Source organism: Uloborus diversus, chromosome 7, assembly GCF_026930045.1.
Source record: "Uloborus diversus isolate 005 chromosome 7, Udiv.v.3.1, whole genome shotgun sequence".
NCBI classification, from domain to species: domain Eukaryota; kingdom Metazoa; phylum Arthropoda; class Arachnida; order Araneae; family Uloboridae; genus Uloborus; species Uloborus diversus.
Window position 1 is genome coordinate 26,407,892 of NC_072737.1, and position 72,089 is coordinate 26,479,980.

Genomic DNA, 72,089 nt, shown 5'->3' on the forward strand with positions numbered 1-72,089 from the left:
AACCATGATCACATAATAAAATTTCAAAGTATTGAAAATAAACACTGTTAAATACGATCAAAGTCCTATCATTCGATGGAAAACCGTTGAAATAATTGGAAATGCAAAAATCGTTGTGTTTTTGGAAAAATAATTAAATGTAACGCATAAAAGCGTTGAAAATATTAAAAATACTCTCGTTGAATGATTATGAATTGAAAAAATCAAGTCTGTGTGAGAGAAACGAATGGGATAAACCAACTATTGAAAACTGTTAAGTTCGGGTAAAAATATTTTGATTGTTAGCCAGTACAAATATATTTAGAAAAAAATATAATAGAACAACTGATAAGTGAAAAGAAAAATTCATAACTTGAATATTTCGTTCGTTGAAGCGTGAAGAAAATACTTTTGAAAATTTCAAAGTATTGAAAATAAACATTGTTAAATATAATCAAAGTCCTATTATTCGATCGGATATCGTTGAAATAGTTGGAAATGCGAAAACAATTATGTATCGAAAAACAAATAATTGCAATGCATAAGCAATGAAAATGTAAAAATACCCCTGCAAAATGACTATGAAGTGAAAAAAAAATCAAGTCTCTGACTATGTATGAGTTATGTCAAACGAATGGGATAAATATACTTTTGAAAACAGTTAAGTTCGGGAAAAAATTATTTGAATAATTGTGGTTTAGCATGTACATTTCGCATAACGTAATGGAGCTGTGAATATCGTAAAGGGCTTGCTTTCTCACGCGTGATAGGAAAATCAGACTGATTCATTCCTCGTCGATGACTTGACTAACTATGAAACCACATGACTAGGGGAAGTTTGTATGCGAGGTTTCGTAAAAATCAGATCAGTTTGGTTTTCCGTGTCTGTCGGTTGTATGAGATTTCATTCTGCATTAAAAAATTGAAAAGAAAAATATAATTAAAATATTTTAATACAACTCTGGCGTGAATCGGTGTCGCATGCGGGAAAAATTATTTCAGTTATGACTGTTGGTTTGATTGAAATAAGGGCTGAATTGAGGTTACAATATTTTGATGTAGTGTATTTGATAACGACTCACAGCTTGTAACTTCTTTCAGTACTTTTATAAAAAAAAACATCATTTCAGCAAACTTGGGGTAAGTTTCAAAGATTTTTACTTTTAATTAGTTAATTGTATTTGAAGGAATTTTTTTAGGATTATGTTTAAAGTTTTTTTTCCTTCTTTCCCAATGTTCAAGTTATAAAGATTGTATGTTTCTGTTTCTAAATTTTTGTGTTTGAGTTTCGCTTAGTCGTAAATATTCAAGTCTTGAAGATTTAAGTTTATGTTCTTAATTTTTTGAATTTTTATGCTTAAGTGCTTTAAGTTAAACTTGTGTCAAATATTTTCAATGTTCAATCGAAAAATTCTTAAAAGTGATTATGGAAATAATAATTGTAATAAGTTAAAATTTGTGTTGAACAAAGTTTAATATCTTTTCGCCAGGGCTTTCTATGTTTAAGTATATTCTAAAAACGCTTTGGAAGCATTTGAAATTACTTACTTAAGTTTCGTAAAAATATCGTTTCTGAGTATTCGTTCTGATTTGAAAGTCGTAAATTATCTCTGTAGTTGCTTTGAAAATCTGCGTTAGTTAAATGAGTTAAATTGATTCCAATAATTGAAAAGAATAATCATGGTAGTGTGGAAAATACACAAAGTAAAAATGTGAGTTCAGAAAAACATTAGGTTTACTTAGATTTTTGAATATTGTAGTAAAACTCTGTTAATGGTGTCCGTAGATGGTAAAATAATATTGGTAATAATAATAATAATGAAGTATTTTGAATATAGCAGTGTGTAAATTACATTGTAAGTTCAATAAATGCGTGAAAGTAGTAAAACGAATAAGTTAAAAATAATAATTGCGAATAAGAAAAAAAAATATCTGTGTCAATTCAATGAATTAAATCGAATTGAGTACGACTCAACTCTTGAAAAGTTGCAATTTCCCTAGCCAAACTTGATTGAAAAAACTTTGCTAGTGTGAAAGAATAAACAATAAATGAATAAAGTAAAAAATACAAGATTGAAAGTATTAATAATACGATTTTCTAAGTGAAATTCGATAAATTGTGTTCTGGAAAATGATATGTGTGTTAAAAAAGATCTATGATGAAGTATTTTTGAATATATTAAAGCGTAATGAATTTTATGATTTCAGTAATTGTATGAAAATAATAATATGGGTGAGAATATGATTAAGTTAAATAAAATAATTGTGAATATGAAAAAAGTAATAATATGAGTTAATTAAATCGAATTAAACCTAACTTTTGAATAGTTGTTAAAATCCTAACTAGAGTGAAAAAACTTAGCTACTGTGAAAAATACAAGTTCAAAAATATTAATAATAAGATTTTTTAAGTTAAAATCGTCAAATTGTGTAAATAAAGTGATACATTCAAAATGATGAAAGAATTATATTGAAAACGGAGAAAGTAAATTTGGCTGAAAAGAATTGAATCAAATTCTTGAAAAGCTGCAATTTCCCTAATCTAACATTATTGAAAAAACTTTGGTGATGTGAAAAAAAAAAAAAATAAATAAATAAATAAATAAATAAATAAATAAAGTAAAAATACAAGTTTGAAAACATTAGTAATGAGATTTCCTAAGTGAAATTCTGTAAATTGTGTTTGTAGATTGTAAAGTCTCCTGTGCTAAGAATAATAACTATGGCGAATATGTTTAATGTGAATTAGTTTACAAGTTTAATAAATGCGTGAAAATAATAAAATGGGCAAGAAAATGATTCAAATGATTAAGCTAAATAAAATAATTGTGAATATGAAGGAAATAATATGCATTAATTAATAAAAATTAAATCGAATTAAACCTAACTCTTGAACAGTTGCTATTTCAATAAATAATAATTAGAGGGGGAAAACTTTGCTACTGTGAAAAATACAAGTTAGTAATAAGATTTTCTAAGTAAAATTCGGAAAATTGTGTTTGTAGATTGCAAAGCCCTTGCGTTAAGAAAATTAACTATGTCGAATGTACTAATGTGAATTAGTTTACAAGTTTAATAAATGCGTGAAAATAATAAAATGGGTAAGAAAATGATTAGGTTAAATAAAATAATTGTGAATGTAAAAAAAAAAATGATATGAGTTAATTAAAATGAATTAAACCTAACTCTTGAATGGTTACTATTTTAATAAATTCAAACTCATAGTGAAAAACTTTGTTACTGTGAAAAATACAAGTTCGAAAACATTAATAATAAGATTTTTTAAGGGAAATTCGGCAAATTGTGTTTTGACTTGGTAGATGGAAAAGTAAAATGGTAAAGTCTCCTGTCTCCAAAAAGCACTATGCTGATGTATTTTTGAATATATTAAAGCGTAATTTATTTTACAAGTCTAAGAATTGTATGAAAAAATTAAAACGTATGAGAAAAATGGTTAAGTTAAATAAAACGATACATTGAAAATGATGAAAGTAACTTTGACTGTTTTAATAAATCCTAACATTATTGAAAAATCTTTGATAGTGTGAGAAAAACAATTAAAATAAATGAAGTAAAAATACAAGTTATAAAATATTAATAATGAGATTTTCTAAGTGAAATTCGGTAAATTGTGTTAGTAGATTGTAAAGTAGAATTCGGAGCAATGTTTCTCGTATTGAAATAAAATAAGATTTTCTAATTTTGTAGTGTGTGTAAAGTATTTTACAAGTTTAATAAATGTACGAAAATGGTGAAACGTATGAGAAAAAAAATTATTCAGTTAAGTGAGTTATTACACTGAATTTGAAAAAAAAAAGTAATCTGAATTAAATGCGATGAATTGACTAAGTTAATTATTAAATCGGTGAATTACTTTTATTATATCTAACTCTTGAATGATGTATATTTAAATAAATTCTAACTAGAGTGAGAATGCATATGGTTTAATAAATTCTAAGTTAATTGTAAAACGGTGTTACTTTGAAGAATAATTGTAATATGATTATTTTTTTTTTAATTCGATGAAATTCGGTTACTGGTGTTTGTAGATGGTAAAGTCTCTTGCGCAAAGAAAAAAAAATCTATTTCATATACATTAATGTGAATTAGCTAATAAGTTTAATAAATGCGCGAAAATAAAAAAGGGCGTGATAAAATGAATAAGTAAAATATTGATTAAAAAATATGAATAAGTAAAATATAGATGAAAAATACTAAACAGAATTAGTTACTTTGAATTGACAAAATCGACGGATTAAATCTAACTTGTGAAAACTATATAATTTGACAAATCCTAACTGGAGTATAAAAAAAAAAAAAACTTCGTTACTGCGTAAAATAATAGTGATAGTTTCAAATATATATTGAAAATTCTTTAATGATTAGTCTTAATTAATACTAAAGGGTAAATTGATTGTAAGCTTTAAAATCAATTAATCGTGGCATTTGAAGACGTAGCATGGGAGGAATAGGTGGGAAAATAAAAAATATGGTTGAAAGAGAGTAAGGTTCTTTTGTCTGATTCATCTACTCTTGTCTTTCATCATTTAATTGTAAAATTATCCCTTGCGTGAGTATGTGAAATTTAAACTGCTACTTCTTTGTAAGATTCTTCAGCCGAGCGGCCTAATGCGTTGACCATACCGCCGACTGAAGAATCTTTATGTCACGAGTTCAAATCCACTCAATAACATTTTAATTCACAGTTAAGCATTATTCATTCCAAAAAATTATTATTTTTTTTAAACAGAATTCACAATTAAACATTTTAAACATCACTAGATAGCGCCATCAGCACTGAATAAAATTCTAACTATCCGTTCAGAGATGGCCTTGGTTCCCGATAGATGGCGCCACCATCTTTCAACCATTTAAATTATTTTCCATAATATTTCCACATTCCTTTTTTTTTCCTTCGAAAACAAACCCTCTCTTGAAAAATAGATTCGCAATTAAGCAGTTTTATCATTCATTATCACTAGATGGCGCCACCAGCATATCTTCCCAATTAAGTTCACACTTTCAGTTAAGCTTTCTGTCATAGCTCTAGTCTCCGATAGATGGCGCCACTACTGAATGTTATCCATTTAAAGTTTTATTATCCTTCCCAAGTAACTGCCTTCACCGGTCTAGTGGTTAGCGCATCCTCGTTCGGAGCGAAAGGTCCCCGGTTCAAAACCCAGGGAGCGCATTTTAGAATAATACCATCTTAAATATTTCAGAATAATTTTAATAAAATAAATTGGGCGAATTAATTACATAATTAAAAATTAGCATTTACATTAATTAAGTCATTAAAATTAAGACATGAATAAACATGTTAAATGACGTAATACAAGATGGCGGATGATTCAAAAGCGTGACGTCATAGATGACGTCATCATACCCCCATGAAATATTACAAGAAATTGTGTGACGTCATCCTAAAATACCGTCGTAAAAGACTACAAGAAATCAGTGACGTCATTTTAAAATACCCCCGTGAAAGACTACGAGAAAATTCCAAGATGGCGGACGACCACGCCCCTTCAGGAATGTTGAGTTGTTTTCCTCCTTCTGCCCCTATAGTGGCCTACTTACTACTACTAACCACTAGACTTCACCGGTCTAGTGGTTAGCGCATCCTCGTTCGGAGCGAAAGGTCCCCGGTTCAAAACCCAGGGAGCGCATTTTAGAATAATACCATCTTAAATATTTCAGAATAATTTTAATAAAATAAATTGGGCGAATTAATTACATAATTAAAAATTAGCATTTACATTAATTAAGTCATTAAAATTAAGACATGAATAAACATGTTAAATGACGTAATACAAGATGGCGGATGATTCAAAAGCGTGACGTCATAGATGACGTCATCATACCCCCATGAAATATTACAAGAAATTGTGTGACGTCATCCTAAAATACCGTCGTAAAAGACTACAAGAAATCAGTGACGTCATTTTAAAATACCCCCGTGAAAGACTACGAGAAAATTCCAAGATGGCGGACGACCACGCCCCTTCAGGAATGTTGAGTTGTTTTCCTCCTTCTGCCCCTATAGTGGCCTACTTACTACTGACGTTTCTACGTACATTTACATGTGCGTAGAAATGTCCACCAGTACATGTATGTATAAACGAGTACATAAGCTTATATATTGTCCGTTGCGTACGAGAGGGCACTTGACACCTCACTCGCCACGTGGTATCCGATGATTCTATTTTGCTGTTTTCGGCAGAAGGTATATTCGGACCATAGCAATTTGTTGTAAAAGCACTAGTTTTTAAAATGTAAGAATAGCTAAAATGACAACAGACAAGTGAAGCACGTGATGTAAAGGACACTAAGAGTTTTTTGCATATTAAAATACACACCCAAGATAAAGATGTCTGTTTTTGTCTCCTTCAGAAGTGCGCGGATTGCTTACCAATCACCCCCGCGTAAAATGGAGCTCTGTGTTAGAAGAGGCGTGGCGAAGGTCCTTCTCGTGAAAAACGGACAATACATGTATGCCTGCAGAGTGAACCCAAGCTCTTAGGAAAAAATATAAGGGGTGTGAGAGGTGAGTATTAGAAGCAAAGAATCATGAGGAACTTATGGTCTCTGACGCGCTACATGCACACAAAGCCAGAAACTGATGGATGCAAAACAGGTCACAAATTTATTGCACAAAGATGGTTTTACCCAACATTTTAATTTTTAAGCAATATTTAGAGCAGTTGTTAAAAGTTACAGCCTGTAGAAACTTTATACACGCGTCGCAACAAAAGCGCTGCGACTGATGAATTATTTTCAAAAGTCTCGTTATTGCAACAGAGAGTGATTTGTGATTACGACGCATGTATTACAGCTGCATGCCGCAAATTTCATCAATCGCTTTAAAACTTTCTTAGGGCCTAAAATGTTGTGTGAAATTGTATTTGTGTAATAAATTTGCGATCTGTTTTGCATCCATCAGTTTCTAGCCTTTCGTGCATGAAGCACGTCAGCATTGTTTGTGACCATATGTTCCTTGTGGTTCTTTCTTCTTATCCTCCCAACTAACACCTTTTAATAATTTTCACAAGAGTTTAAACTCACCCTGTATACTTGTATATCATATGCTTGTATGTAAGTGTCTACTCGAGTATGTTCGCGTATATACTTGTCTACCTGAGTACATAAGTGTTCGTATATATACGAGTATAAGCGAGCATATGCGTGTATAGTCGAATGTATATATGCATAGATAAAAAACACGTGCAGATACCCATATACTTATTTGTTGGAGCATTTATGTGAATACGTCTAAATACGTGCCTACACGAGTATATATGCGTATACATACGCAAAAACTCGTATACTTAACCCCGTTTAGTGTAAAAACAATACATAAAGTGAAATTAATATTTAATTTTTATCTGTCTTATACTTAAAGATTAAGTGATATTAGAAGAACAATATTCGTTAGGCCTAATACTATGACCACTTTACCCCATCTTCCTTTAATTTTCCTAAAAAGTTATCTAAAATAGATTCAGCTAACTGCTAATGAGTAAGAGTTCTTAAGACATGTAAGAAGCCTCATATGCTGTCAATCTGTTTATAATTCTAACAAACAAAATTTCCCAAGGAAGTTAAAAGAGGTGTTTAGATTTTAATTTTTTTCTTACTCGCATATTTTTTTTTTATCAACTAAAATTTTTCCAGTTGTAAAATTTTGTGTTCAAAATGAAGTTTCTAACAGCCCCACTCTAAAATAAAAATCTAACATTCATTTGAACATTTATTTCCAAGCTATAGCCATTTGTTTATCGTATGATCACTTTACCCCGGTGACCACTTTCAGCCACCAGACCGTGCTATATTTGAGAATAATCAAATAATGGGCAATTACACACGAGCAGACGTATCATTACAAAAAACATTACATTACAAAGAAACATACGACGACTCCAAATATGATAGATAATTGCTTCAATGCATGAACCAAACGAAAGCTTGAATATGTTTCTATATTAGTTTCACGGAGAAGATAGACCGAAAAAAAAAAAAAAAACAATCACGTTGCAAAAGGTTTGCCACTAGTGTGGCATTTTTATAGATTTCCTCCGGAATGAAAAAAAGTAAACATCAATAGTATTCACATTTGCCGTTTGCTTGGCATAAATTAGTCCTTGTCCGAGCCAAACACGTGATTAACATCGCCAAATGTAGTATTTCTTTGTTTACATCTAATCTGTCTTCCACATGAACGCAGTAGATAATGCAATTCAATTCTTAAGAGTTCTAGAAACAATATTTAAATAATACATTTTGTTCAGTATTGGACGCATACATAGTTCAGCTGCAGTGCTGACGAACTTACAAGCCAAGTTTTCCATGCTGTTTGTATGATTTTTTATCCGACCAACGTGGGAGCTGTACACTTCATCAATATAAAAAGCAAATTTTAGTTGTATTTATAGTTCCTTTACTTAATATCATAATTTAGAATTATTATTCATGTGATTTTTTTTATTCAACAAATTTTATCCTGATAAAAGGGGGCCGGATAAACGTAGTTCTGCTGCATTTCAAACGAAGTGAAAAATTTAAAAAACGGCAAAATAGACGGAAATTTTAGCTTGTACTTTTTTAGGAAATACAATTGCTGTCTTATATATCCGATTCACATGTACAACAACTTATTGCGCATATTTTGTATTTTAAGAACAATGGAACAAAAAACTAGTATTCGGCTATGCAATTATTGATTTCAACCTTCAAATATGCCAAGAATGTTATATCTATTTTCGATTCATTAATGAGAGAGTAGCATTGTTTGCAATTATTTGTCTTTGAATGCTTATCGAAACAGAAGATCGCAATTAAAGGTTCTTTACGAAGTTGCTTGATTTTTGACATGGAAATGAGCTCCACGTTTCATTTATTCAAACAGTGGAATGATCAAAAGAGAAAACAGCCATTTTGAAATTTCTTGTTCTGGAATTCATTTCGTCATCAAGGATAGGCAAATTCAAACAAAGGTGTTTCGGAAAAGTATTGACTTTCAAACTTTTCTTCTAAGAAATTATCAGAAAAAAATATTTTTTTTAATGAAACGGTAACTTGCACTAGGTGAATAGAGAATATGTGTCAGGAGAGAAATCTAATTAACTAATGAAATCGAAACATACTAATACTTTATTCGGTGGAACATAAACTTAGGGCTTAAATTTAAAAAAAAAAAATTTGTCCCAGAAAAAGAACTTTATTTTTGTGTGATTTACTAAGAAAACAAGTTCCAATTTAGATATATCTTCAGTTATTGCATGAATTAGGATGCATCGCAGAATGAAAAAGATTGTTAAAAACTGAGACAATAAGCAAGGAATTACGTGTGGCAACATTTGACTAAATATTTCCTTATACTTTTATATTAGCCGTACTCGCGCGGAGATGCCCGTGCTAAAATTTCAAGCAAATCCGTTAAATAAAAAAAATCCCCCCCCCCCCTTCTGATATCAAATGATCATTTTTCTTCAACTAAAATGTGTGCACACCTTTTCCAAAAACCTATTAAAGTCTCTTTTGAATTTAAAACTACTCGTCAAAAAACATAAAATGAATTAACAGTAGCTTTAAAACTTAAAATAATCCTTCAACTGTAATGTTCATTGCTTAACGTGTCAAGCAACCACGCTACCGTAACCCTGCATTTTCGCGAGTGAAGCGATTTCTTCTGCAATTTCAAATGTTTCGTCAAATTGAAAATACTATTATAAAAACGTTTTAAAGAACAATTGTTATTGTTTTCTGCCAGCTAGGCTGACAATTTGAGGTGCGCTGCTTCACTTTTCCAACTGTACCGTAATCTGGTGTGAAGTCCGACTTCCGCAGTACACACATGCCATAGAGACCCGTTTATAGGGTAGGCAACCATTCATAGCACAACAATGCATTCACGCAAATAAAGGCCAAGGACAGGAGAAAGAAGGTACATCAATGCCGGAGCCGGGATTTGAACCCGAGACCGCCTCATCGCAGTCAGACTCCTCTGACCACTAGACAAGGCGGGCGGCCCAAAGAACAATTACAATCTTCTTTACTAATAATAAAGCTGAATGTCCCTCTGTATGTCCGAATCTCTGTGACGCGCATAGCGCCTAGCCCGTTCGGCCGATTTTCATGATATTTGGCATAATGTTAGTTTGTAGCATGGGGTTGTGCACCTCGAAGCGATTTTTCGAACATTCGATGTGGTTCTTTTTCCAATCCAATTTTAACAACAAAAATATCATACGAAGGACGAGTAAATTACGAAATTATCATAACGTGGAACCGTAACATGGATACAAGCCAATTGGCGAGAAAATTCACCATACTTTATTTGTAAATATACAGGCGAACCAAAAGATCTTTTAATTTTCCATTACGGGCAAAGCCGTGCGGGTAGCACTAGTTGAATAATACGACAAATCAAATTATTAACATAGCTAAGTAATTATCTTCAACTATAAGAACAAAAACTAACATTGAAGAAATAAGGAAAACAAAACAAAATAGAAAAATCCTACAAAACCAAATTATGTACCTGAATATAAAAAAAAACCGCATTTAAAAATCAGTTCGCTGACCAAAACAGTCCCACAACAACGTAGCACCTGAATCGCGCTGCATAGTTCCTCGCAGCTATCGGCACTGTCGTCCAGCGAACTCTCGGTGAGTTAACTTACTCCGCCATCTTTTAGACATTCATAGAACTAAACAATTTATTAAACATTTAATTTGCAATTTGCAAATATTTCGATCAATCTGATTTTAAAATAATAGCCTATAGCCTTCCTCAATAAATGAACTATTCAACACAAAAAGCATTTTTCAATTCGAACCAGTAGTTCCATATTTGTGCGTTCAAACAAATAAACTCTTTAGCCCTATATTATTGGTATAGATTACATATACAAATTATTTAGAGAAAAATATATTTAAAAAATATTGGCTTTTTAAAAAACATTTTAATTGAGTAATTCGTTAAATGAAACGAGCTGATGTGTGCATCACATGACTTCCTTTTACTCCAAGTTAATGTCATTTCCTCATTATTGGCAGTTTTAATGTGATTCAATAGCTTACTCTCTAATTATCACCAACAATGGCCAAAATGAAACCAGATTTTTAAAAAAAAAATCCGCCAAATTTGTCGCTAAGTTGACGATTAACTTGGCAACCAAAAAACTGGCGCTATATCGCCAAGTGTCCGCCAAATTATAACACCACTTGAGTTTACATCGAAATTAACAATGATTTCCCCGCAAAAAGGGGCAAAAGACCCCCTTTGGATCATCCGAATGCAACCAAAAGGAAGGTGCACAACTAGACCCCGCTAGGAGTCTACGTACCAAATTTCAACTTTCTAGAACATACCGTTTTTGAGTTATGCGAAATACATACTCTCATACATACGTACATACAGATGTCACGAGAAAACTAGTTGTAATTAACTCGGGGATCGTCAAAATGGATATTTCGAGTGTCTGTACGTTCCGAGGCATATATCCACGTATGTTCGGGTTGACAAATAAACTCAACATTCATTCGGGGGCGAGCAAAATGGAAATTAAGGCCGATTGTTGAGGGAAATTTTTTTCGTGAATACAATACTTCCTTTTTTGTAAAAGGAAGTAAAAACGTTTTACCAATATCCTTTTTAGTTGTTTTTTACTTGAAATTTATCACATAATAATAATCACGTAATACCTATCACATGAAAGACATTTTCAAACATCTGTTTAAAACGTTAATTCTAGAAAAATGACCCGCCGAATGTATTGTTGCAAAATGTTTAGATATATGTTCGAAGCAAAATCCGAAATCGCACAATGACAAGAAAGCGAACAACACGAACGGATCAATAGCAAACACACCAAGACTGAAGTGTTACACTATTTCGGAATATGATAACATTAATATGTCCGATTTCGCACTAACAGGATCATCAAAACACCCCTGATATCTATACTGTCTTGAAAAAGTAAAGCGCAGTATCTGAAAATGTTTCTTTTTTTTTTTTTTCCTTTTGCAATTTTGCCTCCTATTGCACATTGACTTTACTGTACAATCTAGCTTATTCGGTTTCCACTAAAAATAAAGCTCAAAAAAACATTGAATTTCAACATTTCCCTGTTGTTAGTATAGAATCCAAAACATATTTCTTCGACTATCGCAAATATTTGTTTCTGCAGACACTGCACTTTTCCTTCCCACGTCAGTGTAATTGAGCCACATTAATGTCAGAAAACATTCTTTTTTCAAATACATAAAATGAATGAAATGTTTTCAAAATTCATTTTAATGATGAGTACTGAATTTTTAGTTTAAAATATCCTGAGAGAACTATGTTCTTCTGCGACTCAAATTCAAATGAGCAATATAAATAATTTCCAAAAAAATTTCGTACACATGCTAAAATATACTACTTGCCAAAAGTATTGCAATTTTGAGACACCGAACATTTTTCACACACAATGATAAGGCCATAACAAAAGTATTGTTTCACCTAAAAAAAAAGAGAGAATGAAAGCTATTCTAGAAAGTTAATAGATTCTGCGTGGACGAAAGGACTTTTAAAGTAAATTAAGAATAGGAACAGATTCCTCTAGAAATTCATAACAGACAGCTCATTATTAAACAATGAAATATAACTCATTCCGAACAATTGCTGAGGTTTTTGTCACTGAAGTCATTTTCAATTAGCATCGAAGCACTTCCTCAAGGAAGATAAGAGTTTGGAAAACATGTTGAATTTATCGACGAAATCAGAAGTCTATTGCAATTGTTTAATTATCAGAAGTTCTAGACGAATCTACAGATAAGATGAGTAGCAATAAAAACTATACTAAATTTATTTCAATTACATTGTACTTAAACTTTTCTAAGAATCGCACATTGTTAAATACATTAAAAAGTTTAGTCTTTTTTGAATTTTTTTACCCGACTGCGCGTGCGCGACGCAAAGAAGGGTAATGTGTTTATAAGTCTATGTATGTATGTCTGTTCCTATGTGGCGTTCTGCAGGCTGAACGACTTGGCAAATTTTGGTAATTCTTACGTCAATCAATTTGTCTTAATTTTGGGAGTATCACTAAACACATGACAGTAATCAAAATTCACCATATCAACAACCAGTTGCCGTATTTTGTCCGTTTGGGATCGGTACACGTTGGGCGGTTGCACATTGTGTCGCACGCTACTTGCGTGCGACAAATACATGTAGTAAACAAAAAATTTCAGGCAGCGAAAACTAAGTCTACTAATTGGGGTCTCACTGGCCGAGTGGTCTAAGCGATTGCTTCTCCCACTAGAAGCGGTAGATCAAGACACCCTCGCTCCGGATGTACTTTCCCTTCTTTCTGACGTAAATATTTTGATGTGTTCTTTATATGTACTCTGTATTGTTATAAAAAATATATTATGCGTAACGAAGGCAAGACACTCAGATTGTAGTCCTCATTAAAATAAATCCGTGCAATAAGCACCAAAAGAACGAGTCTACTAATTTCGATTTTCATCTCTAACATGTTGCATTTGTTTATGCCTTGACTCAAGGGACGTGTACTTTCTTGAGAGGAGTTTTTAGTTTCGTGAGAAAGATTTGAGTGACGACGTATCCGATTGCGCGTCATCATGAGTTATGGCTGTTTATATAGCCAAAAAATAACCTCATTTTTCTGTTAATCGTCCATACGAATTCTTTAAACTGAAAGAAATATCTGGCATAAAACATTTCACGATAATGCGAGAAGAAATAGCTCTAAAAATATTTACATCATCATTGCAAAATTTTATTTTCTTAAAATATATAAATCTTAACGTTACGCTAATTAGAGCAAAATAGATGAAAGAAATTGGTTTTTAATCCCTAAGAGACATTTTAATATTTCTCACTTGACGAACATTTAGTGCGATAAAACTATAAATAAACCAATAAAACCCCATCTTTCAGCCAATTAATTCTTAAGAAGGAATGACAGGCTCCCGTTTCTGGCTTAATTAAATGTCTTCAGCAGTTTATATAAGACTGCATCACCACAAGAAAATTTAATATCAAGCCGTTCTTTTCGGAAGATTTTCTTGATAGATTAGAGAGCAGCCCTCACTTATTCTCTTTTTTCATTGACTTTCACTACCATAATAATTTTAATTTCTGCAGATATTCAAGTTCATTATTTCGTGAAAATAGGCACATTAAAATCAGGAAAAAAATATTTCTTCGGCATTGAGTACTTCCTACCATTTAAGAATATTTTAAGAAACGAGCTGATGTGTGCATCACATGACTTCCTTTTACTCCAATTTAATGTCATTTTCCCGTTATTGGCAGTTTTAGTGTGTTCAATAGTTTTCTCTCTAAATACCACCAACAGTGGCCAATTTGAAATCGGATGAAACGAGCTGTGTTACAACGGATAAAACAATTTTAATGTGATTCAATAGGTTACTCTCTAAATATCACCAACAATGGCCAAATTGAATCCAGATTTAAAAAAAAAAACATCGCCAAATAAAAGACTGGCGATATATCGCCAAGTGTCCGCCAAATTGTAACACCACTTGCTTTTACATCGAAATTAACAATGATTTCCCTCCAAAAAGTGGCAAAAGACCCTTTTAAAGACACCCGAATGCAACCAAAACTGGAATTGCACAACTAGACTCCACTAAGAGTCTACGTACCGAATTTCAACTCTCTAGGACGTACCGTTCTTGAGTCATGCAATATACATACACACATACGCACAGACATACGTATATACAGACGTCATGAGAAAACTCGTCGTAATTAACTCGGGAATCGTCAAAATGGAAATTTCGCGCGTCTATACGTTCTTAGGCACTTATCCATAAAGGGTCGAGTCGAAAAAAAAACTCAACATTCATTCGGGGGTGAGCAAAATGGAAATTAAGGTCGATTTTTGAGTGAAAATTCTTTCCCGAAACAAAACTTCCTTTTTTGTAAAAGGAAGTAAAAATGCTTCGAAAAACTAATTTTTCAAAAAATTTAATAAAACGGTCTGAGGTGCGCAGTGTGCCCCCTTCTGATCTGAACTGATCTGTGCACCAATTAACTTACTTGTACGCCTATTAAATAACAATGATGAACAAGGATTTTTTCTCGGGAATTTTCATGAAATTTGAGTAGTGCTACTTAACTGGGAATTAAGAAAATATTCATAAAAAAATGTGAAATTGGTTCTTATTTCAGACACATCCTAGCTTAAATGTATGGAAAGAGCTATTTTTTACTTTTAAATGCTGTTTTTGCAGAAAAATGATCCTGAAAGTGAGCGGTGGGTGCCATTATTTAAACTAGTTTGGTATAACACTATGTCACAAAGTGAATTTTCCCGTACATTTGGGAAAAATATTGGATTTTCATTGAATTTCATTGCATGAAAAAAAGACCCTTTTAAAATATAGTTTTTATCGAAACTGTGGGCGTTCAGAAAAAAAACACTAACAATATATATTTTTTTTTTTATATTTCTACTTCCTTTCACAAAAAAGGAAGTATCGTATTCGCAAAAAAAAATTCACTCAAAAATCAGCCTTAATTTCCATTTTTCTCACCCCCGAATGAATGTTGAGTTTTTTTTTTTTTTTTTTTTTCGACCCGACTACACGTGGAAAGAACCTTTCAAACACCCGAAATATCCATTTTAACGATCCCCGAGTTAATTACAACGAATTTTCTCGTGACGTCCGTATGTACGTATGTATGTGCGTATGTATGTATATATCTCGCATAACTCAAAACCGGTATGTCCTAGAAAGTTGAAATTTGGTACGTAGATTCATGTAGGGGCCTAGTTGTGCACCTTCCCTTTTGGTTGCATTCGGATCACTTAAGGGGGGTCCCCTTTTTGGGGGAAAAACATTGTTAATTTCGATGTAAAACTCAAATGGTGTTATAATTTGTCGGACACTTGGCAAAATATCGACAGTCTTTTGGTCGCCAAGTTTTGTTGCCAACTTAGCGACAAATTTGGCGATTTTTTTTTAAATTTAAATTTAATATCAATTTGGTCACTGTTGATGATATTTAGAGAGTAAACACTTGAATCACATTAAAATTGCCAATAATGGGGAAATGACATTAAATTGGAGTAAAAGGAAGTCATGTGATGTACACATAGCTCGTTTATTCTTATATTTATTTATGGTTTTTTTTTTTTTTTTTTTTTTTTTTTAGAACAATGCAAACGTTTTTAAATAAAGCATGACCAGAATATACCGCAAATTTTCTCAACGAAAGTACGACCAAAACGCATTCCATCGTTAGGAAGTCTGCAAATATTGAAAATTTACAGGATTTAAAAATAATTTATATTTGCTTCCATATGAATTCTTTTTGAACGCAAATTTCGTGCATGGTTATGCTACTTTAACTAAATCAATATTTTAATAACTGGATATTTTTTTTAGTTGTGCTCTTAAATTACATTTTATTTAGAAAAAATAAAATGTATGTCTTGTACTTAAAATAGGGTTCAATTAAAATTGAATTAAAGCCTACAATTTCCTTTTAAAACGTGTGCGAAGTATTGGAGTATACATAGTAATAAAGTAAAGAATGTAGTATCTAAAGAAATGTTTGGGTTCATACTGTTTTTACTTCCTTTTACAAAAAAGGAAGTATTGTATTCGCGAAAAAATTTTCACTCAAAAATCGCCCTTAATTTCCATTTTGCTCACCCCCAAATGAATGTTGAGTTTTTTTTTCGATTCGACCACATGCGGAAAAGTGCCTAAGAATGTATAGACACGCAAAATATCCATTTTGACCATCACCGAGGTAATTACAACGACTTTTCTCGTGACGTCTGTATGTATGTGCGTATGTGTGTATGTGCGTATGTGCGTATGTATCTCGCATAACTCAAAAATGGTATGTCCTAGAAAGTTGAAATTTGGTACATAGACTCGTAGTGGGGTCTAGTTGTGCACCTCCCCTTTTGGTTGCTTTCGGATGTTCCTAAGGGGGTCTTTTGCACCTTTTTGGGGGGAAATCATTGTTAATTTCGATGTAAACTCAAGTGGCGTTATAATTTGTCGGACACTTGGCGATATATCGACAGTCTTTTGGTCGCCAAGTTTTGTCGCCAACTCGGCGACAAATTTGGCGGAGTTTTTTTTTTTTTTTTTGGTTTCAATTTGGCCATTGTTGGTGATATTTAGAGAATAAATATTGAATCACATTAAAATAGCGAATAATGGGGAAATGACATTAAATTGGAGTAAAAGGAAGTCATGTGATTCACACATCAGCTCGTTTAAAATCAGGCTTTTGATATTTAAAACAAACAATTATTTTACAGTGACGTTGCTTATCTTTTGTCAAAAAGTGAAATGTAGATTTTTATTATTTTTTATAAGGAATAAAACCAATAAGTGGTTTAAATGGGATTGCCGTACAAAACCCTAAACGCAAACTTATGAATCATAAAACCCTTCCTACAACCTCTTCATATTTTCAGTTGTTTCCGTTTCTGTTTTATTGCAATTTAGATGGTTATGCTTACGATTTTCAATAACATAATTTAATGAAACATCAAAAGGCTCTGCTTGAATGATTGAAATTCCATTAAATCATAAATATTTTGACTTGTATTTTGTTACGTTTTACTAGATTTCATAAATTCAACATGAAAGCCTTTGTAAACATCTTATTTCAGTAGAAATGTTTACAGAACAAAGCATTTTGAGTTCGTCTGAAAGCTTAATGGGATTTTTTTTCTTTACTGAAAGTTTTTATTCCAAGTAAAATGGGTAAACGAATTCTGAAAAAATGTCGTGATTTTGTTTTCTAAATTTTTAAAGCATGTAGTCTAGAATTGTTTTAGGAAATATTAACAATGGTATACTGCTTGTTTTCCGATATGATTTTGAAAAAATGTTGTGCTGAGAGACTTAATCCGACTTCTTGAAAGCCCTATTCCGAATTTTATTCAAAGAACTCACAAAAAGTTTATGGCAGAGTTTTAAGTAGAGCTCAAAAAGCCTAAAAATTATTAAATAAAAACAAAAACCCGACAGCGTAAAAGTCAAAAAAACTAAAAACGAAAATGTAAAATCCCAGTAGTTTAGAATGTTATTAAGTACTTCTGGATAGCTCAACTATTGAAATAGTTTTATAATCGTACACAGGGAAGAAAAATCATAAATTCAAAAGCAGAATAGAAAGATTGACAGTCGGGGCCAATTCCTTCCTGAATCAAGGAACCGCGTAAAATTTGAATAGGGAACTTGTCAAATCAGAGTCGCTAAGCGGGTTCGACTGTACAAGCAATTTGTTGTAATACAGAAAGATAATTTCCTGAATATTTCAGGAATTTTTCAAATCGGAACAATATCCTACCATTAAAATACAATTTCAAAGACTTACTGCTAATAAAAAATGTACATACGGTTTTAATGACCGTGTAAATCGCATTTTAAAAAGTTCGGTTTTTTTTAGCCAATTACAATTGGCTCTCTGTTTAACGACGCTCTATTTAACGACTTTCTCTATTTAACGACGGCTTTTCACGGTCCCAGATGATTCACTGTAGTTTTAAAAGCATTCTATTTAAAGCCGTTTTCTACTTAAGGACGATTTTTTGTGGTCCCTTGAAAGTCGTTAAACAGAGAGCCAACTATTGTGTAAAAAAATGAAGTTTAAATTTGTTCAACATTTCTGTTCCGTAGCATTAATAAATTGCTTATGATTTTCAAATAGTCAATTCCTAAATCATTTCACACTGCATCTACATAGCTATGATATCTAAAACGTGCAAATACGATACATTTTATTGTGATACAAATATATTTCAAAACCAATTTAAATTGTTGAGAACATACATAACATCCTTTGAAAAGTATTTTCAGTTGACCTTATTTAAATACACTGTTTTGAACAAGCGTTTTTGAATCGATGAACCCTTTCTATCTATGCAATGATATTTCTTTAACAACTTCACACTTAGTGCAAAAATAGTAGAACTTCTCAAAAGAAATAGCTTTTTTGCTCTTAGATTAGTTTTTTTTTTTAATTATTATTATTTATAAATGCATGGTCATGTATAACTGTGAAAAATAATAAGCTTCACAGGTGATATATCAAAGAACTGACACTTTTTGCTTGTAGCAAAATCTTCAAAACTTGAAAAAATATGTAAAGTTTAATGGAAATGTTTGTCACATTTTATTGCTTTTCGTTCAACTGTTATTACTATAAACTTAGAATAACAAAAACATTTTCATTTAATAATGAAAACTGATAACACTACTACACAAAAAATCTTCAAAGTATTCCAAAAGAACACTTAGACACATTAAGGTGCGTAAATTATTATTTGAATAGGAGAGTGGCATTTTGAAATGACGCAAGACTGCATTGGTACAGAAATTTCGCGATAATAAACTCTGAAAGGTGATGCACAGGATTCTGCATTAATAATACGATTTTCCACCATCATTCAACCATTACATAAAGTTTTAAAATGTCTCAATAGGAAATAATGAATAAATAATAAGCTGAACAATTGAGAGGTATTTAAGACGGAAGAATACTGCGCGAGAAGATTTGGCAATATCTTTCATCCTTATATATTATTTCTGTAGCCTGTTTTTGGTTTCTACGCCAGATTTTCCTCAATTCTTGATCGATCTCTTTGATTTACGCTTTATTTTAAAGCTTATGGTGCTGGCTACTGACGAAAAATAGACCCACGGTCTAAAAATTGGTTTTTTCAGCCGAAAAACCTGTTTTAAAGAACCAGAATGAGGTTTTCGGTTAAACTTATAACTTTAATTTGCGCTATGACCGACAGAGCTGAATAGCTTGATCGGCAGAGCATTCTCTTCGTAACCAGGAGAATGCGTGTTCGGGCCCGCGTCCGGACAATCTGCATCAAAAAATTAGAGAAATATCGCGCATTACATGAACACTTAATTAATTGAATGACAAATATGAAGGAATAGAATAAATGAGAAGGAAACGCTCCTTGATGATATGAGAACTTGAAGTGACTTTGTGCCAAATTACTTCTGAATTGTACGTTTTTTTTTTTTTTTTTTACGTTTTTTTTTTTTTCCTTTTTAAGCTTTGGCTGTGGTAAGAAAATTAAGGCATAATGTAAGCGAAAATATAAGTAACAGGTTTAAGATTTCAGACTACAATAGAATTGTTTTTTGTTCAGAAAAAAATAATAAATCGTATATTGAAATATATATTCTTCTAATGAGTTTTTGACTCTTTGTACAAATAAAAAAATTACTACAAAAATTACTATTATTAAGGGTAAAATATATTTTTTCTTCTTTTGGCAAAAAAACAAATAGCTTATCACTTTTTTATTACATTCAAAAAGCTACGCTTAAAAAAGAGCATAGTTCAATTTATTTTGTATTTTAAACGTGCTGTTAACTGATGAACACGTGCTGCCATCTATGTCATAACGGTTCAAGCAGCCTGCGGTAACAAATTGTAAAAATTTTCAAGAATAAAAAAATGTTTCTTCAATATCTTATCTTATATATTATTCCCTTCTCATTTTAAAACTTATCAGGCTGGCTAATGAAGAAAAATAGACTTACGGTCGAAAAATCAAGTTTTCGAAAACGCCCCTTGCTGTTTCAAAACCTTGATGCTGCCTGTAGTTCTTACGCATTTTTTAAAAGCAAAGTTCTAATGCAGTTTTCCATTTTTTACGTCGCTTTCGGCAAAAAAAAAATAGCCTGTGTGTGTGTTCATGCTTTAATAAAGCTTAAAAGCACTGGACTTAGTTGTTCAGCTAAATTGATAAATTTTTTTCGGTACAGCGTTCGGCTATAAACTATCTGAACTTCGGGCAAGTTTGGGCTGTCCGATATAATATCAAATTTATATTAGTATTACGCATTACATGTACTCATAACATACAAACGTAATAAAATAAATGCAGTGGGAATGCTACTTGCTGTTTCGACTCCTTTATGCAGGCTACAGTTATCATTTGGATAAGTTGACTGTTAATCGAAGGGTGTTCTTCCTTTTTTTTAAGCTTTGACTACATCCAGACCACTCAGCATAATGTAAGCATAAAAAAGTATTAGATTTACCAAAAGGAAATCCTTTTTGTGCAGAAAAACATTTTCGTTGTATGCTGAAATGTAGATGTTTCTAATAGCAGTGTTCGACCTTTTGTACAAATGAAAAAATACTACGCCAAATTAAAACTACGAGTTTCACCCAGTGAAGTTTTTATTCGAGCGAATACGATATAAAGCATTAAAATATTATTAACTTCATTAGCAAGAAATCATTTTCTACTCCTCTACATTCTGCTGAAAAAAAAAAAACATTTTGTCTACGTTCGAAAAGTTACACTTAAAAAACGGACTCAGTTCAATTGGTTTTGGTTTTGAATTTTGAGTATTCGATTAAAAGAGAAACATGTGCGGGCATTTAAGCCGTAACGGTTAAAGCAACCTTCTATGTGAAATAGTTCAATATTCAAAGATAAAAACACTTATTTTCAATCTAATTTATTACTTCTCTAGAATGTTCGTTTCAATCGCTACGTGAGATCTTCGTCATTCTTTAATCAAATTCCATGCTTTGCGAATAATTTTAAATCGTATCATGCTGGTTAATGACAAAACATAGAAGCATGATCTTATTATTATTATTTTTTTTTCTTTTGGCAAAAAGCTTTTTTGCTGTTTTTTACTACGCATTCCTTCAATGAATAGCTTTCGAAAAGGAAGGCGCAATTGCTAGGTTTGTTGGGGTGTCGGGCTGTTAATCAGAATGGCGCCAATTCGAATCCGTGCCAATAAATATCTCTTTAATGTTTCTTTTTTTCCCGTCAGATGCTCACATGGGCAGGACTGTATTTGCCACAACCTGTTTTTTTACATGCACAATTATTGCTTTTTCACGAGTCACTACTCAGCCACACTTTTAATTATATTTATGTTTGAATTGAAAATATGTACGACCAAAAGGTAAGCGATGATCCAATTATCACAACGTTGTATTTAACGAAGTTTTGTTACTGATGTCTTTTAATTACATGCCTTCTCTTCTACGCTTACTTTTTTTTCGGTTCTTTATCATAATGTTCTTCCTTTGAAATTCTTAAAGAGCGAAATACCTTATAAAATGATTCGAAGCACAGTGCAGAGTTCCGCACGGGTCGACTAGTCTATTTTAATGTACATTTCATTTTAATCGACTGACTGCTTTATTTGTAAAGTGAAAATCATTTTTTTAGAACTATACCATAATAATTGAAAGGTGCATTAGGTCTCAGCACAAATCGTGATATTTTACTTCAACCGAACATCTAAATACAAAACAGCAGCAATGACGCTAGGTTTTAAGGTATACTGCTGTTACTTATTTTAGGAAACTTACCATGACGTTGAAGATGACAAACTCCTACCTAATTCACGCGAATTCAGCTCAACTTCTTTCATTAGGTGCATTTTCAAGTTCGTGTACTAGGTCTCACAGGATCCCATACTTAGCTCGCAGTTGGTAAGCTAGCAGAAAGAACATCAGTTTAAAAAAGTTCCGGTTATCGTTAAAGCTGGTATCGTGTTACAAAGGTTGGAGTAGCAAGTTTTGCATTTAAAAATAACAGTACCAGTTTGTGGTGAAACGAGCATAAACTTGGACTTTTAATTAACTAAACATGTGCGTAGCTAGAAAATTTTCATCATTAACTATTGACTTTTTATTATTATTACAGACGTTTTACCGTGCTCTACAGTATTACACGGCGCAAATAGCTCAAATCAGAATGAAATTTGCATACGGGAAATATCACCTTGGGCATCGGCGGGAATAGAACCCTTGATCTCATTAACTGCACGCAGGCAGCTGTCAAAGCTAATTCATTGAACCGATCGGCCATGGAAGCCCCGTGATTTAAAGTTGATGCAATTTTTTTAAGCGCGCAACGTAAAGATTTTTCTTTAATTCACTAAAACTGCCACCGTAAGATAATAACAAAGCAGGTCTAGTGTGTCTACATCGCAGGCTGCTAGGTTCCAAGCGTTACCTCGAGGTTTCATTTTAATTTACATCTAGATACTGTTTTTAACTGAGAACGCAATATTTTTGTACATTCTTCACAGTTCTTTGAAGGCATATTTTTAGCTGTAGTGGCATCAGCGTTTAAAAGGGACCGTCTCGAAGTGTTGTCCATAAAGTGATCAGCTTATTCGTTCTGTCCTTCTAGTACCATCGAGAACTCGAACTTAATTTAAAGATGCTGTACGTACAATACGCCACAGTCATGCAACAACTAAGACTCTGTCTCTATTCTAAGTTGTGTTTTCGTGCGTAGATTGACACCAGGTTCTCTTTTCTTTTTCTTTTTTTGAGCACTTATTGTTCTCACTTGACTGTCCTTGATGTTGTGGTTGCTTTTTTCAGCATGAACCAGGGGACTCTGCAGCACCACCACACGCCGGCCTCTGTATCCTCTGGTCCTGCGCACTGTCCCCCAGCGCCCCAGAATCTACTTCTGCTGAGCGGTGGCGTTCATGTCCATCACACACATGCTCATAGACATACACACTCACACACGCGTGCGCCTTTACACACATACATACACACACACGTAAACCTACACACACTCAACTATACACACATAACCACCCAGGAGGAGGGATATCCTTGAGGGGGGAGCCGTTTCTAGAAACAATAACTCCAATGAGTAGGGTCTTGTCGGTTGAAAAACATAATTTGAATTCAAAGTTTCGGAATTCAAATTAGAGTTGATTGGGAGAAGCAGTTCGTCTTTTTTTTTTTGAATACTTTTGTCAAATATGAAGAACAGTCAACGGTACAGTGAGGGGGACTTAGAGATCAACCTCTCCAGAACTCTTTGTTTTAACACATTTTACCAATCCTGATACAATTAATACATGGGGAAAAATGACACCCAGCTTCCAAGACGATGAGTTCTAGTTGCGGGAGTGGGCACAATGAATACGTCTCTGCCAGGTTATCTTGCAATATCACGAAATATGGCATTTTCTCGTATGCCCCCCCACTATGTAAGCGCTGCTTTAATCAATTCATTCAAGGTACTCTTTAAATCCTTGACTATGTTCCAAATTGCAATTCTATTATGAAAGATAAACAACACTTATGAAGATTTGAACAGTTGTACTACGAAGTTATGTTGGGTGGACTGCAAGTGGACACGGACCACTACCTTTTATTATAGGTCTTTTATTATAGGTAGGACCAGCGTCGCTGATCGTTCGATCTCAAAATGAAGTGATCTGTTTCCGCTTACAGATCAGCCGGCGTCTCTTCGTGGCACAACTATGCAACGAAATTAGAATAGGCGTCATCTTCCAAAAATAAAAATACTACTGTTACGTTTCATGTTTTTTATCTTAATATTTACTCATATGTTCTGAAAATAGTTTCTCTTCGCTACCACATGAAGTTAAAACTATTACAATATAAGCTCAAAATTTTCCAATTAAAATTCAAGAGTAGTTCACATTGTAGCATAAAATGTGTTTTTTGCAAAAGCAAGTAGCGTCTTCACACTTTGCGATACCAACTCTACTTGTTTAAAAGTTCTTCGTAATTGTAAGGGTTAGATGCTAATGGAGATAATGTTAGAGCTGAGCTCTTCCGTGAGATACTTTCTTTCTTTGTAAGGTATCGGCTCGTTTCGAATCTAAATCAATGAAATTGAATTAGTTCTGAAAAATCAATTTGACAAAACCGATTATTTTCCATATGTATTTTGCTTCTATTTAAATACCTAATTTTTCGCAGTAACTTTAATTTTGGCAATCGCTTCGGGTTACATTACTCCAATATTTAAAAGGCAATAATTATCACCATACTGCAAATTATTTCTGTCATCCGATCCCTTTAGCTGATAATTTTATTGTTTTAGGCTGCCGAGAAATTAAGTGCCTGTTGTAGATGCAGGCTTCGAAAAAGCCCTAAAAAAAGGTTTTCGAATGATAGGAGATTCTTAGGGCCGTTGAACACTTGACCAGTAAATAAAAGAGGCTGCTTCGGAAAACACTGTTGAAGAGTGCGTTGTATTTCTTCATTATTCATGCTTCTTTAAGTTTAATTTTTTACTGTCACCATTTAGATTTTTTTTTTTTTTTACTCTTGAAAACATACTAAATTTTTCTCCTATTTTTATTTGTTATTAAATACTCCTCTTTTAACTAAATTCACTCCTTTGAAGTATCTTTACTAATAATAAAGCCGAAAGTCTCTCTGTCCTGATCTCTCTCTGTCCAGATCTCTGTGACGCGCATAGCGCCTAGACCGTTCGGCTGATTTTCATAAAATTCGGCATATAATTAGTTTGTAGGATGGGGGTGTGCACTTCAAAGTGGTTTTCCGAAAATTTGATTTTGTTCTTTTTTTATTCCAATTTTAAGAACATTTTCCCGAGCAAAACTATCATAAGATGGACGAGTAAATTACCAAGTTGTCATAACCTGAAACCGTAACATGGGCAAGCCAATTGGCGAGAAATTCATCATACATTATTTGTAAATATACAGGCGAACCAAAAGACCTTTTAGTTTTCTACTACGGGCAAGACCGTGCAGGTGTCTATAGTAAGAAATAAAAGAGCAAAAAAAAAAAAAGATCACATTCACTAAGAAAAGGAAGTTTAGGAAACAATTTAACATTTTTTTTTTTTAATCTTAAATGGCGCAAATAAGAAATTTAGATTTTTCATCACTCCCACTACACTTAATCGTTGAAAACAAATATACAATTGAATTCGGTTTATACGAAATGTCATAAATTCCCGAATTTGTTCGTATTAACCGTTATTCGTAGCAACCGTGAATAAGTGAAATGAAGAAAAATAAAAAATGCATATGTACATTTAAAACAGAATTGCTTTGCAACTCATTTACAATGACTACCTTTTTACAGAACTGTTAGTCTGTCCTTTTTACCCGACTGCGCGTGCGCGACGCAAAGGAAGGTAATGTGTTTATCAGTCTATGTATGTATGTTCGTTTCTATGTGGCGTTCTAGGGGCTAAACGCCTTGGTCAATTCTGGTAATTCTTACGTCGATCGATTTATCTTAACCTTGGGAGTGTCACTAAACACATGACAGTAATCAAAATTCACCATATCAATAACCAGTTGACAAAATATGGCAGTTCGGGATCGGCGCACGTTTGGCGCTGCACACTGTGTTGCACGCTAACTGCCTGGGACAAATGCAGGTAGTTTTCGCTGAATTTTTTTGTTTACTAAGTCTACTAAATGGGATCTTAGTGGCCGAGTGGTCTAAGCGATTGCTTCTCCTACTTGAGGCGGTGGGTCAAGACACCCTCGCTCCGGATGTACTTTCCCTCTTTCTCATGTGAATTCTTTCATGTGTTCTTTATTTGTGTTCTGTACTGTAATAAAAAGTATATTATGCGTAACGAAGACAAGACACTCAGATTGTAGTCCTCATCAAAATAAACTCGTGCATTAAACTCCAAGAGAAAGAAAGTCTACTAATTCGATTTTCATCTCTAACATGTTGCATTTGTTTTTGCCTTGATTCAAGGGACTGAGTTTCGCGACGTGTACTTTCTCGATAAGCTTTTTTAGTTTTGCGAGAGATTTGACCGGCCGGGGGGGGGGACGTTTCCGATTTCGGGTCATCATGAGTTATACAGGCTGTTTATATAGCTGTGCTGTGGTTGACTTAAGTTCGCGCATTTTTGCCGAAGGCCAAGCACATATAGCTTTAAGCGGAGTTAGGTCCCTAGAGGGACTAATTATGAGTAGTTTATACCACCGCAAGGTACTTAACAGACCTCACGATACAAACAATTTCTCTCAATGAAATGACAAGATTGCGAAATGTACCGTATCATAATCGTAATAACTAAGTCAATGAAAATTAAAAAGTGTCAAATGAAAAACTATTAAATAAAAACAAAAAACCCCAACTGCGTAAAAACCAAAAAAACTAAAAAGAAAAATGTATCTTTTTTTGGGCTACCAAATAAAGGAACATTCAGTTTATAAGAAACGTCGGACTGCCAGGCAGGATAGATACTACGGAATTTTTTCTTGCACGAACCAGAAAAATCTAAGCTTATTTACAGCATGAAATAACGTGTTTTATCGGTGTTTAGGAGAGACTACGTAGAAGGGTCGGAAAACGTGGGACATTAATTTTTATTGAGTAAAATGTTTTTAACGATGACTGAAGAATTAATTTGAAGGAAGGTGATAACGGGGGGACATGTGGTAATCTTTATCTTTACTAATAATAAAGCTCAAAGTCTCTCTGTCTGGAGGATGTCTGTAGGATGTCTGGATCTCTGTGACAAGCGCCTAGTTCGGCCGATTTTCATGAAATTTGGCAAAGTTAGTTTGTAGCATGGGGGTGTGCACCTCGATGCGATTTTTCAAAAAATTCGATTTTGTTCTTTTTCTATTTCAATTTTAAGAACATTTTCTGAAGCAAAATTATCATAAAATGGACGAGTAAATGACGAAATTATCATGACGTGGAATGGGAGAGCGAATGAACATAGCCAGTTGGCGAGAAATTTGTCATCCATTATTTGTAAATATACAGGCGAACCGAATGAGCTTTTAATTTTAAACTACGGGCAAAGCCGTGCGGGTACCACTAATACCCAAATAAAAAGATAGATGGTCCTGACTTAGGGATAAAACCGTCTATCTTCTCTGGTCTCCCCAAGTAGACTCACCTGTCCAAAGGTTAAGGTGTAATGAACATTAACTCTTTCAGAAAAGAAGAGGCCTTGGCTCCCCACAATAGCTGAATGCATCCGAGAATATTTTCCACCCCTGGAGAGCTAACAAGTATGAACTTGGGGGGGGGGTGTTCAAGGTTAAGAAGAAGTAGTTGATATAAAGAACAGCTGAGGTAGTGAGAAGCAAAGGGATGCAAGTGGCAAAATTAAAAATTTGGAGATAACCAGTACAAATAGTAGGTGAACCTCTCCTCTGTCTTGGGGCAAGAGATGGTACTAGTAACCCTGGTAGGTGCTGCTGTACAGCAAGATTTAGAAAACAATTTCAATGAAAGCCTACCTAGGATCTGATCTGTAAACGCGTTTTACTCGAAATTTAAAATAGTCCACTTGCATCCCTTTGGTTCTCACTGTCTCAATTGGGGGATAATGCCTGCGTTGACAGCAATTTCACTTTCACTTTGAATTTTCAGTGCCACCCGAAACGGTAGAATATCTGTCACTACTTGATGACTAAAAGAAAAAAGTTGGAAGTTACTCAGCGGGTTAAGGAACACATGGAGAGCTTTCAAAAGTGAAACAAAATTGCTGAAAAAGAAAATAGAAGCACTAAATCGGGATTTTTTTTCCAGGAAGAAGTCAGAAGATTTATTCGTCTTAACCGAAACTTTCATTTTGATCTATGTAATTTCCGTGACATTTTTAATGTAATTAAATAGTACACCAAACTTACTTGATAAAGAGTTCGTTTTAGCCGTGATTTCGTATTAACCGAAGTCGTATTGAGAGTTCAACTGTATTTTTAATTTGAAGTAAAGTATCCAACCTAGCATTCTACTTCACTCCCTTCAAAGGATAAATTGAAATTTTCTAAATATCAAAACTTAGAAAAGATCACTTGAATCTCCAGTTCCAGTAAGGGCTGTCCATATAAATTATGCCAAACTTTTTTCAACATCTTTGACTCCTAAGGCCACTTTTGTTACAAAGTCATGCATCACCTTTCCCCTTACTTCCTTCCTTGTCACATGTCACGCTAGTTTCCGCAAGCAAATTCTTAAAATGTGTGATGACACACCTTCTATTACCCCCTCCCTCTCCATATTACAAACTGTTACAATTTCAGGAACCCTCCCCCCCCCCCTCCCTCGTCAAAGCGTGACATCCTTGGCGAGCCCCTAAGGTCTACTCATATCAGAAAAATCAAATTAACGACACTGTATGTTAAACTACTGCTGTGATAACGTCGAGAAAAGCTCAAAGTTGAAATAAAACAGCCTCTTTTGAAGGTAACTAACATAATAATGAAAATGCCTCATTGCTTTCGGGTTAAAAAAAATAATTGAAATTAAACATTTGATGTTTACTTATACTTTCGGCCGTTTACTCCTTTACGTTATTTACTTAGAGTGGGGTAAAAACTATTTTCTGGTGTTTGCTTAGTTGTTCAGGATTGGCAACGAAAAATTGATGATCTTAAAGAAATGTTTGTTTGATATACTTGTGCCGTAAACTATATATATATCGTAAATCTAGGAAAAGAAATATTGACACGGAAATCCACTATGAATTGAAAGTTAAGGTTGAATCTATGGAGTCCGTACCTTTTTTGTTCTTTCAAATTGAACAAACACAAATGCTACTTCTTAGAAAGAGTGATCGTTTGTAAATACGTATAAGCTTTTGTGAATAGTGTCTTTAGCAAATACGTCACAAAGATATCTGTTCCTTCAATTGACATTTAAAACTTCGGTTCTACTTTTTCTTTTTAATTTCATTTGATTAATTATTTTTAGTTTTAGTTTTATTGTTATTATTTTGTAATTTGATGATATATTTAAAGATAGATGATTAATATATTCATTCGCATACAAATAACAAATGTTGGAATTTCTTAAGTTTCTATTGTAAGGTGGGTGTGCTAATAAGGTCGTGTAGACCAATAAAGCCAACACTTTTTTTTATGCAGGATAGCAAAAGTTCCTTAAAACGCAATTTTATCGATATCAGAAAGCATAACTGATGATAAAGTATTATCTACAAGCAGTTTGCTATCAGGCAAAAAAATATCAACAGTTGTTGCAAAAGAGTCTTCGCTCATTTCACAGTAAATTGTTTTTCTTGGTAGTATTTGTTTCATCACTGCAGTTCACTATTTAAAAAAAAGGCTTAATTATTCTGGAAAGCCTAATTTATGTAGTTGGAGAATTCAAAAAAGAAGTCGCTGTGTTCAGATATTTTTTCCTGTGATAAGATATGATCCATATAAAAACAGATTGTGGCCCAATAAGGCCATGATTGGCTTTACTAGGAATTTGATGTCCTTGTTAAGATATCGAAGAATGAAATGAATTGTATAGGGTATTCCGTTTTATATTGCAAGACCTTTATTTTCGCAACTGTTAGTCTTAGATGATACTTCCAATTGCTAAAATGTTCAAAATCAATTACAGAGTTAAGATATTGAAAGTTTGAAGCAAAAATAAAAATGAGTCAAAAAATGCAAAATTTAACTTTTTATACGGGCCCCAGTCCCCTAACTTTAGAGAAATAATCTCCACTGAAAAACAATTCCAGCACAAAACGTTTGATATTAGTTCGATCAATATTCACCGAGATATCAAACGCAGCGTTTTTTTACTCAAACCACTTTTCACTCGCCGTCAATAACACCTTTTGGGGGAAAATATAGCGGTTAACAAGTTTTTAAAATTATATGTGTGCATAGAGTGTGGTTTTTTAAATTGTACGAGGATTTGTAGGGTGTTTGTGCGTATCACGGCATATCATTTGCATTTATTTTTTAATAGCGATGAAAAATATGAATACCTTGTTTTTCTTACTTTGACGACCTGTCATTCTTCCGAAAGGGCGATGAGTTCCAATCTCATCTTCTGTATGGTCCCTTAAAACTTTGAAATGGAATATCTCCTTGAGTTTTGTTCGCACAAATATCAAGCTTTTTGTGTCAGTAATAAATTTCAATGGACATTATTTCTCTAAATATAAGTTAGGGGACCTAAGGCCCGTATAATTCAATTTTGTTTTGCTTCAAACTTTCACTACCTCAACTCTGCATCTGATTTTGAACATTTTTGCAATTGGAAGTATACATCAAGGACTAACGGTTGCGAAAATAGAGGTTTTGTAGGTTAAAACGGAACACCCTGTATGTTTCTGTGCTATATATGCTGCAGATATGGACACCACTCTTTGGGCAAGAGTGTCCAAAAAACAAAAAATAACAACTAATCGCTGTCCCGAATGTGATTATTATTTTTTCTTCATTCCATTCAAATAAATATGGAATTTTGGCTAATGGTTTTGAGTTTATCAAAGGTGGTTGAATGTGTTTTTATATCGACGAAAAAAAATTCTCTTTTTTTTATTTTAAGAGTACTTTGACGTTTTGTCAGAGCTGGTTCTGTTAGGATCCCTTGTTCCTAATAAGTTCAAATCATCTTTATATGCTTAAATTGTTGAAATAAAATTTATATTTTAAAATTTCGGAATTATTAAGTAATCACGATTTGTTTTCCTCATTTCATTGAATTTGACGTTTACGGTTACTTCGGTGGTTTTCGAATTTGACCGTTCGGAGATCCACTGGCCTCTGTGCGCTGGTGCACTTCTTGTGTGGTGGTGCTCATGTGTCCTGAAATTGACTCTATTTATACCCGACCCTCTCTACTTTACACCATACGCTTTCGACAAAAACAGCATCCAGCGCACAACATCCACCATCCAGCACAGCACACAACATCCACCATCCAACACAGCACACAACATCCACCATCCAGCACAGCACACAACATCCACCATCCAGCACAACACACAACATCCACCATCCAGCACAGCACAGCACACAACATCCACCATCCAGCACAGCACAGCACACAACATCCACCATCCAGCACAGCACAGCACACAACATCCACCATCCAACACAGCACAGCACACAACATCCACCATCCAGCACAGCACAGCACACAACATCCACCATCCAGCACAGCACACATCCACCATCCAGCACAGCACACAACATCCACCATCCAGCACAGCACACAACATCCACCATCCAGCACAACACACAACATCCACCATCCAGCACAGCACAGCACACAACATCCACCATCCAGCACAGCACAGCACACAACATCCACCATCCAGCACAGCACAGCACACAACATCCACCATCCAGCACAGCACAGCACACAACATCCACCATCCAGCACAGCACAGCACACAACATCCACCATCCAACACAGCACAGCACACAACATCCACCATCCAGCACAGCACAGCACACAACATCCACCATCCAGCACAGCACAGCACACAACATCCACCATCCAGCACAGCACACATCCACCATCCAGCACAGCACACAACATCCACCATCCAGCACAGCACACAACATCCACCATCCAGCACAACACACAACATCCACCATCCAGCACAGCACAGAACATCCACCATCCAGCACAGCACACAACATCCACCATCCAGCACAACACACAACATCCACCATCCAGCACAGCACACAACATCCACCATCCAGCACAGCACACAACATCCACCATCCAGCACAGCACACAACATCCACCATCCAGTACAGCACAGCACACAATATCCACCATCCAGCACAACACACAACATCCACCATCCAGCACAACACACAACATCCACCATCCAGCACAACACACAACATCCACCATCCAGCACAGCACACAACATCCACCATCCAGCACAGCACACAACATCCACCATCCAGCACAACTCACAACATCCACCTTCCAGCACACAACATCCACTAAGCAGCACAAAACATCCACTAAGCAGCACAAAACATCCACCATCCAACACAAAAATTCCACTATCTAACACAAAACATCCACCCATCCAATACACAACATCCACCATCCAGCACACAACATCTAGCATCCAGCCTCTGGCATTAATTTAAATTTTGGAGTCTTGAATTCAAATTATATTTTCGCAATTATTGCGATAGAGGCCAGTTGTAGAAACAAAAATCCTAACGAGTAGGGTTCTACTGCAGTTCGTTATTGCGGAACACATAACTTGAACACTGTTTGACCACGGATTGTATTTAATTTGGTAATCTGTCAAGTTAAGACGATCTAGCAGGGGAAAAGGAAAAATAGGGATGGGATGCACGCGTTTCATAATTTTACTAGGACCTTATTTATTTTCTTTCTTCATTGAAGGGAAAATGAGGGGAAACAAAATGAGTTTCTATGGAAACAATAAAAATAAAATTAAATGTTTTCATTTCGTCCGGAAATTCAAAAGCGAAATTAGAAACTCAAAATTATGTTGTAAACAAAATAAATCAAATACTTTTTTAGTGAGAATAGAGATCAAATATAGTTTTGATTTAAATATTGTTGAAGTGAATAAATTGTCATTTTTAAAAAACTCAGTCGAAATAAACAGAGGCGAACGCGCACATTTGTATCAGAAAAATTACTATCCCTGAAAGGCAATAGACGCGTCCATTTCCGCTTGAAAACCGGAAATAAGTCTTTCTATATAATCGATGGTCAGACAGTACAGGAAATCAAAAATTAAATTAATGCCAGAGGCTAAATGCTTATGGCTGGTATAATTTATTTATTTATTTTTCTTCCTTAATTTATGTGAGTCATGTGATGAATGTGCAATGGTTGGTGCCATTTGAGTCATAAATAAGCGAGATACTTGTAAAAAACCTTAGATTGGCTTTATTTGGCTCACTTAGCTTGGAGCAGTGCGAATAGTAAAACAATGATTTTGTCGGTAATAATGCCAGTTTCACAATTTAAACGACAGTATGCGAAGAAATGTCTGGTCTCATTATTTTTCGCTTGAAGATAATTGATTTTTACATAAAGTGGCAAATAGAACATACCATTTTGTAATCCAAACACAGTGCCATCGTTGTAATAAAGACAACGTAAATAATGCAGCAGCCATTATTCCTTTAAATCATACATAATTTTAAAAACTATAGGAAACTTCAACTGTTGTAGTTGTCTTGTGACAACTAGGCTGGTAATTTGAGGGGTGCGCTTCTTCACTTTTCCAACTGTACCGTAATTTGGTGTGAAATCCGACTTCCACAGGTACACACATGCCAGTTTATAGGGTATGGAAAATAGTCGCAGCACATGCACGCAAAGAAAGGACACGGACAAAAGAGGGAAATTGCACTCATGCCCGAACCGGGATCCGAACCCAAGACCTCTCATTGCAGTCAGACCACTCTGACCACCAGGCAAAGCGGTCGGAAGTAAACTATAACTAAAGTCTTTTTTTGAGCAATCACATTGCTTATTGTTCTCATTTGACTGTTTTGAATTCCTATGATTTTATTTTCCCCCGCCTCCCACTGCAGCACCCCCCCCCCCCCCCGTTGACCGGCTCCTCCCGATGCTGCTCCTCTAGCGAAAACCGTCTCCAGGTTGCATCCGTGTCCTACACACACACGCATGGAAACATACACCTACACACACACATACCCACACAAACACATCTATATACACCCACACACACACTCATGCCGGTACACAGACACAAACACACGCCTACACACACACACACACACACACACACACACACACACCGACTGCATATACACACTCGTGATTTCGAAAAACATAATTTGAATTCAAAATGTCAGAATTCAAATTATTTATTTATTTATTTATTTATTTTTTAACTTTAGCAACGAAAAAAAAATGTTGATCGCAGAAGTCCTTGAATTGAATACTAACACTGTAATATCGCTGTTAATACCTCATTGTAATAATATTTTTGAAAAGAGAAATATTATTACTCTTTCCTTGTAAAATTCAACATATTTTTGAAGTGGAAAAAGAAAACATGTGGAATTAATATTTCCGTTACACTTTATTTTAATAAATCCCTTAAAGCAAAACTAAAACGTTTGTACTTTATTGAGTATTTTTAAGGTATTCTGAAAACTGATTTTCTTTAAATAGAAAAAAAATATTTTTCATAAGTGTCGTTCTTTCCATATTATCTTCAAAAGACTATTACAGACAAATTGCTCCTTAAACAGACCCCTTTCCTTCGTAGGAGAGCACCGAGGAGACTTCAATAAATACTATTACAGTAAAGTTATCGTAAAATTGGATTGCCCTTATTTTTCTAACGTTAAGATTACATTTCTCTCACGTTTCGCAAGTCCATTTTAAATGTACTTTCTTAAACTTGAAAAATGTCCGTAAAGTTTAGTGAAAACCATAACATTTTTTTCGCTTGACTGTATCTCACGTTTAATTCACATTAAATTCGTCTGTTTAAGTTTGAAAAATGTCGATAAAGCTTAGTGAATACGAAAATATTTTCTAGCTTAAATGTCTCTCGCGTTTAATCCACATTAAATGCTGCCGTTTAAGTTTGGAAAATGGCCATAGTGCTTTTTGAATGCCAAAACGTTTTAAAATAGCTCTTGGAATTGTTTTTATCATTGGAGGAGTATAATCCGTTGTCTTACTGAAAAATAAATAGACAACACATGCGTTTCAGCATTTGAAAGTATTAATACGAAAAACCGTAATACATCTCGTAAGAAATTTATCAAAAGAACAAAATCGTATCTGCACTTCGAGTAAACAATTTTGCCAATGCATAAAGAAACTATATAAATGCTAAGATTTAGTTTTGCTTACCATAAAGCTCTCAGGATTTCAACCTTTTAGTCTTATAAGAACGATACATTTTTCTGTAAAATATTTTCTTCAAGAAAATGTTTAATGCGTCGCTTCGTCTTTGAAGACGCATAAAGTATTTACTACGTATTGCTAAAAGACACGTGGTAAGTCAAAGAAATAAATTTAATATAGTAAGGGGCTGTCTATAAATGATGTCACGTTTTGAGGGGGAGTTCATGAAATTGTGATTTTGTGACAGGGAGGGGAAGAGGATAAAAAGAAGTGTGACACCACGCATTTTTGCTAAAAAATGTTTATAAAAAAGTGTGACATGTGACAAAGAGAGGGGTAAGGTAAAGTGTGACACTTTGTGCGACCTGGGACATAAGTTCTGTTTGATTTTTTTAAAAAGGTATGCATTTTAAAGAAACATTTACATTCAGAAAAAAAAGTTTTAAAATATATTGCTCATTTTTCAGGAAATTATGGTTGAAAGAGAGCAATAAAGGTTTAAAAGAACTGGGCAACAATTAATGTGCACCATCAAGCAAAAAGTGCAAATATTTTCACGAAAAAGTTTAAAATCATTATGTCTTTTTTTTTTTTTTTTTTTTTTTGCTCATAAAGTATATAATCTTAATAATGCAAAAAGCAGTTGTCTTATTATCTGCAAATTTACTTTTTTGTTAACCATCAATATATGTGCCAAATTTTCTGGGAAAAGCCTTATGTTCATTGCTGATTCTCAAAAAAAAAAAAAATACTTAAATATTTTTTCTGGAAACCTATAAAATTTAATTGCCTTCTGTAACAGTCAAGCCCATGTTCTTTATACGAGTATAACACATACTTCATGCATTGAAACAATGATCAAACTTCTAACGTATTTAAAGTCTTTGTGAGGTCAATGTGCAACAACTGATACGTTAATTAAATTTTAATTGCTCTTAATCAGTTTTTCTATTTTGATGTCTATAGTCTATTACAACTTGCACTAAAATTCAAAAAGAAAGAACTAGAGGGAAAGCATCTAGCACATAGCCCCTTGCATTTATTTGAACTTTTACGTCTTGAGTTCAAATTTTGTTTTTCGCAGTCACAAATTGCAATAGGACCCTACCCGTTGAGTTTCCCATTTCTACAAATGGAATGAAATGGAAATGGAGAAGAAACTCACACCTGTCATACAATGACTAGTGATTTTCTAGATTAGGTGGTAATACGAGGCATATCCATGAAATAAAGAAATGGTGAATTGGATGTGGTAACGAAAATATAGATGTTATGGCCAATTTGTAATCGCACGCTTATCATAAAGATCATATTTACAGCGTACACCATTATAGTATTTTTGTTTTTCATAAACCTTAACTGATGGGAATTAGCAATCTGGAAATGTTGTATTTAGATGAAGTTTTGCTATTTAAGTTCATTTATGTAAGTGTTTTTTCTTTTAAAAAAACGTTATTTACACCAAAAAAGAATCTCATTTTAATGTAAAATTGCACAGTTACAAGACGATTTGCAGCTATAATGACGAAAATTCGTCTCTCTAAATAAATATTAGAAACAGCGAGCTAGACTTATACTTGTCGTCATAATAATCTGAAAAATCAAAGCAACTTCAAAAATTGTCAAGTGAGGATAAATAACAATTCGTCATTGCTAAATGAAAATTGTTTATTGCATTTAGCTTAATAGGCCAAATGAAAGTTTGAGATGCAGTTTATCCTACTTTGCTTACAGCTACAAAAGTTTCTATCTAAGAATCATATAACTTGAAAAGCAAGTGACGAGCATTAGATAAGACTTAAATTACCTTCAAAGAGACATCATATTCGTCTCCATGAGAGAAGTTGAATGCTTGGTTGGCTTCTTGAGTGATTAATTACAGCTTAATATTTCTGGATCAAAGATTATTTTTAATTAGATGAGAAATCCCTTCTTCAGCACAAAGCTGGAACATTATCCATAAGTTATTATTCATGAATCTTAGGATATTTGAGCTGCTTGTTTGGCTCAGAAAATCTTCTTTTTAGATTAATTTTTGTTTACATTGCGTTACGTGATAATGCACCCTATTTCAGAAGTTAATTAAAATGGTAAAATCGTTATATTATTGCATCATTATCAAAGCAATCATTCCCATTGTAACCCACTTTCTCTCTCTCTATCTCTCTTTTTTTAATGAAGAAGAAAGCAAAAGTAACTTAGTGCTAAAAATGCTGAAATATAAAATACCACTAAAAACAAGAAAACAAAGTTAAAAATAAATAAAATAGTTGAAAAAGAATTAAAACCTGTAAAAAATTCAAAAAATATTTGGAGATAGAAGGGGGGGGTCTATCTGCCACCCCCATTTCTTTTTAGCGAATAGTTCCATTTGGAAAAGCTGGTTTTAGTCAAAACATCTCGGTTAGAATGTTTCATTCCCGTAATTTATTCACTAATACGATCAATTTGTTTCAACAATGAAACTCGCGCCACGGCATGATAATTTGAAAATGTGTTTTGGTAAAGTTGAACATGCAGGGAAAGGCTTTATTGTGAGAAAGCGGAACTCCATCCGGTAACTTAACTGTTTTGCTGCTAAGACTGTCATTTTAGGAGAATGAAGAAACTAAAAAAAAATTTAACAGTGAACGCTATCTACTGGAGTTTAGGGTTAATCCACTGGAGTTAGAGTTACAATTTCAACCATCAAAATATCACCAAACAGGCTATTGCTTCGTTGAAATGTAGAAGAGAAACAATTTTCATCCGTCATACCTTGACGGATGACTTCTTAGTTTCAAAATAATTTCTAGGGTTTTTTTTTTTTTTTTTTTTTTTGTATATATTACCGTTAAAGTGGGAAATGCATTAGTTCATGAAATAACTATCATGATAAGAACTAGACAAATTTTCAAGCAACAGTTGCAAAGAATGTAAAAATTAACAAAATCAAATTTTTTATTTTTGTGAACTGTAATGCTAACATAAATATTTCTTATTGTTATTTTGATAAATATTTTTTTATTAAGTGTATGCACCGCTGTGAAAAGATGCGGAAAATAATTTTTTAATGATTGTAAGTGGAAATCCCGACAATAATTTAATATGAAGCTCATTTGGATTCTCGCCAAATACCGAAAAACTGACGCTGGAATCGGCAGCTCATAGTTTGGGCCAATTTTTTCCTCAATTGACGCCAATTCTTCACGTTCTTTCCATTTTATTGCTTTCCTTTTCTGTTGAAAGTTCACCTTTATTGCGCTAAAGGAGGCTTAACTTCAATATAAAAAAATGTAATTGTGATTCATTAGTTTGTTACTATTGTTTCGTACTCAAACGTACATTAAAAAACTAATTTTCCTAAGCAAGGACGTAGACTAGTTCTTTAAGCATAATATTTAAGTGTATTTTTGTGGGAACCGAAAATAAAAAGCTTTTCAACTGAAAATAAAAACAAAAAAGGTTCTTTTCTTAACAGCCAGTAACTTTACGATCTTTGAGATTACATTTAAAGAAACGGGCACCCGAAAGTGTTAATGCAATATAAGTGCACATAAATTTTAAAAGCACATCAAAATTCATGCAGAGTTAGAAAAAACAGCCAAAATCATGAATAGAAACAATGGAATGTTTTTACTTCTGAAAGAAACTTAAAGGAAATGAAAGTTTTATTTTTTAACGTCCTTCCTTCAGTTCTTTACTGTTCTGAGTAAAAAGAAAAATAGCTCCTTTATTTGTATCTACATACACCGTACGCATCGTTCCCCTGATAATTTTCGCCGAGCGGAGTATTTAAACAAATGCCAAAAAGGAAATTGTGTTTTGTAATATCCGCTTTGGGGCATTTGAATTGCAATTTTAAAGAATTTCAAATCATGAATATAGTTAGCATGCCGAGATACGATTTAAAAGAAAAGATAAAGACACCCATTCATTCTATTGTGTGAAATTTATTCTCTTAACTTATTTTGCTATTTGTAATGACATTTATTATTGGAAGACACGAGCAATCTCTTGAATTGAACATTTTTTTTATTATTGTTAATATTTCGTTAAAGAAACTATCTTAATATATTAGCATCAAGTATTAGACACAGCTCTGAAGTTTTACCTATTCGCAACTCCAATATACTATAGGGGGAGCTGCAGCCACTGTCTAATGGCGGATGAAAAAGGTAAAACAAACAAATGCCGTAACTTATAACTTGCTTTGACGCTTAGTGAATGACAGTAATTTTTTACCGTGTTAGTGGGAAGTTTTTTTTTCTATTCTCCTCAAATTATATTACACCACAAACTCTCTGAAGCCTGTAATTTACCCCAAAGAAAACACGTGGAATGGAATGTTTTACCTTTTTCGGCAGTGTTATTAATCACCGCAAGGTAGCCTATTCGAGCTCTGGAGTTGCGAATACGTTGGCAAGTGTTGCGTTGCTGATATTTATTCCATTAAATTCATTTTTAAAAATTAAGATCGTCAATGAATACCAAAACAATGAACTAAAATTCTAACGGATGTTTTAGCTGTGATATTTAATTTTTCACAAACTCATAAAAGTAATGGTTAATTGGTTCGACCGTACTTCAATACGCAGCTTGCCCTCGCTTAACCTGCAAGAACTCAACTTTCGCCAGTTAGTAGTAGCTACCTTTTGCAAAAATGGTGAAAATATAATGCAGTGTTCAGAAAATGACATTTGAAGTAAAAAAGAAAATTTGGAAAAAAAATACAAATATAACTTTTTGTGCGGCTCTAAGTCCTCGTAACTAAGTTTATAAAAAAAATTCCCATAAAAAGAAACCTAGGACAAACTCAAAAAAATTTGCACTGGTATGACGAATATTCACCAAAAAATGAAACAGCTTTTTGTGACACTTTATATCAATTACGTATATCTTTAAAGGGGAAATATAGCTGCTAACATGGGTTTAAAATTATATGCGTGCATGGAGAGTGGTTTTTCAAATTATAAGCGCATTTTTATAGTTGGAACAAACCTAACCAGGCAGCATTGTGAAGGTATGCAGATCCTAATCAAAGCATTACGATATTACCAAGTTAGGTTTGCCCAAACTTAAGAGTGTTTCTAAATATTGCAGCATAACATTTGCATTTATTTTTCTAACAGTTAAGAAAAAAATTATTTTTTTTTACTTCGACAACATTTCATTATTTCATTCTTCTGAAAGGATATGTTTCAATTGTATTCATCTTCAGAACACTTCCTACTCCGTGGCTTATCTCCTTGATATTTGGAAGCAAATGTTGCAATTTTTTGCGTTGGTATTATTTTTCAATCGATTATTTCCATAAAAATAATAATGAGAACATAGGGGGCAGATAAAAAGTTAGATCGCATTTTTTGTACCAAATTTCATTTTTGCTTCAAACTTTCAGTGCCGTAATTCTTCACCTTATTCTGAACATCTTTACAGCGAAAAGTATGCAACCAGAACTAACGGTTGAAGTACATTCCTAGATGTACACTAGGTGCATACTCGACCTGAAAAAAAGGTCATGTAGGCTAAACAGGGACACGTTGTATGTAAAAAAATGAATGAAACAGAACGAATAGGTACGTACATACCAACCAGTGGTTGCAATACCGATATACCGGAATACCGAGTACTGGTATTTTCATTTGTTTTGCAATTTCATTTTCACTATTTGCTGAGATAAAACACCGGTATTAGCTGAAAATAATAAATAATATTTAACTGGAGAGTTTTCAATATAACTTGTCAAATATCTACTTTTATTTTTCATGCAAATTTAATTTTCGATGGGACTGATTAAAATCAATCTGTTTAAGATTACAAAATGACATTTTCATCACCAGATGGTGAATTGCATTTATTGTTTTTGTAAGTTTATGTGTCCAACGTGTTCCCATTTTTCTCATTTCCTTCATCACTCACTTGCCCCCCCCCCCTCTCTTTTGGGAAAGTATTTTAATTGTAATTACGAATATATTTGTACCATGAATAATTTATTTCAGCCATCAGTTGCTTCGCTAATTATCTTCACGCTTGGTGAAATAATATTTAGTTTTGAAAAACTGCATAATCAACTGTAACGTATTTTCAGAATTTTTACTTCCTTTTACAAAAAAGGAATTATTGTATTCGCGAAAAAAATTTCACTCAAAAATCGACCTTAATTTATATTTTGCTCACCCCCTAATGAATGTTGAGTTTTTTTTTCGACTCGACCACACGTGGATAAGTGCCTAAGAAAGTATAAACACGCGAAAGTAACCATTTTGACGATTCCCCAGTTAATTACGAGGAGTTTTCTCGTGACGTCTATATGTACGTATGTATGTGCGTACGTATGTCGCATAACTCAAGAACGGAATGTCCTAGAAAGTTGAAATTTGGTACGTAGACTCCTAGTGGGGTATTAGTTGTGCACCTCCTCTTTTGGTTGCATTCAGAGATTTCTAAAGGGGTCTTTTGCCCCTTTTGGGGGAGAAACAATTGATAATTTCGATGTAAGCTCAAGTGGTGTTACAATTTGATAGACAATTGGCGATATATCGCCAGTCTTTTTGTCGCCAAGTTTTGCCGCCAACTTGGTGACAAATTTGGCGATTTTTTTTTTATCTGGCTTTAATCTGGCCATTGTTGGTGATATTTAGAGAGTAAGCTAATGAATCACATTAAAACTGCCAATAATGAGAAAATGACATTAAATTGGAGTAAAAGGAAGTCATGTGATGCACACATCAGCTCGTTTATTTACGTAATTGTAAAGAAATTAGAAAAGAGAATGAAAAAGAATGAAAGAATCTAAAAAAAGATCAAATTTAGTTAAGTTCCTCCGAAATTTCAAACCATAGGGTTAATAAAGAACAAACACAAACCTATCCTGATCGAGAGAAATCGTGGAAGACAATGTTAATATTGAAAGAGAATTGTCGCTTGAAAATCAATTACAACTAACCATGATTAATAATATTATAAAAACAAATTACTGACAATACAAACGAAACACATGCACACAAAAAAGATGTATCCAAATTCAACGCACAACAGACCGAATTATTTGGAAATGAAAGACTGAGATAATTAGAGGAGGTGTATCGCGCATTATTAACAACAGTACCACCGACCTGGGTGAATTCAGGCAGAATGTTTTCATCTGCATCAAATATGTTTACTAAAATTAACGTTTTAGAGACACTTCGATAGATGCATTATGTATATTACTACTGATGATTTTTACATTACATTTGTTCCCTCATTTCTTGCAAGTTCACGATAAATTTTCATACATAATGCACTTTTTTCACAAAACTATGAAATATGGCAACAAAAAAATATGCTGATGATCATATTTTTGAGAAATTTCTAATACCGGTATCAATACCTGTATTCCGGTGTCGTGTTTTAAAAAATATCGCTTAAAAATACATTTTTGGTCTCGTATTGTAATTACTAATGTCAACCAATAATCACAAAATTTATTTACAGTATTTTTACATTTGTAATAACTTTGCTAACTTTGTTTAGTGTTGACCGTTTATAATCAGTTTTATGACTTATTTATGCTATTTTTTAATCGATTATTTACTGAACATTGCGTTTTTCAAAATTTTTCCATTATTTTTAAGTCGGATCTTTGGCCATTCTAGTAAAAATATTTTTTAAATGTTTTAATCGGTAGTTAATTTTTCTAACTGAACAATCAGTTGATTGAGTACTGAAAGTATTTCATGCTCGATTTTGCTAAACAATTCATTGGTTAGATTTATATATTCATGTTTCAGCGACAAGAAAATGCTGCACAATTTTGTTGCTGAATTTTCTTGACAATGTGTACTTCATTCACGTGGTTTATTCTTTTCAATCAACAAATACACATCTTTTATTTTGCATTTAAAGTCTATTCGCAACTCAAATAAACTACTTAGGTCAGTCAGAAAGTTAGTTGCACTACTTCGTAAATATGTTTCGCCTGAGACAAATTTGATAAAACTGTGTGACTACCCTTTAGACATGTACTTTTATCGTGTGAAGAAGCGGCTTCTCCAAGGCTTGTTTAGTTTTTCTGATAATCAGTCGCAAAGATGTCTCGACAGCTGCAAGTAGCGTAAAAATTGGAAATGCGTCCAGTGATTCACTTTTGTGGGCGAAAAAATGCAAGTGCACTGAAATTTATGGGCAGTAGCATGAAGTGTATGGTGAAAATGCAATATCACGTTAAGCTATCGTGAAATGGTGCAACATGTTTGAGGATTGATGTACAGATATTGACGACGCTGAGCTCGAGGAAAGACCAAGTTTAGGTGGAAAGTGTGGGATCAACCTCCCTAGCCGCCTAAACCTTTCACCTCCTAACTTCCATACTTCCGTGTTTTTTGGTCCCATAAAACAAGAACTTTCAAAGCAACGATACCATTCTGATGCCGAAGTGAAAGCTGCAACCCAACAATGGTTATTGAACATTGGACGGGATTTCTTTGCAGAAGGCATCGAAAAACGTGTACCATGCCTCAACGAATGATTAAATAACGGATGTCATTGCGTTAAAAAGCAGATTTCGAATGGAACTTTAAGATAACATTAAAGTTATTCTAAAATTTAAATCCTATTTTTGTTTTCTTGAACAGTGCAACTAACTTTCTGACTGACTCTCCCATAATAGGTTCTGCAATCTCTGACTAATGGCGACTGAAAGAGGCAAGACCAAGACCGAGTCACTTGGGTATAGGATATATCCTGTCTAATAAGACAACTACCTTGTCCGCTCAAAACTGAAATGTTTTAGCTCTTAAAGTAATTTCTTTAATCACCAGAAAGTGGCGTATTCAAGACCTAGAACTGCGAATATTTTATGCGTGCTGCATATTTTATTTCATACTCATAATAATTTATTCCTCTCGTTTGCAGAATTATTTAATATGCTTAAAACGGATAGAACGAGAACAAACAAAAAGAAGAGACACGAAAATGGCGTTGTTCCATTTCACGTTTTGTATATTTTTACTTTTTTATGTGAACATAATTTGCGTAAAATCTGCGAAAATTTCTTTTGAGTAAAGCTAAAATGTTTCCCTCCGTTGTTTTGTTCTTAATTTAATCTGAATAATTTCTCTATGTAGTAGTGGCAGCAGTTAAAATACTTCGACTTTCATTCGCGCTCTGATTCATTTTGTGGTGTTATGTTTTTTTCTTCATTTCAAGAGTGAACATATTTTCTAAAGTTTGTGTACGGGTTTTTGTGTGAATTCTTGTTAATTCTATTCGTACAGTCCAGTAATAAATCTAAGTTTTTTGTGAACTCTAAGCGAAGTCGTTGTGTTTTTTGTGAAGAATTGTGACTTTATTCATTCCATTCAACATTATTTTTTGATAAGTATTTTAAATTACTTCTACTTTACTTTGTTCTTACTGCTTTCTTCTCCTTCAATTATGCATTATTATGTTACTTATTCTACTTGTACAGAATGATCTGGAATTGAGCACACCCCAGCTTCATTTTTAACGTTATGTTAGTAATACGACACAATTACTTTGAAATCTTAAAAGTCTTAAACATCGATACAACACCATTACTGTAGTAATATTGCTAAATTAAGTGCCATGGTGCCACACAAAACTAAACCTCTTGGGTAAACAAATTTCTTCCGGATTTTTTCAGAATTAAAATTTATCTCTAAACATTTGTTGATTGCTTTAAAACTGAAATAATTTTAATTTCAGAATCATGAATTCTAGCATTCACTTAGTTTTATTATTCTTTTTTTAATTATCTCAGTTGTAGTTGGTGAAAAATAAAGGTACCCTATTTCCTATATGCAATGCTTAAGGGGCGGATACAAGTAGAGGTTCATGGGTGCAATGACCCCTCTCCCCCCTTCCCCCTCTAAGCCATCGACAATATTTTCCATCTATCATTATTGTATATGATCTTAATTTAATTATAAAATACAAGATACATGGCGGTAGAATGTCATGCAAATATATTATTGCACGCTTTGTTCAAATACTTCTTTACTAATAATAAAGCTGAAAGTCTCTCTGTCTGTCAGGATCTCTGTGGCGCGCACAGTGTCTAGACCGTTCGGTCGATTTTCATGAAATTTGGCACAAAGTTAGTTTGTAGCATGGGGATATGCACCTGTAAGCGATTTTTCGAAAATTCGATTTTGTTCTTCTTCTATACCAATTTTAAGAAAATTTTTCCGAGCAAATTATCACAGCGTGGAGTAGTAAATTACGAAATCATCATAACGTGGAACCATAACATGGGCGAGCCATTTAACATAGCAAATTGGCGAGAAATTCGTCATCCATTATTTGTTAATATACAGGCGAACCAAATGACCTTTTAATTTTCTACTACGGGCAAAGCCGTGCGGGTACCACTAGTTATGAATAAAATGCAAGTGTTTGTCATAATCTTTTTACCGTGTTAATTATTTGTTAAAGTAAATATTTGAAACACTACTTTCCTTACTTCTTGAATTAATTATTAATATTTGTTCCACTAGGTGACTTTGTCCCGGCCGATTTGGTGCTTTTTATTGGCATCTAAACATTTCCAGAATTTTTTTGTGCCTAAAACTATATATGTGTTGGCATGACCCCCCCCCCCTCCTGCCTAAAATTCTAATTATTATCCGCCCCCATGGTTCTCTAAACCTATAACTCTCTCTCTCTCTAAAGTTTATAGTTACTTGTCATTAGTTACTTCCCTAGATCGAAAAAAATGTTCAACCTCAGCTCCACAATGAAAGAAAATGTATCTAGTTTGTGTAACAATTCCCTCACGAGTTGATAGAAAACCGTTTTCATTTTCTACTTTAATGTAGCACTTGAAAACTAGAACGTGCTGGGAAATTTTATCGGACAATGGGGTCGTTTCCAAAATTTTAAAAGTATTTTTTTCTGAAAGAACATGCTTAAAAACATAGGATCTGACCATTTTTTGATAAATTTGTTTACGTTTAATATTTTTAAAAAATTACTTAAATCGGAGCACTTTTATAGTTTTCGGCTTCTGCCGATGACAGCACAAATGATGAAATGCCATTCAGCGTTGCCATTCACAGTGCAAAATATTTAATTCACATCTTTACTCACGTGTATTGGCAACGCTATGGTTGAGAGCAAACACAGAGCGCAATATTTAATTCGCTGCTTGATTATCATACCGTGGAAACGTAGTAGAAAGATGCGGCAAAGTGCATCACTTGTGACGTCCTCAAGACCACGCCTTGTTTGAAAAATCGGACATTTTAAAAAATTAATTAAAAAAACTGTTAGGAAAATGAAAGTAGTTTCTGGGTCCATGTTATTTTTCTTGCTCATTCTATCCACTTCAATGACTAAAAGAAGTATACTTTTGACTGAAGGAAACCACCCCATTGACGTAGTGAGAAGAAAAGAGAAGTGGGCTTTTTTAAGTTTCGAGTAAAAAGCTTTTAAAATTCAGATCCTAGATAGGCTTTCATTCAAAAAATTTTCTAAATCATGCTGTATATCAGCACCCGCCAGAACTACTAGTACCATCTCTTCACCTAAAACAGAGAAGGGTTCTCCTACCGTTTGTACTGATTATCTCTATTTTTTTTTTTTTTTTTCTAATTTTGGCACTTACATCCCTTTGCTTCTCACTAATTCAATTGTTAAAACGAACGTGGAATAAATTGTTCCATTTCTCGTGTGCTCTTTATCGCGCTTTTGATTGCAGTGTAATGTTTTTTCAGTCGGAAAAGTGAACGATTCTACAAGTTATTGCTTTTGAAAGAGAACATCTTTGTCCAAATATTGTTGTTAAAATCTCAAACTATGTTTTTATAAAGTTTTTTTTTTTTTTTCCCCTGATTTTTCGATTACTCCTCCTAAAATCAGATACTTGAGTTATAATTATAATAAACACTTTAACCTTCAAACAGTAAGTTTCTGCCCTTAAATATGAGCCGTTCAATGAGATAATATCCATCTTCAACTCGATTATGAACTATTCCAGATTGGTGGAGCATAAAAAGGACGAAACTGCAGTCTCGAGATGTCATAACCGGATTGTCGGTATATTGCTTGTAGTTTTAACCTTTATTCAACTGAAGTACCGAATTTTGTATTGAGAAGAAATTTCTCCCAATTTTATCTGTGAAATGTCAATGTTCAATTGTAAAACAATGGGGCTGTTTCCTTCAGTCAAAAGTACTACTTTTAGTCACTGAAATTGAAAGAATAAGCAAAAAAAAAAAACATGGACCCAGAAAATACATTCGTTTTCAAAACAGTTATTTTTTAATTAATTTTTAAAATGTCCCATTTTCCAAACGAGGCGTGGTCTTTATGGTGTCACAAATGATTTATTTTGGTGCATCTTTCTACCGCGTTTCCACGTTAGGATACTCAAGAAGTGAATTAAATATTGCGCTCTACGCTTGTTACCAGCCATATCGTTGCCAATACACGTGAGTAAAGATGCGAATCAAATATTTTGCTGTGTGAATGGCCTTTCATCATTTGTGATGTCATCGGTATGAAGCGTCAACAATGAAAGCGCACCGATTAAAGTATTTTTTTTTAATTTTAAACTTTAAAATTTTGGAAACGACCCCATTAGATACCCCCCCCCCCTCCCCAACTGTATTCAAAAAAAAAAAATCTTCCTGCAAGTGTCCCATGAAATAAAAAATCTTTCAATTGCATATGTCGGTGACAATATCCAAAAACTGTTTTAATCATTTCGTCAAAATATTTTTAATAAAATATTTCGAATTTAAAAAAACAGCTTGTGCTTACAGCCTACAAAGTTTTGACTTACGGAGTATATGAATTTACATAGGTATTTTAATTTGACTTCCGCGTTCGCTCAAAATTCACGTTTCCTATCACTCATATGAGAAGTGTTTCGCAATCTCACTGAAATACAAAATTTCTCCTCTTCCTTAATGTTATTATAGTATACATATTGAGACTGAAAAAGATGGATTTTGATTATTTTATCTTCTCTGTTCCACAAACTTTTTTGTGTTCCTTTTTTTGTTGCTACATTTTCTATGTAGGAGAAAAGAGGCACGTGTGATCATATGTTTCTCTGAGATAACTTCAAGCACAAAATCTTAAAATATTCTCAAGTAATGGCAGTATCAGCCTAACCTCTTGGCCAACTTTTTAGAGCAGTGAGCCGTTTTATGTTTACGTGGTAACAGCTTCTTTGTTTTAGCAGTTGTTGCATATAATTTTACCGCTGTCCTCTTCATGTGAAATTTTTGTGCTAACTGATCAGCTAAGCTTAGTGTTTGCAAACCATTATACACTGCTCGACATTGAAAATGCAACACCAAAAAGGAGTGGGATGAAATTTGCCAAAAAGACCGAGACAGCCTAATTTTTCACTAATTTATTTACTCATTCTTTCAACCACCCATTAAATCATTTAATTTGTTAACTTTATTTATTTTAATAATCATTTATTTACTGTAATATTATTAATTATACTATTATCTTTACGAATAATAAAGTAGAAAGCCTCTCTGTCTGCATATCTGTCCGGATTACTGTCTGGATCTCTGTCTGTCAGGATCTCTGTGACGCGCATAGAGCCTAGACCGTTCGGCCGATTTTCATGAAATTTGGCACAGAATTAGTTTGTAGCATGGGAGTGTGCATCTCGAAGCGATTTTTCGAAAATTCGATTTTGTTCTTTTTCTATTCCAATTTTAATAACTTTTTCCCGAGCAAAATCATCATAAGATGGACGAGTAAATTACCAAGTTATCATAACGTGGAACCGTAACATGGACAAGCCAATTGGCGAGAAATTCACCACACACTATTTGTAAATATACAGGCGAACCAAAAGACCTTTTAATTTTCTACTACGGGCGAAGCCGTGCGGGTGCCACTAGTATTTATATGTATACAGATACATTTATCTGTATTTCCAGTTAACTAAACCATTTCTTTATTCATTTAGAGAAAAATATTTTAAATAATGAAATACAAAATATTTATTTTTACTAACTTTGCTCGACTTTCCTCTACATCAGAGGTTCCCAACCGGTGGTTCGCGAACCCCCAGGGGTTCTCGAGATGCAGGAAGGGGGTTCGCGAAAATTTCGGTGCAATGGCGGATTTTTCCTAGTTTGGTAAAAAATTATAAAATATTCAATTTGCACACATAGTTACTAAATTTTTTTTTTAATTTGAAAACGCGCCAGACTCTTGTATTAAGCTCAAAAAAAAAAAAAAAATCTTTCAGCGGTTTTATAATCTTGGTTAAAAAGAAATTTTCTCATTTTTTTTCGATAGACAACAAAAAGAGATATCCTTCCTTCTTTATTGCGAGGCGCCATGCAGAAACGTTGTATTAAGCTGTGGCGGGGATCACGATGACCTTAAAAAGGCGCCATCGCGTGGAGTCAATCAAACAATATACATAATATACATATGTCGAAAAAAATAAAGAATTCTCTAACAATGCATCATAGGGGTATTATTTCTAATCTGGTTGAAATATAACTCAGGAATCTCCGTCGTATTCAGTCATCGAATAGCAGACATGACAGCAAAAGGCTCCAAACTTAAAATGTATTACTAAATTTTACCCATCTGTTCGTTTTCAAAAATATATAACATCAGCATGCTCATAGTTCTGGGGAAATAGTTGTTAACAGACGTATTTAGAGATACTTTAGAGATGCTTGAAAACAAGTGATTTTGTTTGCAATTGGTTTTGCTACGTGAACTTGCTACTCTGTTTGTGAAGTTATAATCGTGTTGGTAATTTTTATGATTTAATAACTTTCTGCTGTTATGGATCGATGGTTGAAAACTGGTAGTTTGGTTGAGCGACAAATGGACAAGCAGTCAATCGATCAACCCTCAACATCAACAGTATCGAATCAACACAGGATATTGAAATAGATAGCTGTAATGAACTGCCGCCTCCCCCGACTAAACAGAAAAGTGAACTAGGGGAGAAAAAAGGAAAAAAGCGAAAATATGACAGTGACTATTTACAAATGGGCTTTTATTTTACTGGAGAAGAGTCTGAACCTAGACTGCTTTGTCTTCTCTGCAACGAAGTTCTAGCGAACAGCAGTTTGAAACCGTCACTTCTGAGAAGACACCTCGAAACAAAGCATCCGACACACAAGGACAAACCTATCGAATATTTTAAAAGAAAATTGGAATATAATAAAAAGTGTAGCGTCTCTACGTTCCTGTTAGAATCCAACGAAGATAGCAAAATGGCCCTTGAAGCTTCATATCGAGTCAGTTATAGAATTGCAAGATCTGGACAGCCACATACAATTGCAGAAAATTTAATTGGACCGTGTGCTAAAGATATTGCTAATTGTATGCTGGGAGAAAAGTCAGCAAAAAAAATTGACCTGGTTCCGCTATCAAACAACACAGTATCACGCAGAATTACTGATTTGGCAAGTAATGTGGAGAAAGAACTTGTGAATAGAATAAAAGAGAATAATTTTGCGATCCAGCTTGATGAGTCGACTGATGTAGCAAACGCTGCAATATTACTTGTCTTTGTTAGGTATATTTTTAACGATACAATTAAAGAAGATGTACTATTTGCAAAACCTTTGAAAACCAACACAACTGGAGAAGCAATTTTCGAACTGGTCAACAGTTACTCAGAAGAAAATGGAGTAGATTGGTCTTTGTGTGTGGGTGTGTGCACGGATGGTGCAAAATCAATGACAGGAAAATTTGTTGGCTTTGTGGTGCGAGTAAAGAAGATCAACGAGAAAATTGAATGGACTCATTGCTGCATTCATAGACAAGCATTAGCATGTAAGCGTATTCCCGCAGAATTATCCGCTACTTTGAATGATGCGGTAAAAATTGTAAATTTCATAAAATTACGTGCCACAAACTGCCGTCTATTTCACGTGCTTTGTGAGGAATTGAGAAGCCTTCATGTTACTTTACTTCTTCACACAGAAGTTAGATGGCTTTCCCGTGGCAAAATTTTGACACGCTTATTTGAATTGAAGTCAGAAGTCCAAGCATTTTTTGTTGATCATCCATTTCACTTGTCCACTTGCATATTCGATCCTCTTTGGATGCAAAGGCTTGCATATTTAGCTGACATCTTTTCAAAATTAAATGAATTAAATATATCCTTGCAAGGTGCAGTTGTTAATATTTTCGTTGTATATGATAAAAAAATGATATGGTAAAAAAATTGAATTTCTGGATCCAATGCCTGGAAATGGGTGAGTTTTCTTGTTTCACTTCTCTTAGTAGTTTTTTATCAGAAAACTCAATGAAACTTGATGAAAGCGTTAAAAGAAATGTATGTGAACATCTGCAACATCTTGAACTAACTTTTGACGAGTATTTTCCTAATAGGCGTAACGTCCCTCTCTCAAACAACTGGATACGCAATCCTTTTGAAGGAAATCCATGCTTAGAGAACACCCTGACATTACCTGAAAAGGAAATGCTCATCGAGTTATCCTGTGATAATTCATTGAAAACTACCTTTAAAGAGCTCTCATTAATTGACTTCTGGCTCAGTGTAAGAAATGACTATACCGTTTTGTCCAAAAAAGCAATTCGAATTTTATTACCATTTTGTACAACATATCTGTGCGAGAAAGGATTTTCCTCCTATAATAAGTCTCAAAGATAAATACCGAAGCAGATTGAATGCAGAGCCTGATTTAAGACTCAAACTGTCAGACATTGAACCAAACTTTCAGTTTCTTTATTCCGTCAAACAGCCACAAATATCGCATTAAGGATTTTTTCCCCAATTTAAAGTATGCTTAAAAAAAATAGTTGGTTTATAAAACTTCTTGTTTATAATCTTTCTTGTAGATGTAGTTTTAACTTTTTATTAATGTTTGCACTTAATGATATTTTACAATTATATTTTTGTTTATTGCAATCAAATGCTGCAAAAAATGGAAAGCAAACATGCTGTTTTTTTATTGTTTCTTACATGTTACTAATTTCAACATCAGGGAGTTCGCGAACTTTTTTGCCTGTTCCAAGGGGTTCGCAAAGAGAAAAAGGTTGGGAACCGCTGCTCTACATTATATAGTCAAATCAATAGATTATTTATCTAAGAAAATTAACTACACACTCTCCATTGTATTACGACTTTGAAGCATTAACTCCAGATTAGTTATAAGCGTTATCTGCTAACATATTGTCCACTGTTTCAATTACTTTTGATTGCATCATGTAATTTCATTTTGGAAAACCCTTGAACAAAGGAATTCGTAGGAGATGCAGCTTCAAAGTGGAGAAACTACTCGCTTTCTCATATATCAGTGAAATCTTCGGTGAAACATTCGATTGCACGCTACAATCGAGCTCCACTGAAACTGAACGCCGGAATTTCATAACGTACGAAAGGGAGTGAATTAAACGAAGAAACTCTATCCTTCCGCTTACCTTTGACTACGCTTCCTTCAAATTCAGACGATATTTAATATAGCATTAGTTGTGTTGGAAGGAAAATGAATGCTAAAGTGAATTCATTTGTAGTCCTAATTAAAAGCTTTTGTTATGCTTGATCTAGCTATTGGGTTCGTGGGACAAGATTTTCATAGTTGCCAAAAGCAACAAGTAACTAGAATTAAAAATTTTAAAAAAAACCCGACTGAGTCGCAAATGTAGAATCAAGAGGGAAAATTGTAAAATCCTTTTAAAACCGTCATACTATTGAAAATCAGTAACAAGTATTTTATTTGTTAACAAATAGAAACTGGCAACAGATAAAAATTTTAAATCATTGCGTTTCATTTCCTTGTCGGTCATTTGTTAGACCGCGGATTGTATGTAATTTGGCAATCTGCCAAGTAAAGACTACTCCATCTGAATGAATCTAGTAGGGGAGAAGGGGAAAATAACGATGGGATTTTGATGCACGCATTTTATAATGTCACTAGTGCCTTATTCATTTATTGCATTCTCTAAAATAAAATAAGGGGAAACACAAATAGTTACCATGGAAACAACAAAATGAAAAGGAAATATTTTCATTTCGTTCAGGAACGTAAAATCAAAATATTAAGCTCAACACTTTGTTGTGAATAAATAAATCAATTAATTTTTGCCGTGAGAATATAGCTCGAATATACTTAAGATTAAAAAAATGCTGCTGGAAGCAAATTTTCATTTTTACAAAACTAAAGCTAAATAACAGAGAAGCAAAAGTGCACATCTGTAACAAACCAACTAACACCCCTATAAATTAATATATAGGTCCATTTCCGCCTATAAACCGGATATTAGCCTTTCCATGTAATCGATGGTCAGACAGTAGAGAGGCCTCGTCTTTGGTAAAAAGGAGATGAAATTGAAGCCAAAACTATGGGATACAGCGATGTAACTATAAGCGGAGTTATGATAACATGATCGCTTCGCGAGAATAGTTTTCACCAGTCCCGCAAAAGGACCGAAAAATGTAGATGGCGGATTGGTTTGAATTTTAATGCATGTTTTAATACAATTTCAAACACGTGCATCATAAATAATCTAAATTTAAATTAACATCCAATTGAGATTCAGTAAAGGAATGTTATTTCAAAATGTATCTCAAGATATTTAGCAAGAGGCTAAGGATCTTGGGATACAGCGGTACAACTTCCGGGCTTCAATGCCTTAGTATAGCGGATGTAATTTCTTTACTGTATGTTGTCGGCCAACAATGAATTCGGTTACCAATCGCGTGAATAAAGACTTAGCGGTATTTGAAATCTACGCTATAATTCAAATTCTGTATAATATGGAATTCGATTTTTTTTTTTTTTTTTTTTTTTTTCAAAATCGGTTCATCCGCTTAGGCGTTAGAGTGCCACAGACAGATACATAGACACGTCAAACTTATAACCCCCTTCCTTTGTGCGTCGGGGGTTAAAAATAGAAAGAAAATAAATGGTTAGTACAGTTTAAAAAGTAAATTCAATGCTAAATTTAAGCAAAGATAAAATATGGGTGTTTCCTTCAAAAAATGAACTCGAGCAAAAACCATTAGAATCTGTAGTAGGAGCATAAAAAACAATATCATTCAAAGAAACATAATTTCACTTTTAATACTTTTCAGTTAGGGAGGTTTAAAAAACGCTTCCCTGAAAATAGGGAAGAACTACTTTTGATGTCACAATTTCATATCGCTTTTTGCCCCGGCGTGGAAATGTAGTGTCTATCTCAGCAGTCAGCAACTGGGGAACAGCAGAGGGTTAGAAACCGGACCGCCAAAAATGCTTTGAAAGTATAAATCACAAAAATTAGTTATTTGAAAATATTTTGATTTGGCCAAAATATCCTTAGGCACCACCTCTTTTTTAGCATTTCGGAAGAAATTGCGTGTCTGATTGAAGTTTTTAATAATTATTGAAGAATATGAGCGTATTTTTTTTGAACCTCGTAAAAAAATGTTTAAAGTATGCGAGCCCCAACCAAAATTTCTTGCCGACCCCTGATCTAGCCAATGTAACGCAAAATTTGTATCGAAAAAGGTAAAATACGACATGGATATGATTTCAAGTTTTCGCGGTTGAGAAAGAACTATTTACTATAAAATAAGTAACTTTCACAAAGGGGTTCATTTGAAATATTTTTTTTAAATCATCTTATATTTAATTTGCGGAGAAATAGTTGTAGTTAAATGAAAATCTTTACACATTTTGTTTGTCAATATTTTTTGCGTTGAGATTAAATTTTAGCTGTTAAGAACTATTGTACTGGTATTGAGCGGTTTAGGAGAATATTTAAGACAACAACGTTAATTGTTATAAAAAAAAATATCGCTGTTCTAAAATAAATACATTAAATTTCACGAATTGTGAAAATTTTTTAGTTTATCAAACTTTCAAAGGATTGAATCGTTATGTTTAAGACACGACACAGTGCTAAAGATGGTATTAAAATGACATTAATCCTTTTTATTTTATTATTTTAGATACCTACGTATTATCCCATCGTTAACTTAAAACCAAATTGTTGCCAAATGTGGTATGTCATACTTTTCCGAGACTATAAAACAGCTCTAAAAGTCTCCATTACAACGTTTTCCAAAACAAGCAGTGAAAGTTTGGTGACTTCCCAAATTATATCAAAAGCGCTGGTTTTAAAGTTCATAAAAGTTTTTAGTCTTGATCTTTATTATTAGGGGGGGGGGAGGACGAGGTAACAATAAGTGGAACAACACATCCCGGTCAAAATAATCATTTTCTTTAATAATTTGTTTATGTAATATAGCCTTATATTTGACCGGAGGACAACACAGAAATTTTGAGTCCCGTCACAAATGACTTTTACGGGCCCCTAAATATTGTTTATCCCTAACTATCAACATATATATCACGCCTCATTTTAAAAATCGTGGGTCCCCTTCAAGCTTGAACCTGGACCAAAAGGTGTCCCCTCCCCCCCAGCCGGGCTTTGCGCGTGACTAGCGGAGGGGGAATATGGTGAAATGTGAAACTTAATGACAAAGAGGGAGGTGATCGAGTATGTTGTAAAAAAGTGGGCCAATCATTTATGGGTGGTCCCTATGTTAAAAAGTATTTAATTTAACTCCTTTATTCTAAGATATCCGGTTCATGAGCAATAAATCCATCTAGGTTGGTAGGATCGTTAAGTAGATTTAAACGATTAAACTACTCGTAGCACGTTTAACGACGTCAAACTTACAATCAATGTTCTGAACGGCAAACCTTAGATCAGGCGCACATTAAATTAATCTAATGCTTAGAACTGCTCTTAAGTATAAGACTAATCTACGGTAGTAGCATGTCTTTGAGATTACAGAAACGTGGCGAAACTTCGAATAAGAACGCCATCTCCTTCCTTGATAGAATGTATGTGATTGGGAAAGTTTAAGACAACGTGGTGGGATGAGTATCTCAATCATTTTGAATACTCGGGAATTATAAATAATCATGAAAATCCTTTAAAATATACCCATCACATTATAATAAAAACCCATTGTTAATAAACACAGGTAGGGAAATGTGGGGCAAAGTGAAATGGCTAAGATGACTGAGCTTTTCCAAAGAGAAAAAATTGGAAATTGGTTTTGAAAATTACAGTTCAGAAAGAAAGAACATTGTGTTTTATAATAAATCTTTCATTTGAACATTATTTTTCATTTTTGGTAGTAACTTGGAGCCTTCAAAAAAAGGTGGAATTTTTTCGCTTTAAAAATTTATGGGGTAAAGTGAAAAATGAAATATTTTTCTTATGAAACATATTCTATTTGTTTATTAAAGATATTTTTGATCAAATAAATAATAAAATAAAAGAAAAAATGAATAAATGATTAAAAAAAGTAGCAATAAACGAATAATTTAAATATTTAATTGTTGTATGAAGAAAAATGAGTGAGTAAGAGTAAATGAATAAGAAAATGAATGAATAAATAAGTGAATTACTAAAGGAAAGAATGTAAATGAATTAATTAATGCATGAATACGTAAGTGTTTAAGGAAATGATTGCGTGGGTAAACGAAATTAGTTATTTCACTTTGCCCCAATCCACTTTGCTCCGCATGTACTCGACTATTTCAGCAAAATATTTAAAACACAAAGAAGCTTAATACTAATTAAACAAATACTGAACTGCATATTAGGAGGTCTCAACTGATACTTAAAATCTTAATAACAAGAACTTTATTATTTTATAATATAAAAAATAATTTTTGACTTGCAACAAAATATTACAATTTGATTATCAATTTTTTGAAATTGCCTTTATTATCATATGCTTTAATATTCTGCGGTTTTTTTTTTTGTTTTTTTTTTTTTTTTTTTTGAGCAATCACGATTGCTTATTGTTCTCATTTGACTGTTTTGAATTCTATTGATTTTATTTTCCCACCAGCACCCTCTGCCAGCACCACTGCCGCGTCGACCAGGTTGCGTCCGTATCCTACACACACACGCCTACACACACGTACACACACTCATGCTTACGCACAGACACAAACACACACTTCTACACCATACAGCACTGCGTACACAACACGCATACACATGCATACATACACGCACACACATGCATACATACACGCACTCACGCACATGCGCCTACACAAACACACACATGCACTCACACACATGCGCCTACATAAACACACACACATGCCCCTACAAAAACACACGCGCATTCATACACACACACGCTCGTGATTGCGAAAAACATAATTTGAATTCAAGGTGCCAAAAATTCAATTTTTTTTTTTTTTTTGGCCGACTGAAATAGACTACATGTGCAACTACATTGCTAAAATATTACCAGATAAGTGGCACTAAACGCAGAGTAAATATTTCACCTTTTCAATTTGCCCCGCTATCTCACTTTGCCCCACATTCCCCTACCAATTTAATGTGTCTTCATAATTCTTGTTCGATTTTTCTTTAATTTTCAAATCATATTTCTGTTCTATTCTTCAAGAAATCGACAATGACAAATGATTCAAGTTTACTACCCATCATATTGTAAATAAGCCTCATTTCTTAATTAAAATCAAGCAATAGTTACATGTACTATTTTAATGCCTCTTAATAATTCTTGTTCGAATATTTTTAGATTTTTTTTGCTTAAATTATTGTTAAATTTTTCAAGAAATAGACAATGAAAAATTGGTAATGTTAATGCTATTTTAGCGTTAGTATTACGCTTTGATTGTGGTGCAAGAGTTTTAATTCAACTTTAATTTTTGATTTGCGATGCTATTTTCCTTTAGTTTGTTGCATTTGCTTGTCAAAATGGTTCGTTATCAGCTGTGTTTGAAAATTCATTTACTAAAATTCATATGTCTACCACTTCCTTTTTTTTTTCACTGACTTTTTGTAACGTTCTGTACCAAGGACCATGAAATCCATTGATATAATAAGAAAAATATTCATGGAAGCTTTGAAGCAACTGCATGTTATTTTGGATTTTCTATTGGGAGGATTCAACGTGAGCTCTCCGCATATGCATTTAAAATTGCATTGATGCACTTTTTTTTTTCTCTCTCTCTCTCTCTTTTATTCTTTAGTATTTTAAGATAGGTTTAAAATCTTACAAATAATGGTTATTGTAATCGAACCGTTTATTTCAGAAACCAGTCCGTTCTATAATTTTGAAAAAGCATTTTTATCCTTACTTTAGCCTAAATCAGTCATTTTAATAAACTATCTGAAGCATCTCCTTTATCCTGAAAAACTTGTATACACAACTGAAAGTCCACGATCTGTTTACATTTAAATTTGAATGACTCTCCGTACTGCTGAAGAAAAATTGGCAATAAAAGCTTCATAACATATGCACTGTTTTAAAAGCTTCTGAATCGAATGCATAGAAAACTAATGCACCAAATGTCATGTATTTCATTTTGAATTTCCTTCAATGTCTCCACCTCATACGTAGACGCATCCAAGCAACTCCTCACTCCTGTTGCCAATTTGAATCAGTATTTCTTAACTTTTACGAGAGCGCAGCAAATATGGAGTGACAATGTGCCTTGCTTTCGAGCGTCCCCTTTTTTTCATAAATAGGAATATTTGATGATTGGATATGAGCTTCTGTCTTCGACTATTGCCAAGCAAATGTTTTTAGGAAGGGAGAATAAAATATTGATTGGTATTCATTAATATAAAAGAAGAATATCTCGTAAGTTTACAAAAATACAGCCGAACTCGCTTTTAACGACCTCTGATTAAAAGAGAACCCGGATTTAGCTAGGAAATCAGAGATGGTTGGTACAAAGTTAACTCTATGGGAACACGCTTCTAACAAGCAAACTCCGCTTATAGCGAGCAATAATTCTGTGATTCATAAAATTTCTTTTGGCTTCCAGCTAAATGTATCCTTTTTTATTAAAATTTTCTTTTAATATTTCGACAACCGATAGTTAGTAAAAAATCTTAAATCCTGAGAACAAGCAATGACAGCACTTTTTTTTATTTGTGGTGCATTGAAGCATTTAAAAAAATACATGTGTGTGCATGTGTATTCTTGAAGAACAATGACACAAGAAACACATAATCAGAAAAATCAATGCAAATTAGCCAACTTCTTTGGCACTGAGCAGAGATTGAAAAGAAAAAAAGCGACTATGATTAATTTTTATGATTTTTTCACGAACACGTTTTTTACAAGCATTTGGTTATAAAGAGCAAATGTCGTGATCCGTTTGATCTCGTTATTAGCAAGTTCGACTGTAATTGATAAGTAATCAAAAAATGCGAAACAAATTTATTTATTACGTACTTATTTCACTATCATATTTTCGAATTGACAACCACAAACAAAAAAAAGTTATTATGGGAAATTTCACATTGTTTTACTTTATATTATGTATTTTAACGATTTAAAGCTAGTTTTAATAGAAAATTTCTAGAATGTGAAAAAGAAAAAAATTGTTTTTGTTTTCCTCTAGCGGATTGAGTAGGGAGTTTCTTTTTCCGACCTAGTGAGATAGATCCCCCGATATGGTATTCTGTCTTGCTTGAGCCACTATTAAGGCACGGATGCGGTGGCACATAGAATTTTAACACTCAGTTTCCCACTAAATGGAATCTCTTGGGCTTTCTTCTATGCAAATTATACTAGGAATGGAACAAATCTGATATACCCCCCTCTTGGCGACTTTTTCCTGTTGGCGCCAAAAAAGCGTCGCCAAGAAAACTATGTATGACGTCATATGTCATACATCGTTCTTAGCGATGCTTTTTTAGCGCCAACAGGAAAAATTCAAATTATGTCATTAATTATTTAATGAAATTAATGCATTAATTTTTTTCCGTTGTTTCTCCGGGATACGAGCCCTCGGTCTCATAGTAGCCTCGGTCTCATTACGAAAGTACTGTGAGACCTCGGGCTCGCCAGGACCTCGCTGCCGCTCGGTCCGTTATCCCTCCGACTTTTAATATACATCACAGTCGGATATAAGTCACAGATCTCCTCCGTTCAGTATACAATAAAGTCACAGATTTTATGTGAAATTAACACCATTTTTGTGCTACAAAAATGCCAACCAGACCAAAATACAAACTACCAGAAACACACTAAAAACACAATAATTCAAAATATGTTCACTTACCTTTTTTACTTTTCTTTTACTTCCTCACGTGAGGCAGTGCACATATGTTCCGCTCTTAGGGAAATTATCCCATTTTTTATTATCATTACTTTACAAAAATATTTAAATTATGTTTGTTTTGACAAAAAAAATTCCAAAAAAAAAACAACCTTATTTTACTTGTATTTTGTACTCCACCCAATTAATTTCGCGAATTATTTCCAAAAACTTTACAAACATATCCTCATTTTTGTATTCACAATTTTTTTTGTATAAATAATAAGCTAAATAAAATTTAAAATCCCCTAATCTATTATATGTTGGTAGAGTACTTTTAACGTGTCTCCATGTGGATTCAATTGTGTTAGTGTGACATTTAGTTTCTGGATCTACAAAATTAAGTTTATGGTTGACTGTTAAATGCTCATACCCCTCCTCCCCCAATGTATCATATGCCCTCCAACAATCGGAGTGCGCCGTCGTGCCTGGTAGTATCCACTGCTTAATTGCCAAAAATAGAGTTTCCCTACCCCTATCCCCAACAGCAACCAAAAAAGTTTTCCCCGAACCCCGTTCAACCCCCCCAAAAACCCATTGTCCCTCAACTGCATGTCCCCGATTATATTTTCTTTTCCCAAATTTAGATTCATCAACTTCAATAACTTTCCCAACCCCCCCCCCTATTTGTTCGGATTTTAATTCAATGTAATTTAATATTTCTTCATTAATATAATTTCGCCAATCGGCTAAAGTTTGTGATGAAACAAAATATTGACTTTCAATATCAGCAGCTTTGGTCCCAATTAAAATCTCATATGTTATCAAAAAAATCTCCTCTATTTTCAACTTGCTAGAACTAAACCATGACCCACTCCTGATCGTTGCTTCTTTTCCACAAACAACACCCCCAATAACCTTTCTACAAAAAAAATTAACCCATCTGAACATTTTTTAGTTTTTTTAATTTTCATAACAGAATTACATCTAGAACATAACATTTCATTTTTAAGTAAACCAATTTCCCTTAAAAATTCTAAAAAAACCTCTTTATTTTCAATTAGTTTAAATATAAAAAATCTATTTAGGACTCCGGTACGTCCAAACGTTGGACGACCTGACGAAAAAGAAAAAGACGATTCATTCAAAAATTTCAATTGATGCTTTTGGACAACATCACAAACCGAACTCATAATTAAAATAGAAAATTCAACTAAATTAACATTAAAAAACAACAAGAAAAAGAATACTCTAAAAGCGGAACATATGAGCACCTACCTCCTACCACACAGACACGTGCAAAAAGACAGACTTCGAGATACTACTTTCCAGCGTTCAAGTTGCAAAACCAGGGTTGCCAAGTTATCGCCTTATTGGCGATTTTCGTATCGAGCGAAAAATTAAAATCTCGCCAAGAGGGGGGCATATCAGAGGAGAGCCCTAGGAATTTAATGTCGTTGAGAGTATCCAAAGGAAATCAAACACTCAAAGGATCTTTTACAAGCCACAAGATCATACGACGTGGGGGGAGGGGGGACAGACGATTTTCTTCATCAGGAAAATCCACCAAATATGCATTGAACTGCGAGTCAAAACCACGGTCCAAGGGTGCATGAGCCAAACGCCTAACCACCATGACACTCAGCCAACATAAGTACAATTACAAAAGTAATAACTATTTGGTACATTAAATGAAGTTTTAAAACTAATCATCAGGATTCGACGATATATATCACGATATATATCCGATATTTATTTTGAAAATATCATGATATTTTGATATTTTCGATATTTATTTTTTCCACTACGGTATTTTCAATATAAAAAGTACAATTATCATAGTAAAATTGTTCATTTGTTATTGAAAATAACCAAAAACTTATGTACTATAGTTTTATGGTGTATAATAATACATCATTAATGTAACAAAGTAATATAATATTCCTTTTCTACTTTTATTTTATATTCATAAAATTATAATGCAATGCAACAATTTTAATTCATATTAAAAGTGTCTAATTAATTACTAAACGATGGTCAGAAAAAATGTCTCACGGCTGTGTACCGACTAATTAATGTTATTTATCTCTGTAAATCATATAACTGTAATTATATTATCATGTAACTGTAAAAGTAGGTAACAGAAGAAAAATGAGTAAAACATCTTACGCTAAATTAACTCCATTAAAACTGATAAAAAATATTAAGTGCAGTATTAAATATAAATAATGAAAGAAACATTAATTGTAAGTCTACATATTGTAATAACAATTTAAGAACTTAAAGAGTGATTTAAGGATGCATTTACTATTTTGAAGACTTGAGTTTGGGAGAATTGAAAATATCGGATTGATATCAAAATATCCGATACATATCAAAATATCGGATAGAAGATATTTTCGAACCCTGCTAATCCTAAACCGGCAGAGCGTACCGAAGGCATCCTACCAAACTTTTTACTTTTTTGATGAGGAAAGTCAGCTAAATTAAATTCACAAAGTACCATTAATATGCCTTTAAAAATTCCAATAGTATGCCTGTGAAAAACTTTGTGCGTAAAATGAAGTAAGAAATGGTAGCAACAACTAATGTGAAAGTAATTGCACGTAATTATGACAAAGTTTAAGATAAGTCGATGTGTTTTTCACATAGTTGTGACTTTGTTGCATTTCTTTAAATTCCAAATTTATTTGCAAGAAAACACCTTTACATAGTAATCAGAATCAACTCAAGCATCAAAGATTTTTAATTATTTTTCCCAACTGCAATTTCCAGCTCTTATTTATATGTTTGTATGTTAAGCAACACTGAAAGCATTTACGTCATTATCAAGTTCGAAATCGAGTTCCATCAATTTGCAACAAGGGAAAAAAGGTTGAATAACAATTTCATAAATTAAATGTAGACAAACTCAAATAAAAATATACACTTCAATGAAAACTTGAAATATTAACATATATTTATCTGCAGAATTTTTAGACACTGCAAATCATTTCACAAGAGCGGTAAAATTTCGCATTTTGTCATAAAATGTCATACTGTGTTCAAGCACAAATAATGTTTTAAAATTTATTTACTACCATCTCTTTTTAATTAATTGCTTGTAAAACCACAGCAAAAAACTAACGTCCATGAAAGTTTTATCTATAACTTTAATTTTCGTAAATTAGGATTACGCATAGCAAAACAGAACGCCCTCTCTCTCCCCACCCAGTATTTTTTTACATTTAAAATCATGAAATATAACTTTTTGACTTACCTCTAAAAGTTTGGCGGTAAACCTTAGGAACGGTAAGATCACGAATAAAGTCACAGTACTAAAAGCTAGCGCTTCCCTATGCATTTCTACACCTATACTCAAACACTCTGTCATCTAAACAGCAGCCATCTTGTTTAAAGCCTATGTCCAAATGTAGGAGCAAGTTAAGTTTGATGGCGTGACTTCATTTCATTCTTGGAAGTGCATAAGCTTTGGTTTGTTTGATGAGCTCTAGCAACTGTCACAGTGTTTCGCTAACTTACATTCAATACATATATTTGTATTCATTTTACTATTCGTTTCAAGATAACACAGAAAATATTGACATCACAAAAAGAGGGAAATAACACATAGGGCGAAGACGAAAATCGAGCCTCGACCTCCTTTAGTGCGCTCAGGTAGCTGCCGAAGCTGGTGCTTCTCACCGCTCATTTACTTTGACTTTCCCTGATGTCATTTAATTTGAATTTTAGAGGATTTTTGTAGAAGTTGAAAATAAATGAAACCTTCAGAAGCAAAGTTTAAAACGATAAAATTAATTTTTAGCAATTTAACAACTTATTTTAATAAAAGTTTTCTGCAATATTAATATTTTTAAAAAATGATTATGTTACTGATCATTTATTATATTTACTATTTGAATTTCAATAAAAGAACTAACAATTTTAAAGACAGAGAAAGGGATACGATTTAAGATATATTTTGAACTTTAAACTTATTTAAAATGCTGCATAAAAATTAGTTTAATGAAGTTTTGCTGTGGAAAGGCTTTAAAATAAGAACGAAAATCAATTAATGTAAATGTTATTGGTAAAGGGACTTAATCGCACTCAACACCAATATATCCTACAAGTGTCTTATATTATTAAATTTATGAATAAAATACATATTTTCCAGGCATTCCTGTGAGTCAATTACTGTACTGAGATAATTTTGTTTTAAATCGTTTGTTTCTACTTCCTTTTACAAAAAAAGAAGTATTGTATTCGCAAAAAAATTTTCACTCAAAATGTGGTCTTAATTTCCATTTTGCTCACCTCCGAATTAATATTGAGTTGTTTTTTTTTTTTTTTTTCAAACCGACTACACGCGGATAAGTGCCTAAAAACGTATAGACACCCGAAATATCTGTTTTGACATTCGCCGAGTTAATTACAACGACTTTTCTCGTGACGTTCGCATGTATGTGCGGATGTATGTCGCATAACTCAAAAACGGTGTGTCCTAGAAAGTTGAAGTTTGGTACGTAGACTCCTAGTGGGGTTTAGTTGTGCACCTCCCTTTTTGGTTGCATTCGGATGTCCCAAAGGGGGTCTTTTACACCTTTTTGAGGGGAAATCAATGTTAGTTTTAATGCAAACTCAAGTGGTGTCATAATTTGTGCAAACACTTGGCAATATATCCCCAAGTTTTTGCTCGCCAAGTTTTGTGGCCAACTTGGTGACAGATTTGGCTCTTTTTTTTATTTATTTTATTTTATTATTTTATTTTTTTTTATCTGGTTTCAATTTCGCCATTCTTGGTGATATTTAGAGAGTTAACTATAGAATCACATTTACGCAAGAAAAACGTATTTAAAAAAAAATGATAACATTCCGTTCACTATTTTTATGAAAGTAAAAATAATAATATTGGATATAGCAAGTAAAACTACTTTGAGAAATGTACAGCACATTTTTAGCTGTATTACATATTACAATACAAAATGATGATTCTTTTACTAAAACTTGCTGCTGGTTACATGAATAATTATGGCATTTTTATTGGAAAGTTTGAGCTGAATCGTGTCCTGCACGTGACAAAAGTTGTAGGACAATTCGCATTGTACCTTTCTAGAAGTTGGAAATAATGCCTAAAGGTTGAAAGTGTCCGTTGCATTGATATTGTTACTAATTCTGTAAATAGTAATTATTTTTGTGATTAATTTGTCGTAATCTAGATAAATTTGGCGTTTATTAAATTATCTTTCATCTAAAATAATTGTAGCAACATAACCTGTAAATAGTTTCTTGTAATGAATATACAACCCCCAGACATTCGACTGAAGTATACGGTCCCCCTATTATTTTCATTGATAAAATTTGTGAATGAATAAAAAGAAAATACGAGATATTTTTGTAGAATGTTATCGAAACTTCGCAATGGAACAGTGTGGAAACTTTTCAAGGATTTATAAATAGCCTCCGCGGCATAAAAAGTCAGTCTCGACTGAGCCTTTGGGCTGAGAGCATTCATTTTGCTCTGTGTGTATTAGCTCTGTTTATTGCGTGGCATTTTGCTGTGTTGTTTTTCGTATTTGGATGTAAATACGTGTGTAGCCGTTGAGTTTACGGTGTGGATTGATATTTGCTTAATTGCTGATGATCAATTTAGCAGTTGTTAACGATCTTTCCTGTACATAGTGTAAATAAATCTCCTGTGTTTTTCTCAAGAACTGTGTCGTCCTTTCAAGAAAGTTGGAAGTCGCACCGGATTCGTAACAATATATATGTATTTGCATTGATAAAATATTTCCTAACAACTCCGAAACAAGTGTTCAATTTATTTTGCAAACATCTGCGTAATAACGCTGTTCTCCTTCATTTAATTTCCTCGTGAAGGCAAATATTCTTAATAATGGCGTATTTGCCTTTCAATGCATCGGAGCAAAACTCTGACCTCAATGAAACATCATATTTCCGATTCAACAATATCCCACATTTTAGGTAATTGACTTCAAGTTAGAAGCTGGAAATCTAGTATTTCAATTAGTTGGAATTCTCACAGACAGCAATAGAGAGCACGTCAAATGCAATCGCGTGCATATTTCAGTTTGTTTATTGTCCTAAATTATGCTATTTCAGAATATTTTACGCTTTAATACGCAGTCTTTGAAGTATTCCGTCAGCAATTCATATTTAGGATCGGATTTATAAAATGTAAGAATATTTTCCGTTTAGTCGTAGAAAATGAAACGGAATTGGTTTGCTTATGGCTAAAAATGTATTTCTATTAAGATAAATAAATACCTTTGTGCTGAACAGAAAAGTAAGACAAACAACGTAAGAAGAAGCACAAATTTGCAAATTGCAGCAGGCACGCGTTTCGGCGTTACAGGAACATCCGACAAAAGCCTTTTGTCGGATGTCTTTTCATCCATAAGCTCATTATTTTTTGCATTGAAAAAGGCGTTCCCTGTAACGCCGAAAAGCATGTCTGCTGTAATTTGCAAATTTCTGCTTCTTCTTACGTTGTTTGTCTTACTTTTCTGTATTTCTATTGTTAAAAAGAAAATATTTAAAGGGTTTACAGTAAGATTAAATGTAGTTTTTATGTTTCGAGGAATTTTTGTGCGAAATTGATGTAAAATTTTAAAAAACGTTTGTGTTAAACAGCTGAGATCATAGCTTCACTTGATTTTCGCAGGGTAAATACACATCGATCACAGTGGGCAATAGTGGCAAATCAGTTTTTTTTCTTCAATTTTGCACAAATAAGAATAAATCAATTAAACGCACTTTTTCACAAACTTTATTTTCTCCAATAATTTTCTTCCGATGTACGACAATTATCGCCAATAAATGATAGATTGTGACCATAGTTTTCATTCATTTTACAAACAATAAATGCAAATGTGTGTAATGTACACTTAGTCGACATATTTCACTTGTGCTTTGAACCATTTAATTATGAGCTTCTCACCACTCGAGAGAAATGATTCATGTATTTTTCAATATAGTTTCATATTTCATGTATGTAGGAGCAACTTTAGAAAATTTTAATCATGATCATCAATTAATTGATAAAATATGACTTCCTTGGTGAGTATTGCTAACATTCATCACTGATGCAACATTGCTTGACGTTATTACTTCTAGTATCTAAAGGATTTCTAATGCAAAAAAAATTACTAACTAGTGAATTACATATTTAATTCATCAGTTAATTATGTTACTCTATTTCTTAACTTAAATCTTTACTTTTATTTACGAATGGTTGTTTCTGACGTAAAAAAGATATTGCTTCGCAAATATATTTCTCAAATTCAACAGCGATAATAACAAGTACCAATCTACAAGCCTTTGTTCTTTTTCATGAATAAATTATAAATCAAGAAGACAAGAAAACATCTGAAAAGTAAACTGATTATCTCGATGTTGTCATAAAAATGTTTCCCAGAAAAGTTGTATTTAAAGAATCATGAAAAAAAATATGCTTCTCATATCTTAGTAATTAATGATCCAATAAGAATAAATGTTTGCAGATGATTATTTCAGTAAGTAAATATAAAATTTCTGTGTTTATCTTTCCCCATAAAAATCTAATTACTTTTCTGTATCCGATTATGTACGTTATGGGGATTACTTATGGATTGTCAAGATAAATATCCTGAGTAAGAGATAAACGTCGCTATACAATTACTGTTATCAAACAAAAAAAAAAGGGAATGGTATGTTGAAAAGTCTTTCAAATCTGTTACTTTAACTATCGTAATTATGTAAAGTAATACTTAAAAAACGTAATATGAATCAGAATCTTTTGTGAACGCGTCATGATATATTGTTTCACTTTCAGGACAGTTAAAAATAACGATGCATGGTCAGAGGGAAAATTATCGACTCCGACTCCAACTCTTAAAAAATGAAAGCCTTCGACTCCACGACTCCGACACCCTGGTTAAAACCATTTATAAAATGGAGGGAGTGATGACTTTCTTTCGTGGTGCAAATACTCCAAGTCACGTGATGAATTTTAAAGCAAAGCGTTGGAGGAAATCATTTTTCTTTAGCTAGTTTCATGCAAAACGTGTCAACCAATCGTCGTTGTTGAGTCACGTGACTTTGACGGGTCCTTTTAAAAACGCTTTTAAATTGTTGACCTGTATCAAGAACGCCTTCGTTGAAAAGTTTCGAGAGCTCTAATTCCTCGTGTCTATGCTTGCTTAAGTGTAGCGTTGATTTTGGGTTGATTTTTAATTAGAGGGCAGATTGCTTGCTACTTTTTGTGCAACTAAAATTAGCTTTGTTAATGCAACAAAAAGAAAGGAAAAACATATTAAAATGTTGTCTGCGGTTTAATTGTTGGCAAATGATCGGGACAACCTTAATTATTTAAGAATTTTATGTGTTGCAATCTTCTGTTTGTTAACAAAGAAAATTTAATTTTCCTAAATTAAAAGTGCTTAATTTAAGCAAGGCTTTAAAAATAAATAACAATTTTTGCGCATTGCTTTTGCTAGAATATGTCGATAATTCGGAATTGAGATTGTTGGCAAGTTTTTAAGTGCGTAATTTTATTTTTGTTGGTAATAGTGCCGTGTTATTTTAACAGGAGTGGGGAGTAGTGAGCCTCTTTTCCTGATTCTAATACTTTCTAGAGGTAACAGAGCTTTTCCATTCGTTATTAGAATTGAAATACTACTTAAGTGTTTATGATCGAAATGGCGTCAAATATCACAAAAATTGGCGACATTCGGCAAATTTCTCATCAATTTTGGCGCCAAAAAATAAGTCGCCGAAAATTGTGCCAACTCGGCGATATTTCTGAAATTTCTCACTGAACAAAAAATCGTAACATTGAATGGTGCGTAGCAAGTCAACATGCTTGAAAAGTTTCAATAACTACGGTAATTTTAGGTGAAAATCAATGGCATAAATTAAAGTAATTAACAATTATTTTAAACACATTTTCTGTTATTTCTATTTTTGCAACAATTAAACGCCCCCCCCCCCTCTCCCCAACCAAACTGACTATCAGAGGAAGTATAATAAAAGCTTTTAGAAAGGCTTAAAAAGTTTTCGATGAATCTTGTCCTTTCAATGGTGCCTTTAAGTTCTGAGTGTTTTTTTTTTTTTTTCTTTTCTTTTTTTTGGATACTTACGAACATTTTCTACTTTTTGAGAAAAAAGAAGAAACGTAAAAAATCAACTTCAATGGAGCCTAACACGTTGCTATTTTTTAAATAGAAATTTGTTTTCAGCTGTTTCTGAAGAAGTGTTGTATTTCTAACATATATTTTTATAAAGATTGAACTTCTTGCTGTATTTTCGCGAAAAATATGCTTAAAAAAAAGAAAAGAAAAGAAACACTGTGGGAAAGTGAAAATATACCACTGAAAAAAGAGCGCTTAATTTGTTTTCCATTTATTCAGTTTTTTCTCTTAAATCTTATAAAACAGAAGTTTTAAAAGATTGAGAATAAAGCTCCAGCACTTAAATTCTTTAACTGTAGTTACTTCTCAGCTTGTTAACGCTTCAAGGACTATAAGCTTGTAGAATATAGGCGCCTATGGTGGTTTCAAAAAAAAAATCGTATTATTCCACTTAAAATCAGTTAGGCAGTTGTGAAAAGTGTCATATGAGGCAGTGAGAAGCAAAAGGATATGAGTGGACGCTTCAAGTGTCGAGTAAAACGCGTTTAAAGTTCATATCCCAGCAGACTATCATTGAAATTTTTTTCTAAATCATACTGTATATCAGCACCCATCAGAGCTACTACTACCGTCTTTTGCCCTGAAACAGAGGAGAGGTTCTCCTGCGATTTCTACTGATTATCTCGAAATTTTGAATTTTGGCACTTAGTTACCTTTGCTTCTTGCTACTTTTATTGCCAAATTTCAAGAAAAACAGGACTTTTCAAATGCTGTGTTAAGTGAAAAACAAATTTGGTCCATGACTGTCATTTAGAGAGTCATTAGGGGACAATTGAGGTAGTGAGAAACAAAGGGATAAAAGTGGACATTTTCAAGTTTTGAGTAAAACGCGGTTAAAAGTCATATCCTAGGCAGACTATCGTTGAATCTTTTTTCTAAATCATACTGTCTATATATATATATATATACTAGCTAACCCAGCCACGCGTTGCTGTGGCAAAGATGTTGGATTAAAATAAACTTTCTACTAACTAAAATTTCTATGGAAAAAGCACTATACTTACGCTTAGTAAATTTTGTAAGTATGACTTCGGCCAAAAAATAAATAAATAAATAAACCTTGAAAGTGATAGTAAATATCGAAACTGATTGTAAAATAACCGAATTTAAAAACTAAGCGTAAACCACCATACATTTTTAGATTCTACACTACATTTTATTCACCTCAGCTTTCTCTATAGTTTGTAATCAATAACTTCTTTACAAAATACACTAACTAATTTAAAAACATATAAAAATTAAATTTTTTCAATGAAGTAGATAACATTGACTTCGAACGATTGTTTGTATTATTTGAAAACTGAAAACTGTCTAAGCACTAAGTTGTGCACAATGTTCTTGCTTAAAGAGTCTTTTGCTAATACGAAAAGTATAATAACTTTCCACTTGTGAGTAGGCGATATATGGTTGCCCATGAGAGAAATATTTATGTTTCAAGTCCAAATCGAAAGAAAACATTCTTTGTCCTTGAAATCTATTTATGGTCTTTGCAAAAGCTAAACGAATCAAAAATTGAAGCCTTTCAAATGTGTTTGAAAATTATGACGCAATTATTGCTTTACGTGGCAATACAAACATTTCTCCTTTAAACTTTCTCGTCAAAATTGTTGACTTTTAAAGAAGAAACGTGTACCGTTGCGTAATTTAGGTGGATTTAAATCGCGAAAAAGAATAAATTGTTGAGCCAATTTTAAACCGGAAATCGTGTAGTCGCGTTCCTGGTGTATACAGGGAATTTAAAAATTCAGTTGGAATGTTTTCTGCTTTGTTTTCATCGACAACTGTATAGCCTTGTTCAGCATCAATGGGGAGCATTTTTTTCCGGGCGTCAGTAATGGCTCATTATTCGCAATAATTGTAGCTATGACAGCGTCATTGCTCTGTTGTTACACGTTGCAAATCAGTGTTAACTAAGTCGGTGGCCCAACTATCAAGTGACGGCATATCATAATAACTAAGTGGCAAATTTGAAATTGAAACGCAAAAACCTTCAGTTAAAACTAAAGCTTCATATTCATCTCTGGTGTAAAATCTGGATTTGGACATTTGTGTGTTTGTTAAACTTTATGAAATACGTCTTCAAACGTGAAAGTTATATAGTTTCTCCTTAAAAAAATGATGATTGTGTTGGATAGTAAGTCGTCAAAATTGTTTTAAACAGTTGACGAATACTGTTTCTCCTTATGTCAAACCTGCATTAGAAAGTGTCAACTCCCAATGATTTTGTGCGACCAATAAATACAATTTGCGACATGCATCGGGATATGTATTTGACAGTCAACAATTGACGATCTACAAATATTCCTATCTGTTCGGGAATGTTTATCGAAAACAAAACTGCTACAAAACCAGCGCGATTACAGAGGCAATTATGATTTTTAAAAAATTAAATTTATCTGGGAATAGACTCTCAATTAGTTCACTTTTCGTCTCAACGGCAGTGTAAATTGTCTGGCTATTTGTTATACTGTATATTTTGATACAGTTCAATTTCACCGTTTCCAATACTCAGCAGTTGCTTAGAAA

General features: G+C 33.4%; 1 protein-coding gene across 1 annotated transcript; it reads right to left on the reverse strand.

Moving 5' to 3' along the window:
- Positions 1–31,388: 31,388 nt before the first annotated feature.
- On the reverse strand, positions 31,389–32,645 carry LOC129226342 (uncharacterized). Its single transcript, XM_054860943.1, has one exon. It carries the CDS (start codon positions 32,643–32,645, stop codon positions 31,389–31,391), a length of 1,257 nt encoding a protein of 418 aa, XP_054716918.1.
- Between the last annotated feature and the right edge of the window lie 39,444 nt (positions 32,646–72,089).

Bases quoted from the DNA above. Each gene is read 5' to 3' on its own strand.
- LOC129226342 (XM_054860943.1), bottom strand. From the start codon at position 32,645: ATGCTAGATGTTGTGTGCTGGATGGTGGATGTTGTGTATTGGATGGGT.